The sequence below is a fragment of the Schistocerca cancellata genome, unplaced genomic scaffold, assembly GCF_023864275.1.
Source record: "Schistocerca cancellata isolate TAMUIC-IGC-003103 unplaced genomic scaffold, iqSchCanc2.1 HiC_scaffold_426, whole genome shotgun sequence".
NCBI classification, from domain to species: domain Eukaryota; kingdom Metazoa; phylum Arthropoda; class Insecta; order Orthoptera; family Acrididae; genus Schistocerca; species Schistocerca cancellata.
In genome coordinates, this window is record NW_026046443.1 from 2,865,169 (window position 1) to 2,937,257 (window position 72,089).

The window sequence follows — 72,089 nt, forward strand, 5'->3', positions numbered from 1 at the left end:
TTTTGTATTCAATATAGATGCAATTTCAGTGTTTCATCGTTGATTTGAAGGTCCAAGGGGTAGAGTAAACCTGCAATGGTGCATCGGAATCGAATACTGCTGTCCCAGGAAAAGCTCAAAACACGAACTATTAGAAGAGTTACTTCCCTTGTAAATCAGTCGAAATTTCGCCTTTCGTATTCAATATCGACGCAATTTCTGTGTTTCATCGTTGATTTGAAGGTCCAAGGGATACAGTAAACCTGCAATGGTGCATCGGAATCTAATACTGCTGTCCCAGGAAAGGCTCAAAGCACGAACTATTAGAAGAATTACTCCTCTTGTAAATAAGTCGACGTTTTGCCTTTTGTATTCAATATCGATGCAATTTCTGTGTTTCATCGTTGATTTGAAGGTCCAAGGGATACAGTAAACCTGCAATGGTGCAAATGAATCCAATACTGCTGTCCCAGGAAAGGCAGAAAGCACGAACTATTAGAAGAGTTACTCCTCTTGTAAATAAGTCGATATTTTGCCTTTTGTATTCAATATCGATGCATTTTCTGTGTTTCATCGTTGATTTGAAGGTCCAAGGGGTAGAGTAAACCTGCAATGGTGCATCGGAATCGAATACTGCTGTCCCAGGAAAGGCTCAAAGCACGATCTATTAGAAGAGTTACTCCTCTTGTAAATAAATCGATATTTTGCCTTTTGTATTCAATTTCGATGCAATTTCTGTGTTTCATCGTTGATTTGAAAGTCCAAGGGATACAGTAAACCAGCAATGGTGCATCGGAATCTAATACTGCTGTCCCAGGAAAGGCTGAAAGCACGAACTATTAGAAGTGTTACTCCTCTTGTAAATAAGTCGACATTTTGCCCTTTGTATTCAATATCGATGCAATTTCTGTGTTTCAACGTTGATTTGAAGGTCCAAGGGATACTGTAAACCTGCAATGGTGCATTGGAATCTAATACTGCTGTCCCAGGAAAGGCTCAAAGCACGAACTATTAGAAGAGTTACTCCTCTTGTAAGTAAGTCGACATTTTGCCTTTTGTATTCAATATCGATGCAATTTCTGTGTTTCATCGTTGATTTGAAGGTCCAAGGTATACAGTAAACCTGCAATGGTGCATCGGAATCTAATACTGCTGTCCCAGGAAGGCTCAAAGCACGAACTATTAGAAGAGTTACTCCTCTTGTAAATAAGTCGACATTTTGCCTTTTGTATTCAATATCGATGCAATTTCTGTGGTTCATCGTTGATTTGAAGGTCCAAGGGCTAAAGTAAACCTGGAATGGTGCATCGGAATCCAATACTGCTGTCCCAGGAAAGGCTCAGAGCACGAACTATTAGAAGAGTACTCCTCATGTAAATAAGTCGATATTTTGCGTTTTGTATTCAATATCGATGCAATATCAGTGTTTCATCGTTGATTTGAAGGTCCAAGGGGTAGAGTAAACCGGCAATGGTGCATCGGAATCGAATACTGCTGTCCCAGGAAAGGCTCAAAACACGAACTATTAGAAGAGTTACTTCCCTTGTAAATCAGTCGAAATTTCGCCTTTTGTATTCAATATCGATGCAATTTCTGTGTTTCATCGTTGATTTGAAGGTCCAAGGGATACAGTAAACCTGCAATGGTGCATCGGAATCTAATACTGCTGTCCCAGGAAAGGCTCAAAGCACGAACTATTAGAAGAATTACTCCTCTTGTAAATAAGTCGACGTTTTGCCTTTTGTATTCAATATCGATGCAATTTCTGTGTTTCATCGTTGATTTGAAGGTCCAAGGGATACTGTAAACCTGCAATGGTGCAAATGAATCAAATACTGCTGTCCCAGGAAAGGCTGAAAGCACGAACTATTAGAAGAGTTACTCCTCATGTGAATAAGTCGATATTTTGCCTTTTGTATTCAATATGGATGCATTTTCAGTGTTTCATCGTTGATTTGAAGGTCCAAGGGGTAGAGTAAACCTGCAATGGTGCATCGGAATCTAATACTGCTGTCCCAGAAAGGCTCAAAGCACGATCTATTAGAAGAGTTACTCCTCTTGTAAATAAATCGATATTTTGCCTTTTCTATTCAATATCGATGCAATTTCTGTGTTTCATCGTTGATTTGAAAGTCCAAGGGATACAGTAAACCTGCAATGGTGCATCGGAATCTAATACTGCTGTCCCAGGAAAGGCTGAAAGCACGAACTATTAGAAGTGTTACTCTTCTTGTAAATAAGTCGACATTTTGCCCTTTGTATTCTATATCGATGCAATTTCTGTGTTTCATCGTTGATTTGAAGGTCCAAGGGATACTGTAAACCTGCAATGGTGCATTGGAATCTAATACTGCTGTCCCAGGAAAGGCTCAAAGCACGAACTATTAGAAGAGTTACTCCTCTTGTAAGTAAGTCGACATTTTGCCTTTTGTATTCAATATCGATGCAATTTCTGTGTTTCATCGTTGATTTGAAGGTCCAAGGTATACAGTAAACCTGCAATGGTGCATCGGAATCTAATACCGCTGTCCCAGGAAGGCTCAAAGCACGAACTATTAGAAGAGTTACTCCTCTTGTAAATAAGTCGACATTTTGCCTTTTGTATTCAATATCGATGCAATTTCTGGGTTTCATCGTTGATTTGAAGGTCCAAGGGATACAGTAAACCTGCAATGGTGCATCGGAATCTAATACTGCTGTCCCACAAAAGGCTAAAAGCACGAACTATTAGAAGAGTACTCCTCATGTAAATAAGTCGACATTTTGTCATTTGTATTCAATATCGATGCAATTTCTGTGGTTCATCGTTGATTTGAAGGTCCAAGGGATAAAGTAAACCTGGAATGGTTCATCGGAATCCAATACTGCTGTCCCAGGAAAGGCTCAGGGCACGAACTATTAGAAGAGTACTCCTCATGTAAATAAGTCGATATTTTGCGTTTTGTATTCAATATCGATGCAATTTCAGTGTTTCATCGTTGATTTGTAGGTCCAAGGGGTAGAGTAAACCTGCAATGGTGCATCGGAATCGAATACTGCTGTCCCAGGAAAGGCTCAAAACACGAACTATTAGAAGAGTTACTTCCCTTGTAAATCAGTCGTAATTTCGCCTTTTGTATTCAATATCGATGCAATTTCTGTGTTTCATCGTTGATTTGAAGGTCCAAGGGATACAGTAAACCTGCAATGGTGCATCGGAATCGAATACTGCTGTCCCAGGAAAGGCTGAAATCACGAACTATTAGAAGTGTTACTCCTCTTGTAAATAAGTCGACATTTTGCCTTTTGTATTCAATATCGATGCAATTTCTTTGTTTCATCGTTGATTTGAATGTCCAAGGGATACAGTAAACCTGCAATGGTGCATTGGAATCTAATACTGCTGTCCCAGGAAAGGCTCAAAGCACCAACTATTAGAAGAGTTACTCCTCTTGTACGTATGTCGACATTTTGCCTTTTGTATTCAATATCGATGCGATTTCTGTGTTTCATCGTTGATTTGAAGGTCCACGGAATACAGCAAACCAGCAATGGTGCATCGGAATCTAATACTGCTGACCCAGGAAGGCTCAAAGCACGAACTATTAGAAGAGTTACTCCTCTGTAAATAAGTCGACATTTTGCTTTTTGTATTCAATATCGATGCAATTTCTGTGTTTCATCGTTGATTTGAAGGTCCAAGGGATAAAGTACACCTGCAATGGTGCATCGGAATCTAATACTGCTGTCCCACGAAAGGCTAAAAGCACGAACCATTAGAAGAGTTACTCCTCTTGTAAATAAGTCGACATTTTGATTTTGTATTCAATATCTATGCAATTTCTGTGTTTCATCGTTGATTTGAAGGTCCAAGGGGTAGAGTAAACCTGCAATGGTGCATCGGAATCGAATGCTGCAATCCCAGGAAAGGCTCAAAGCACGAACTATTACAAGAGTTACTCCTCTTGTAAATAAGACGACATTTTGCCATTTGTATTCAATATCGATGCAATTTCTGAGTTTCATCGTTGATTTGAAGGTCCACGGGATACAGTAAACCTGCAATGGTGCATCGGAATGTAATACTGCTGTCCCAGGAAAGGCTGTAAGCACGAACTATTAGAAGAGTACTCCTCTTGTAAATAAGTCGATATTTTGCCTTTTGTATTCAATATCGATGCAATTTCAGTGTTTCTTCGTTGATTTGAAAGTCCAAGGGATACAGTAAACCTGCAATGGTGCATCGGTATCTAATACTGCTGTCCCAGGAAAGGCTCAAAAGACGAACTATTAGAAGAGTTACTCCTCTTGTAAATAAGTCGACATTTTGCCTTTTGTATTCAATATCGATGCAATTTCTGTGTTTCATCGTTGATTTGAAGGTCCACGGGATACAGTAAACCTGCAATGGTGCATCGGAATTTAATACTGCTGTCCCAGGAAAGGCTAAAAGCACGAACTATTAGAAGAGTTACTCCTCCTGTAAATAAGTCGATATTTTGCCTTTTGTATTCAATATCGATGCAATGTCTTTGTTTCATCGTTGATTTGAATGTCCAAGGGATACTGTAAACCTGCAATGGCGCATTGGAATCTAATACTGCAGTCCCAAGAAAGGCTCAAACCACTAACTATTAGAAGAGTTACTCCTCTTGTAAGTAAGTCGACATTTTGCCTTTTGTATTCAATATCGATGCGATTTCTGTGTTTCATCGTTGATTTGAAGGTCCACGGGATACAGTAAACCTGCAATGGTGCATCGGAATCTAATACTGCTGTCCCAGGAAGGCTCAAAGCACGAACTATTAGAAGAGTTACTCCTCTTGTAAATAAGTCGACATTTTGCCTTTTGTATTCAATATCGATGCAATTTATGGGTTTCATCGTTGATTTGAAGGTCCAAGGGATACAGTCAACCTGCAATGGTGCATCGGAATCTAATACTGCTGTCCCACGAAAGGCTAAAACACGAAATATTAGAAGAGTTACTCCACTTGTAAATAAGTCGACATTTTGCCTTTTGTATTCAATATCGATGCAATTTCTGTGTTTCATCGTTGATTTGAAGGTCCAAGGGATACAGTAAACCTGCAATGGTGCATAGGAATCCAATACTGCTGTCCCAGGAAAGGCTCAGAGCACGAACTATTAGAAGAGTACTCCTCATGTAAATAAGTCGATATTTTGCCTTTTGTATTCAATATCGATGCAATTTCAGTGTTTCATCGTTGATTTGAAAGTCCAAGGGGTAGAGTAAACCTGCAATGGTGCATCGGAATCGAATACTGCAATCCCAGGAAAGGCTCAAAGCACGAACTATTAGAAGAGTTACTCCTCTTGTAAATAAGACGACATTTTGCCATTTGTATTCAATATCGATGCAATTTCTGTGTTTCATCGTTGATTTGAAGGTCCACGGGATACAGTAAACCTGCAATGGTGCATCGGAATCTAATACTGCTGACCCAGGAAGGCTCAAAGCACGATCTATTAGAAGAGTTACTAGTCTTGTAAATAAGTCGACATTTTGACTTTTGTATTCAATATCGAAGCAATTTCTGTGTTTCATTGTTGATGTGAAGGTCCAAGATATACAGTAAACCTGCAATGGTGCATCGGAATCTAATACTGCTGTCCCACGAAAGGCTAAATGCACGAACTATTAGAAGAGTTACTCCTCTTGTAAATAAGTCGACATTCTGCCCTTTGTATTCAATATCGATGCAATTTCTGTGTGTCATCGTTGATTTGAAGGTCCAAGGGATACAGTAAACCTGCAATGGTGCATCGGAATCAAATACTGCTGTCCCAGGAAAGGCTAAAATCACGAACTATTAGAAGAGTTACTCCTCTTGTAAATAAGTCGACATTTTGCCTTTTGTATTCAATATCGATTCAATTTCTGTGTTTCATCGTTGATTTGAAGGTCCAAGGGATACAGTAAACCTGCAATGGTGCATCGGAATCTGATACTGCTGTCCCACAAAAGGCTAAAAGCACGAACTATTAGAAGAGTTACTCCTCTTGTAAATAAGTCGACATTTTGCCCTTTGTATTCAATATCGATGCAATTTCTGTGTTTCATCGTTGATTTGAAGGTCCAAGGGATACAGTAAACCTTGAATGGTGGATCGGAATCCAATACTGCTGTCCCAGGAAAGGCTCAGAGCACGAACTATTAGAAGAGTACTCCTCATGTAAATAAGTCGATATTTTGCGTTTTGTATTCAATATCGATGCAATTTCAGTGTTTCATCGTTGATTTGAAGGTCCAAGGGGTAGAGTAAATTTGCAATGGTGCATCGGAATCGAATACTGCTGTCCCAGGAAAGGCTCAAAACACGAACTATTAGAAGAGTTACTTCCCTTGTAAATCAGTCGAAATTTCGCCTTTTGTATTCAATATCGATGCAATTTCTGTGCTTCATCGTTGATTTGAAGGTCCAAGGGATACAGTAAACCTGCAATGGTGCATCGGAATCGAATACTGCTGTCCCAGGAAAGGCTCGAAGCACGAACTATTAGAAGAGTTACTCCTCTTGTAAATAAGTCGATATTTTGCCTTTTGTATTCAATATAGATGCAATTTCTGTGTTTCATCGTTGATTTGAAGGTCCAAGGGATACAGTAAACCTGCAATGGTGCATCGGAATCTAATACTGCTGTCCCAGGAAAGGCTAAAAGCACGAACTATTAGAAGAGTTACTCCTCCTGTAAATAAGTCGACATTTTGCCTTTTGTATTCAATATCGATGCAATGTCTTTGTTTCATCGTTGATTTGAATGTCCAAGGGATACAGTAAACCTGGAATGGTGCATTGGAATCTAATACTGCAGTCCCAAGAAAGGCTCAAACCACTAACTATTAGAAGAGTTACTCCTCTTGTAAGTAAGTCGACATTTTGCCTTTTGTATTCAATATCGATTCGATTTCTGTGTTTCATCGTTGATTTGAAGGTCCACGGGAGACAGTAAACCTGCAATGGTGCATCGGAATCTAATACTGCTGTCCCAGGAAGGCTCAAAGCACGAACTATTGAAAGAGTTACTCCTCTTGTAAATAAGTCGACATTTTGCCTTTTGTATTCAATATCGATGCAATTTCTGGGATTCATCGTTGATTTGAAGGTCCAATGGATACAGTCAACCTGCAATGGTGCATCGGAATCTAATACTGCTGTCCCACGAAAGGCTAAAACACGAACTATTAGAAGAGTTACTCCACTTGTAAATAAGTCGACATTTTGCCTTTTGTATTCAATATCGATGCAATTTCTGTGTTTCATCGTTGATTTGAAGGTCCAAGGGATACAGTAAACCTGCAATGGTGCATAGGAATCCAATACTGCTGTCCCAGGAAAGGCTCAGAGCACGAACTATTAGAAGAGTACTCCTCATGTAAATAAGTCGATATTTTGCCTTTTGTATTCAATATCGATGCAATTTCAGTGTTTCATCGTTGATTTGAAAGTCCAAGGGGTAGAGTAAACCTGCAATGGTGCATCGGAATCTAATACTGCTGTCCCAGGAAAGGCTAAAAGCACGAACTATTAGAAGAGTTACTCCACTTGTAAATAAGTCGATATTTTGCCTTTTGTATTCAATATCGATGCAATTTCAGTGTTTCTTAGTTGATTTGAAGGTCCAAGGGGTAGAGTAAACCTGCAATGGTGCATCGGAATCGAATACTGCTGTCCCAGGAAAGGCTCAAAGCACGAACTATTAGAAGAGTTACTCCTCTTGTAAATAAGTCGATATTTTGCCTTTTGTATTCAATATCGATGCAATTTCTGTGTTTCATCGTTGATTTGAAGGTCCAAGGGATACAGTAAACCTTCAATGGTGCATCGGAATCGAATACTGCTGTCCGAGGAAAGGCGTACAGCACGAACTACTAAAAGAGTTACTCCTCTTGTAAATAAGTCGACATTTAGCCTTTTGTATTCAATATCGATGCAATTTCTGTGTTTCATCGTTGATTTGAAAGTCCAAGGGATACAGGAAAACCTGCAATGGTGCATCGGAATCTAATACTGTTGTCCCAGGAAAGGCTGTAAGCACGAACTATTAGAAGTGTTACTCCTCTTGAAAATAAGTCGACATTTTGCCATTTGTATTCAATATCGATGCAATTTCTTTGTTTCATCGTTGATTTGAATGTCCAAGGGGTAGAGTAAAACTGCAATGGTGCATCGGAATCGAATACTGCTGTCCCAGGAAAGGCTCAAATCACGAACTATTAGAAGAGTTACTCCTCTTGTAAATAAGTCGATATTTTGCCTTTTGTATTCAATATCGATGCAATTTCAGTGTTTCTTCGTTGATTTGAAGGTCCAAGGGGTAGAGTAAACCTGCAATGGTGCATCGGAATCGAATACTGCTGTCCCAGGAAAGGCTCAAAGCACGAACTATTAGAAGAGTTACTCCTCTTGTAAATAAGTCGATATTTTGCCTTTTGTATTCAATATCGATGCAATTTCTGTGTTTCATCGTTGATTCGAAGGTCCAAGGGATACAGTAAACCTTCAATGGTGCATCGGAATCGAATACTGCTGTCCGAGGAAAGGCGTACAGCACGAACAACTAGAAGAGTTACTCCTATTGTAAATAAGTCGACATTTAGCCTTTTGTATTCAATATCGATGCAATTTCAGTGTTTCATCGTTGATGTGAAGGTCCAAGGAATACAGTAAACCTGGAATGGTGCATCGGAATCTAATACTGCTGTCCCAGGAAAGGCAAAAACACGAACTATTAGAAGAGTTACTCCTCTTGTAAATAAGTCGATATTTTGCCTTTTGTATTCAATATCGATGCAATTTCTGTGTTTCATCGTTGATTTGAAAGGCCAAGGGATACAGGAAAACCTGCAATGGTGCATCGGAATCTAATACTGTTGTCCCAGGAAAGGCTGTAAGCACGAACTATTAGAAGAGTACTCCTCTTGTAAATAAGTCGATATTTTGCCTTTTGTATTCAATATCGATGCAATTTCAGTGTTTCTTCGTTGATTTGAAAGTCCAAGGGATACAGTAAACCTGCAATGGTGCATCGGTATCTAATACTGCTGTCCCAGGAAAGGCTCAAAAGACGAACTATTAGAAGAGTTACTCCTCTTGTAAATAAGTCGACATTTTGCCTTTTGTATTCAATATCGATGCAATTTCTGTGTTTCATCGTTGATTTGAAAGTCCAAGGGATACAGGAAAACCAGCAATGGTGCATCGGAATCTAATACTGTTGTCCCAGGAAAGGCTGAAATCACGAACTATTAGAAGAGTTACTCCTCTTGTAAATAAGTCGATATTTTGCCTTTTGTATTCAATATCGATGCAATATCTGTGTTTCTTCGTTGATTTGAAGGTCCAAGGGATACAGTAAACCTGCAATGGTGCATCGGAATCTAATACTGCTGTCCCAGGAATGGCTCAAAGCACGAACTATTAGAAGAGTTACTCCTCTTATAAATAAGTGGACATTTTGCTTTTTTGTATTCAATATCGATGCAATTTCCCTGTTTCATCGCTGATTTGAAGGTCCAAGGGATACAGTAAACCTGCAATGGTGCATCGGAATCTAATACTGCTGTCCAAGGAAAGGCTCAATGCACGAACTATTAGAAGAGTTATTCCTTTTGTAAATAAGTCGACATTTTGCCTTTTGTATTCAATATCGATGCAATTTCTGTGTTTCATCGTTGATTTGAGGATCCAAGGGATACAGTAAACCTGCAATGGTGCATCGGAATCCAATACTGCTGTCCCAGGAAAGGCTCAGAGCGCGAACTATTAGAAGAGTACTCCTCTTGTAAATAAGTCGATATTTTGCCTTTTGTATTCAATATCGATGCAATTACAGTGTTTCATCGTTGATTTGAAGGTCAAAGGGGTAGAGTAAACCTGCAATGGTGCATCGGAATCGAATACTGCTGTCCCAGGAAAGGCTCAAAGTACGAACTATTAGAAGAGTTACTCCTCTTGTAAATAAGTCGATATTTTGCCTTTTGTATTCAATATCGATGCAATTTCTGTGATTCATCGTTGATTTGAAGGTCCAAGGGATACAGTAAACCTTCAATGGTGCATCGGAATCTAATACTGCTGTCCCAGGAAAGGCCCGAAGCACGAACTATTAGAAGAGTTACTCCTCTTGTAAATAAGTCGACATTTTGAACTTTGTATTCAATATTGATGCAATTTCTGTGTTACATCGTTCATTTGAAGGTCCAAAGGATACAGTAGACCTGGAATGGTGCATCGGAATCTAATACTGCTGTCCCAGGAAAGGCGAACAGCACGAACTATTAGAAGAGTTACTCCTCTTGTAAAAAAGTTGACATTTTGCCTTTTGTATTCAATATCGATGCTTTTTTTGTGTTTCATCGTTTATTTGAAGGTCTAAGGGATACACTAATCCTGGAATGGTGCATCGGAAACTAATACTGCTGTACCAGGAAAGGCTGAAATCACGAACTATTAGAAGTGTTACTCCTCTTGTAAATAAGTCGATATTTTGCATTTTGTATTCAATATCGTCGCAATTTCTTTGCTTAATCGTTGATTTGAATGTCCAAGGGATACAGTAAACCTGCAATGGTGCATCGGAATCTAATACTGCTGTCCCAGGAAAGGCTCAAACACGAACTATTAGAAGAGTTACTCCTCTTGTAAGTAAGTCGATATATTGCCTTTTGTATTCAATATCTATGCGATTTCTGTGTTTCATCGTTGATTTGAAGGTCCAAGGGATACAGTAAACCTGCAATGGTGCATCGGAATCTAATACTGCTGTCCCAGGAAAGGCTAAAAGCACGAACTGTTAGAAGAGTTACTCCTCTTGTAAATAAGTCGACATTTCGCTTTTTGTATTCAATACCGATGCAATTTCTGTGTTTCATCGTTGATTTGAAGGTCCAAGGGATACAGTAAACCTGCAATGGTGCATCGGAATCTAATACAGCTGTCCCAGGAAAGGCTAAAAGCATGAACTGTTAGAAGAGTTACTCCTCTTGTAAATAAAACGACATTTCGCTTTTTGTATTCAATATCGATGCAACTTCTGTGTTTCATCGTTGATTTGAAGGGCCAAGGGATACAGTAAACCTGCAATGGTGCATCGGAATCTAATAGTGCTGTCCCAGGAAAGGCTCAGAGCACGAACTATTAGAAGAGTACTCCTCATGTAAATAAATCGATATTTTGCCTTTTGTATTCAATATCGATGCAATTTCAGTCTTGCATCGTTGATTTGAAGGTCCAAGGGGTAGAGTAAACCTGCAATGGTGCATCGGAATCGAATACTGCTGTCCCAGGAAATGCTCAAAACACGAACTATTAGAAGAGTTACTTCCCTTGTAAATAAGTCGACATTTCGCCTTTTGTATTCAATATCGATGCAATTTCTGTGTTTCATCGTTGATTTGAAGGTCCAAGGGATACAGTAAACCTGCAATGGTTCATCGGAATCTAATACTGCTGTCCCAGGAAAGTCTCAAAACACGAACTATTACAAGAGTTTTTCCTCTTGTAAATAAGTCGACATTTTGCATTTTGTATTCAATATCGATGCAATTTCTGGTTTCATCGTTGATTTGAAGGTCCAAGGGATACAGTACACCTGATATGGTGCATCGGAATCTAATACTGCTTTCCCAGGAAAGGCTCAAAGCACGAACTGTTAGAATAGTTACTCCTCTTATAAATAAGTGGACATATTGCATTTTTGTATTCAGTATCGATGCAATTTCTGTGTTTGATCGTTGATTTGAAGGTTCAAGGGATACAGTAAACCTGCAATGGTTCATCGGAATCTAATACTGCTGTCCCAGGAAAGTCTCAAAACACGAACAATTACAAGAGTTTTTCCTCTTGTAAATAAGTCGACATTTTGCATTTTGTATTCAATATCGATGCAATTTCTGGTTTCATCGTTGATTTGAAGGTCCAAGGGATACAGTAAACCTGAAATGGTGCATCGGAATCTAATACTGCTGTCCCAGGAAAGGCTGAAAGCACTAACTACTAGAAGAGTTACTCCTCTTGTAAATAAGTCGATATTTTGCCTTTTGTATTCAATATCGATGCAGTTTCAGTGTTTCATCGTTGATTTGAAGGTCCAAGGGGTAGAGTAAACCTGCAATGGTGCATCGGAATCGAATACTGCTGTCCCAGGAAATTCTCAAAGCACGAACTATTAGAAGAGTTACTCTTCTTGTAAATAAGTCGACATTTTGCCTTTTGTATTCAATATCGATGCAATTTCTGTGTTTCATCGTTGATTTGAAGGTCCAAGGGATACAGTAAACCTGGAATGGTGCATCGGAATCTAATACTGTTGTCCCAGGAAAGGCTCAAAGCACGAACTATTAGAAGAGTTACTCCTCTTGTAATTAAGTCGATATTTTGCCTTTTGTATTCAATATCGATGCAATTTCTGTGTTTCATCGTTGATTTGAAGGTCCAACGGATACAGTAAACCTGCAATGGTGCATCGGAATCTAATACTGCTGTCCCAGGAAAGGCTCAAAGCACGATCAGTTAAAAGAGTTACTCCTCTTGTACATAAGTCGATATTTTGCCTTTTGTATTCAATATCAATGCAATTTCTTTGTTTCATCGTTGATTTGAATGTCCAAAGGATACAATAAACCTGGAATGGTGCATCGGAATCTAATACTGCTGTCCCAGGAAAGGCTAACAGCACGAACTATTAGAAGAGTTACTCCTCTTGTAAAAAAGTTGACATTTTGCCTTTTGTATTCAATATCGATGCTTTTTCTGTGTTTCGTCGTTTATTTGAATGTCTAAGGGATACATTAATCCTGCAATGGTGCATCGGAATCTAATACTGCTGTCCCAGGAAAGGCTCAAAGCACGAACTATTAGAAGAGTTACTCCTCTTGTAAATAAGTCGACATTTTGCATTTTGTATTCAGTATCGATGCGATTTCTGTGTTTCATCGTTGATTTGAAGGTCCGAGGGATATAGTAGACCTGAAATGGTGCATCGGAATCTAATACTGCTGTCCCAGGAAAGGCTAAACACACGAACTATTAGAAGAGTTACTCGTCTTGTAAATAAGTCGACATTTTGCCTTTTGTATTGAATATCGATGCAATTTCTGTGTTTCATCGTTGATTTGAGGGTCCAAGGGTAACAGTAAACCTGCAATGGTGCATCGGAATCTAATACTGCTGTCCCAGGAAAGGCTCAAAAGACGAACTATTAGAAGAGTTACTCCTCTTATAATAAAATCGACATTTTGCCTGTTGTGTTCTATATCAATGCAATTTCTGTGTTTCATCGTTGATTTGAAGGTCCAAGGGATACAGTAAACCTGCAATGGTGCATCGGAATCTAATACTGCTGTCCCAGGAAAGGCTAAAAGCACGTACTGTTAGAAGAGTTACTCCTCTTGTAAATAAGTCGACATTTCGCTTTTTGTATTCTATATCGATGCAATTTCTGTGTTTCATCGTTGATTTGAAGGTCCAAGGGATACAGTAAACCTGCAATGGTGCATCGGAATCTAATACTGCTGTCCCAGGAAAGACTAAAAGCACGAACTGTTAGAAGAGTTACTCCTCTTGCAAATAAGTCGACATTTCGCTTATTGTATTCAATATCGATGCAATTTCTGTGTTTCATCGTTGATTTGAAGGTCCAAGGGATACAGTAAACCTGCAATGGTGCATCGGAATCTAATACTGCTGTCCCAGGAAAGGCTCAGAGCACGAACTATTAGAAGAGTACTCCCCATGTAAATAAGTCGATATTTTGCCTTTTGTATTCAATATCGATGCAATTTCTGTGTTTCATCGTTGATTTGAAGGTCCAAGGGATACAGTAAACCTGCAATGGTGCATCGGAATCTAATACTGCTGTCCCAGGAAAGGCTGAAATTACGAACTATTAGAAGTGTTACTCCTCTTGTAAATAAGTCGATATTTTGCCTTTTGTATTCAATATCGTCGCAATTTCTTTGTTTAATCGTTGATTTGAATGTCCAAGGGATACAGTAAACCTGCAATGGTGCATCGGAATCTAATACTGCTGTCCCAGGAAAGGCTCAAACACGAACTATTAGAAGAGTTACTCCTATTGTAAGTAAGTCGATATATTGCCTTATGTATTCAATATCGATGCGATTTCTGTGTTTCATCGTTGATTTGAAGGTCCAAGGGATACAGTAAACCTGCAATGGTGCATCGGAATCTAATACTGCTGTCCCAGGAAAGCCTCAAACACGAATTATTAGAAGAGTTATTCCTCTTGTAAATAATACGACATTATGCCTTTTGTATTCAATATCGATGCAATTTCTGTGTTTCATCGTTGATTTGAAGGTCCAAGGGATACAGTAAACCTGCAATGGTGCATCGGAATCTATTACTGCTGTCCCAGGAAAGGCTAAAAGCACGAACAGTTAGAAGAGTTACTCCTCTTGTAAATAAGTCGACATTTCGCTTTTTGTATTCAATATCGATGCAATTTCTGTGTTTCATCGTTGATTTGAAGGTCCAAGGGATACAGTAAACCTGCAATGGAGCATCGGAATCTAATACTGCTGTCCCAGGAAAGGCTCAGAGCACGAACTATTAGAAGAGTATTCCTCATGTAAAGAAGTCGATATTTTGACTTTTGTATTCAATATCGATGCAAGTTCAGTGTTGCATCGTTGATTTGAATGTCCAAGGGGTAGAGTAAACCTGCAATGGTGCATCGGAATCGAATACTGCTGTCCCAGGAAAGGCTCAAAACACGAACTATTAGAAGAGTTTCTTCCCTTGTAAATAAGTCGACATTTCTTCTTTTGTATTCAATATCGATGCAATTTCTGTGTTTCATCGTTGATTTGAAGGTCGAAGGGACACAGTAAACCTGCAATGGTTCATCGGAATCTAATACTGCTGTCCCAGGAAAGTCTCAAAGCACGAACTATTAGAACAGTTACTCCTCTTGTAAATAAGTCGACATTTTGCATTTTGTATTCAATATCGATGCAATATCTGTGTTTCATCGTTGATTTGAAGGTCCAAGGGATACAGTAAACCTGCAATAGTGCATCGGAATCTAATACTGCTGTCCCAGGAAAGGCTCAAAGCACGAAATATTAGAAGAGTTACTCCTCTTGTAAATAAGTCGACATTATGCCTTTTGTATTCAATATCGATGCAATTTCTGTGTTTCATCGTTGATTTGAAGGCCCAAGGGATACAGTAAACCTGAAATGGTGCATCGGAATCTAACACTGCTGACCCAGGAAAGGCTCAAAGCACGAACTATTAGAAGAGTTACTCCTCTTGTAATTAAGTCGACATTTTGCCTTTTTTATTCAATATCGATGCAATTTCTGTGTTTCATCGTTGATTTGAAGGTCTAAGGGATACAGTAAACCTGCAATGGTGCATCGGAATCTCATACTGCTGTCCCAGGAAAGGCTCAAAGCACGAACTGTTAGAAGAGTTACTCCTCTTATAAATAAGTGGACATTTTGCTTTTATGTATTCAATATCGATGCAATTTCTCTGTTTCATCGTTGATTTCAAGGTCCAAGGGATACAGTAAACCTGCAATGGTGCATCGGAATCTAATACTGCTGTCCCAGGAAAGGCTCAAAACACGAACTATTAGAAGAGTTTCTTCCCTTGTAAATAAGTCGACATTTCTTCTTTTGTATTCAATATCGATGCAATTTCTGTGTTTCATCGATGATTTGAAGGTCGAAGGGACACAGTAAACCTGCAATGGTTCATCGGAATCTAATACTGCTGTCCCAGGAAAGTCTCAAAGCACGAACAATTAGAAGAGTTACTCCTCTTGTAAATAAGTCGACATTTTGCCTTTTGTATTCAATATCGATGCAATATCTGTGTTTCATCGTTGATTTGAAGGTCCAAGGGATACAGTAAACCTGCAATAGTGCATCGGAATCTAATACTGCTGTCCCAGGAAAGGCTCAAAGCACGAAATATTAGAGAGTTACTCCTCTTGTAAATAAGTCGACATTATGCCTTTTGTATTCAATATCGATGCAATTTCTGTGTTTCATCGTTGATTTGAAGGCCCAAGGGATACAGTAAACCTTCAATGGTGCATCGGAATCTAATACTGCTGTCCCAGGAAAGGCTCAAAGCACGAACTATTAGAAGAGTTACTCCTCTTGTAATTAAGTCGACATTTTGCCTTTTTTATTCAATATCGATGCAATTTCTGTGTTTCATCGTTGATGTGAAGGTCTAAGGGATACAGTAAACCTGCAATGGTGCATCGGAATCTCATACTGCTGTCCCAGGAAAGGCTCAAAGCACGAACTGTTAGAAGAGTTACTCCTCTTATAAATAAGTGGGCATTTTGCTTTTATGTATTCAATATCGATGCAATTTCTCTGTTTCATCGTTGATTTCAAGGTCCAAGGGATACAGTAAACCTGCAATGGTGCATCGGAATCTAATACTGCTGTCCCAGGAAAGGCTGAAAGCACGAACTGTTAGAAGAGTTACTCCTCTTGTAAATAGGTCGATATGTTGCCTTTTGTATTCAATATCGATGCAATTTCATTGTTTCATCATTGATTTGAATGTCCAAGGGATACAGTAAACCTGCAATGGTGCATCGGAATCTAATACTGCTGTCCCAGGAAACGCTCAAATCACGAACTATTAGAAGAGTTACTCCTCTTGTAAGTAAGTCGATATTTTACCTTTTGTAATCAATATCGATGCGATTTCTGTGTTTCATCGTTATTTGAAGGTCCAAGGGATACAGTAAAACTGCAATGGTGTATCGGAATGTAATACTGCTGTCCCAGGAAAGGCTCAAACACGAACTATTAGAAGAGTTATTACTCTTGTAAGTAAGTCGAAATTTTGCCTTTTGTATTCAATATCGATGCAATTTCTGTGTTTCATCGTTGATTTGGTGGTCCAAGGGATATATTAAACCTGCAATGGTGCATCGGAATCTAATACTGCAATCCCAGGAAAGGCTCAAAGCACGAACTATTAGAAGAGTTTCTCCTCTTGCAAATAAGTCGACATTTTGCCTATTGTATTCAATATCGATGCAATTTCTGTGTTTCATCGTTGATTTGAAGGTCCAAGGGATACAGTAAACCCGCAATGGTGCATCGGAATCTAATACTGCTGTCCCAGGAAAGGCTCAAAGCACGAACTATTATAACAGTTACTCCTCTTATAAGTAAGTTCACAATTTGCCGTTTGTATTCAATATCGATGCAATTTCTGGGTTTCATCGTTGATTTGGTGGTCCAAGGGATATAGTAAACCTGCAATGATGCATCGGTATCTAATACTGCTGTCCCAGGAAAGGCTCAGAGCACGAACTATTAGAAGAGTTACTCCTCTTGTAAATAAGTCGACATTTAGAACTTTGTATTCAATATTGATGCAATTTCTGTGTTACATCGTTGATTTGAAGGTCCAAAGGATACAGTAAACCTGGAATGGTGCATCGGAATCTAATACTGTTGTCCCAGGAAAGGCGAACAGCACGAACTAGTAGAAGAGTTACTCCTCTTGGAAAAAAGTTGACATTTTGCCTTTTGTATTCAATATCGATGCTTTTTCTGTGTTTCATCGTTTATTTGAAGGTCTAAGGGATACACTAATCCTGCAATGGTGCATCGGAATCTAATACTGCTGTCCCAGGAAAGCGTCAAAGCACGAACTATTAGAAGAGTTACTCCTCTTGTAAATAAGTCGACATTTTGCCTTTTGTATTCAGTATCGATGCAATTTCTGTGTTTCATCGTTTATTTGAAGGTCTAAGGGATACACTAATCCTGCAATGGTGCATCGGAATCTAATACTGCTGTCCCAGGAAAGGGTCAAAGCACGAACTATTAGAAGAGTTACTCCTCTTGTAAATAAGTCGACATTTTGCCTATTGTATTCAATATCGATGCAATTTCTGTGTTTCATCGTTGATTTGAAGGTCCAAGGGATACAGTAAACCTGCAATGGTGCATCGGAATCTAATACTGTTGTCCCAGGAAAGGCTCAAACCACGAACTATTATAAGAGTTACTCCTCTTATAAATAAGTTGACATTTTGGCTTTTGTATTCAATATCGATGCAATTTCAGTGTTTTAACCGTTGATTTGAAGGTCCAGGGGGTAGAGTAAACCTGCAATGGTGCATCGGAATCGAATACTGCTGTCCCAGGAAAGGCTCAAAGCACGAATTATTAGAAGAGTTACTCCTCTTGTAAATAAGTCGAAATTTTGCTTTTTGTATTCAATATCGATGCAATTTCTGTGTTTCATCGTTGATTTGAATGTCCAAGGGATACAGTAAACCTGCAATGGTTCATCGGAATCTAATACTGCTGTCCCAGGAAAGGCTCAAAGCACGAACTATTAGAAGAGTTACTCCTCTTGTAAATAAGTCGACATTTTGCATTTTGTATTTAATATCGATGCAATTTCTGTGTTTCATCGTTGATTTGAAGGTCCAACGGGTACAGTAAACCTGCAATGGTGCATCGGAATCTAATACTGCTGTCCCAGGAAAGGCTCAAAGCACGAGTTATTAGAAGAGTTACTCCTCTTGTAAATAAGTGGACATTTTCCTTTTGTATTCAATATCGATGCAATTTCCGTGTTTCATCGTCGATTTGAAGGTCCAAGGGATACAGTAAACCTGCAATGGTGCATCGGAATCTAATACTGCTGTCCCAGGAAAGGCTCAAAGCACGAACTATTAGAAGAGTTACTCCTCTTGTAAATAAGTCGACATTTTGCATTTTGTATTTAATATCGATGCAATTTCTGTGTTTCATCGTTGATTTGAAAGTCCAACGGGTACAGTAAACCTGCAATGGTGCATCGGAATCTAATACTGCTGTCCCAGGAAAGGCTCAAAGCACGAGTTATTAGAAGAGTTACTTCTCTTGTAATTAAGTCGACATTTTGCCTTTTGTATTCAATATCGATGCAATTTCTGTGTTTCATCGTTGATTTGAAGGTCCAAGGAATATAGTAAACCTGCAATGGTGCATCGGAACCTATACTGCTGACCCAGGAAAGGCTCAAAGCACGAACTATTGGAAGAGTTACTCCTCTTGTAAATATGTCGACATTTTGCTTTTTTTAGTCAATATCGATGCAATTTCTGTGTTTCATCGTTGATTTGAAGGTCCAAGGAATACAGCAAACCTGCAATGGTGCATCGGAATCTAATACTGCTGTCCCAGGAAAGGCTCAAAGCACGAACTATTAGAAGAGTTACTCCTCTTGTAAATAAGTCGACATTTTGCCTTTTGTATTCAGTATCGATGCAATTTCTGTGTTTCATCGTTGATTTGAAGGTCCGAGGGATATAGTAGACCTGCAATGGTGCATCCGAATCTAATACTGCTGACCCAGGAAAGGCTCAAAGCACGAACTATTAGAAGTGTTACTCCTCTTGTAAATAAGTCGATATTTTGCCTTTTGTATTCAATATCGTCGCAATTTATTTGTTTAATCGTTGATTTGAATGTCCAAGGGATACAGTAAACCTGCAATGGTGCATCGGAATCTTATACTGCTGTCCCAGGAAAGGCTCAAACACGAACTATTAGAAGAGTTATTCCTCTTGTAAATAATACGACATTTTGCCTTTTGTATTCAATATCGATGCAATTTCTGTGTTTCATCGTTGATTTGAAGGTCCAAGGGATACAGTAAACCTGCAATGGTGCATCGGAATCTAATACTGCTGTCCCAGGAAAGGCTCAAACCACGAACTATTATAAGAGTTACTCCTCTTATAAATAAGTTGACATTTTGCCTTTTGTATTCAATATCGATGCAATTTCAGTGTTTTAACCGTTGATTTGAAGGTCCAGGGGGTAGAGTAAACCTGCAATGGTGCATCGGAATCGAATACTGCTGTCCCAGGAAAGGCTCAAAGCACGAATTATTAGAAGCGTTACTCCTCTTGTAAATAAGTCGAAATTTTGCCTTTTTTATTCAATATCGATGCAATTTCTGTGTTTCATCGTTGATTTGAAGGTCCAAGGGATACAGTAAACCTGCAATGGTGCATCGGAATCTAATACTGCTGTCCCAGGAAAGGCTCAAAGCACGAACTATTAGAAGAATTACTCCTCTTGTAAATAAGTCGACATTTTGCATTTTGTATTTAATATCGATGCAATTTCTGTGTTTCATCGTTGCTTTGAAGGTCCAACGGGTACAGTAAACCTGCAATGGTGCATCGGAATCTAATACTGCTGTCCCAGGAAAGGCTCAAAGCACGAGTTATTAGAAGAGTTACTGCTCTTGTAAATAAGTCGACATTTTGCCTTTTGTATTCAATAACGATGCAATTTCTGTGTTTCATCGTTGATTTGAAGGTCCAAGGGATACAGTAAACCTGCAATGGTCCATCGGAATCTAATACTGCTGTCCCAGGAAAGGCTCAAAGCACGAACTATTAGAAGAGTTACTCCTCTTGTAAATAAGTCGACATTTTGCATTTTGTATTTAATATCGATGCAATTTCTGTGTTTCATCGTTGATTTGAAGGTCCAACGGGTACAGTAAACCTGCAATGGTGCATCGGAATCTAATACTGCTGTCCCAGGAAAGGCTCAAAGCACGAGTTATTAGAAGAGTTACTCCTCTTGTAAATAAGTCGACATTTTGCCTTTTGTATTCAATATCGATGCAATTTCTGTGTTTCATCGTTGATTTGAAGGTCCAAGGAATATAGTAAACCTGCAATGGTGCATCGGAACCTATACTGCTGACCCAGGAAAGGCTCAAAGCACGAACTATTGGAAGAGTTACTCCTCTTGTAAATATGTCAACATTTTGCTTTTTTTAGTCAATATCGATGCAATTTCTGTGTTTCATCGTTGATTTGAAGGTCCAAGGGATACAGTAAACCTGCAATGGTGCATCGGAATCTAATACTGCTGTCCCAGGAAAGGCTAAAAGCACCAACTATTAGAAGAGTTACTCCTCTTGTAAATAAGTCGACATTTTGCCTATTGTATTCAATATCGATGCAATTTCTGTGTTTCATCGTTGATTTGAAGGTCCAAGGGATACAGTAAACCTGCAATGGTGCATCGGAATCTAATACTGCTGTCCCAGGAAAGGCTCAAAGCACGAACTATTAGAAGAGTTACTCCTCTTGTAAATAAGTCGACATTTTGCCTTTTGTATTCAGTATCGATGCAATTTCTGTGTTTCATCGTTGATTTGAAGGTCCGAGGGATATAGTAGACCTGCAATGGTGCATCGGAATCTAATACTGCTGACCCAGGAAAGGCTCAAAGCACGAACTATTAGAAGAGTTACTCCTCTTGTAAATATGTCGACATGTTGCTTTTTGTAGTCAATATCGATGCAATTTCTGTGTTTCATCGTTGATTTGAAGGTCCAAGGGATACAGTAAACCTGCAATGGTGCATCGGAATCTAATACTGCTGTCCCAGAAAAGGCTGGAATCACGAACTATTGGAAGTGTTACTCCTCTTGTAAATAAGTCGATATTTTGCCTTTTGTATTCAATATCGTCGCAAATCATTTGTTTAATCGTTGATTTGAATGTCCAAGGGATACAGTAAACCTGCAATGGTGCATCGGAATCTAATACTGCTGTCCTAGGAAAGGCTCAAACACGAACTATTAGAAGAGTTACTCCTCTTATAAGTAAGTCGATATATTGCTTTTTGTATTCAATATCGATGCGATTTCTGTGTTTCTTTGTTGATTGGAAGGTCCAAGGGATACAGTAATTCTGCAATGGTGCTTCGGAATCTTATACTGCTGTCCCAGGAAAGGCTCAAACACGAACAATTAGAAGAGTTATTCCTCTTGTAAATAATACGACATTTTGCCTTTTGTATTCAATATCGATGCAATTTCTGTGTTTCATCGTTGATTTGAAGGTCCAAGGGATACAGTAAACCTGCAATGGTGCATTGGAATCTAATACTGCTGTCCCAGGAATGGCTAAAAGCACGAACTGTTAGAAGAGTTACTCCTCTTGTTAATAAGTCGACATTTCGCTTTTTGTATTCAATATCGATGCAATTTCTGTGTTTCATCGTTGATTTGAAGGTCCAAGGGATACAGTAAACCTGCAATGGTGCATCGGAATCTAATACTGCTGTCCCAGGAAAGACTAAAAGCACGAACTGTTAGAAGAGTTACTCCTCTTGTAAATAAGTCGACATTTCGCTTTTTGTATTCAATATCGATGCAATTTCTGTGTTTCATCGTTGATTTGAAGGTCCAACGGATACAGTAAACCTGCAATGGTGCATCGGAATCTAATACTGCTGTCCCAGGAAAGGCTCAAACACGAACTATTAGAAGAGTTACTCCTCTTGTAAGTAAGTCGATAAATTGCCTTTTGTATTCAATATCGATGCGATTTCTGTGTTTCATCGTTGATTTGAAGGTCCAAGGGATACAGTAAACCTGCAATGGTGCATCGGAATCTAATACTGCTGTCCCAGGAAAGGCTCAAACACGAACTATTAGAAGAGTTATTCCTCTTGTAAATAATACGACATTTTGCCTTTTGTATTCAATATCGATGCAATTTCTGTGTTTCATCGTTGATTTGAAGGTCCAAGGGATACAGTAAACCTGCAATGGTGCATCGGAATCTAATATTGCTGTCCCAGGAAAGGCTCCAATCATGAACTATTAGAAAAGTTACTCCTCTTATAAATAGGTCGATATTTTGCATTTGTATTCAATATCGATGCAATTTCTTTGTTTCATCGTTGATTTGAATGTCCAACGGACACAGTGAACGTGGAATGGTGCATCGAAATCTAATACTCCTGTCCCAGGAAAGGCTAAAAGCACGAACTCTTAGAAGAGTTACTCCTCTTGTAAATAAGTCGACATTTTGCGTTTTGTATTCAATATCGATGCAATTTCTGTGTTTCATCGTTGATTTGAAGATCCAAGGGATACAGTAAACCTGCAATGGTGCATCGGAATCCAATACTGCTGTCCTAGGAAAGGTTCAAAGCACGAACTATTAGAAGAGTTACTCCTATTGTAAATAAGTCGACATTTTGCCTTTTATATTCAATATCGATGCAATTTCAGTGTTGCATCGTTGATTTGAAGTTCCAAGGGGTAGAGTAAACCTGCAATGGTGCATCGGAATCGAATACTGCTGTCCCAGGAAAGGCTCTAAATACGAACTATTAAAAGAGTTACTTCCCTTGTAAATAAGTCGACATTTCGCCTTTTGTATTCAATATCGATGCAATTTCTGTGTTTTATCGTTGATTTGAAGGTCCAATGGATACTGTAAACCTGATATGGTTCATCGGAATCTAATACTGCTGTCCCAGGAAAGTCTCAAAGCACGAACTATTAGAAGAGTTACTCCTCTTGTAAATAAGTCGACATTTTGCCTTTTATATTCAATATCGATGCAATATCTGTGTTTCATCGACGATTTGAAGGTCCAAGGGATACAGTAAACCTGCAATGGTGCATCGGAATCTAATACTGCTGTCCCAGGAAAGGCTCAAAGCACGAAGTATTAGAATAGTTACTCCTCTTGTAAATAAGTCGACATTTTGCCTTTGTATTCAATATCGATGCAATTTCTGTGTTTCATCGTTGATTTGAAGGTCCAAGGGAGACAGTAAACCTGAAATGGTGCATCGGAATGTAATACTGCTGTCCCAGGAAAGGCTCAAAGCACGAACTATTAGAAGAGTTACCCTCTTGTAAATAAGTCGACATTTTGCCTTTTTTATTCAATATCGTTGCAATTTCTGTGTTTCATCGTTGATTTGAAGGTCTAAGGGATACAGTAAACCTGCAATGGTGCATCGGAATCTAATACTGCTGTCCCAGGAAAGGCTGAAAGCACGAACTGTTAGAAGAGTTACTCCTCTTGTAAATAGGTCGATATGTTGCCTTTTGTATTCAATATCGATGCAATTTCTTTGTTTCATCGTTGATTTGAATGTCCAAGGGATACAGTAAACCTGCAATGGTGCATCGGAATCTAATACTGCTGTCCCAGGAAACGCTCAAATCACGAACTATTAGAAGAGTTACTCCTCTTGTAAGTAAGTCGATATTTTACCTTTTGTAATCAATATCGATGCGATTTCTGTGTTTCATCGTTATTTGAAGGTCCAAGGGATACAGTAAACCTGCAATGGTGTATCGGAATGTAATACTGCTGTCCCAGGAAAGGCTCAAACACGAACTATTAGAAGAGTTATTACTCTTGTAAGTAAGTCGAAATTTTGCCTTTTGTATTCAATATCGATGCAATTTCTGTGTTTCATCGTTGATTTGGTGGTCCAAGGGATATATTAAACCTGCAATGGTGCATCGGAATCTAATACTGCAATCCCAGGAAAGGCTCAAAGCACGAACTATTAGAAGAGTTTCTCCTCTTGCAAATAAGTCGACATTTTGCCTATTGTATTCAATATCGATGCAATTTCTGTGTTTCATCGTTGATTTGAAGGTCCAAGGGATACAGTAAACCTGCAATGGTGCATCGGAATCTAATACTGCTGTCCCAGGAAAGGCTCAAAGCACGAACTATTATAACAGTTACTCCTCTTATAAGTAAGTTCACAATTTGCCGTTTGTATTCAATATCGATGCAATTTCTGGGTTTCATCGTTGATTTGGTGGTCCAAGGGATATAGTAAACCTGCAATGATGCATCGGTATCTAATACTGCTGTCCCAGGAAAGGCTCAAAGCACGAACTATTAGAAGAGTTACTCCTCTTGTAAATAAGTCGACATTTAGAACTTTGTATTCAATATTGATGCAATTTCTGTGTTACATCGTTGATTTGAAGGTCCAAAGGATACAGTAAACCTGGAATGGTGCATCGGAATCTAATACTGTTGTCCCAGGAAAGGCGAACAGCACGAACTAGTAGAAGAGTTACTCCTCTTGGAAAAAAGTTGACATTTTGCCTTTTGTATTCAATATCGATGCTTTTTCTGTGTTTCATCGTTTATTTGAAGGTCTAAGGGATACACTAATCCTGCAATGGTGCATCGGAATCTAATACTGCTGTCCCAGGAAAGGCTCAAAGCACGAACTATTAGAAGAGTTACTCCTCTTGTAAATAAGTCGACATTTTGCATTTTGTATTTAATATCGATGCAATTTCTGTGTTTCATCGTTGATTTGAAGGTCCAACGGGTACAGTAAACCTGCAATGGTGCATCGGAATCTAATACTGCTGTCCCAGGAAAGGCTCAAAGCACGAGTTATTAGAAGAGTTACTCCTCTTGTAAATAAGTCGACATTTTGCCTTTTGTATTCAATATCGATTCAATTTCCGTGTTTCATAGTCGATTTGAAGGTCCAAGGGATACAGTAAACCTGCAATGGTGCATCGGAATCTAATACTGCTGTCCCAGGAAAGGCTCAAAGCACGAAGTATTAGAAGAGTTACTCCTCTTGTAAATAAGTCGACATTTTGCATTTTGTATTTAATATCGATGCAATTTCTGTGTTTCATCGTTGATTTGAAGGTCCAACGGGTACAGTAAACCTGCAATGGTGCATCGGAATCTAATACTGCTGTCCCAGGAAAGGCTCAAAGCCCGAGTTATTAGAAGAGTTACTCCTCTTGTAAATAAGTCGACATTTTGCCTTTTGTATTCAATATCGATGCAATTTCTGTGTTTCATCGTTGATTTGAAGGTCCAAGGAATATAGTAAACCTGCAATGGTGCATCGGAACCTATACTGCTGACCCAGGAAAGGCTCAAAGCACGAACTATTGGAAGAGTTACTCCTCTTGTAAATATGTCGACATTTTGCTTTTTTTAGTCAATATCGATGCAATTTCTGTGTTTCATCGTTGATTTGAAGGTCCAAGGAATACAGTAAACCTGCAATGGTGCATCGGAATCTAATACTGCTGTCCCAGGAAAGGCTAAAAGCACCAACTATTAGAAGAGTTACTCCTCTTGTAAATAAGTCGACATTTTGCCTATTGTATTCAATATCGATGCAATTTCTGTGTTTCATCGTTGATTTGAAGGTCCAAGGGATACAGTAAACCTGCAATGGTGCATCGGAATCTCATACTGCTGTCGCAGGAAAGGCTCAAACCACGAACTATTATAAGAGTTACTCCTCTTGTAAGTAAGTCGAAATATTGCCTTTTGTATTCAATATTGATGCAATTTCTGTGTTACATCGTTGATTTAAAGGTCCGAGGGATACAGTAAACCTGGAATGGTGCATCGGAATCTAATACTGCTGTCCCAGGAAAGGCTCAAAGCACGAACTATTAGAAGAGTTACTCCTCTTGTAAATAAGTCGACATTTTGAACTTTGTATTCAATATTGATGCAATTTCTGTGTTACATCGTTGATTTGAAGGTCCGAGGGATACAGTAAACCTGGAATGGTGCATCGGAATCTAATACTGCTGTCCCAGGAAAGGCGAACAGCACGAACTAGTAGAAGAGTTACTCCTCTTGGAAAAAAGTTGACATTTTGCCTTTTGTATTCAATATCGATGCTTTTTCTGTGTTTCATCGTTTATTTGAAGGTCTAAGGGATACATTAATCCTGCAATGGTGCATCGGAATCTAATACTGCTGTCCCAGGAAAGGCTCAAAGCACGAACAATTAGAAGAGTTACTCCTCTTGTAAATAAGTCGACATTTTGCCTTTTGTATTCAGTATCGATGCAATTTCTGTGTTTCATCGTTGATTTGAAGGTCCGAGGGATATAGTAGACCTGCAATGGTGCATCCGAATCTAATACTGCTGACCCAGGAAAGGCTCAAAGCACGAACTATTAGAAGTGTTACTCCTCTTGTAAATAAGTCGATATTTTGCCTTTTGTATTCAATATCGTCGCAATTTATTTGTTTAATCGTTGATTTGAATGTCCAAGGGATACAGTAAACCTGCAATGGTGCTCCGGATCTAATACTGCTGTCCCAGGAAAGGCTCAAACACGAACTATTAGAAGAGTTACTCCTCTTATAAGTAAGTCGATATATTGCCTTTTGTATTCAATATCGATGCGATTTCTGTGTTTCTTCGTTGATTTGAAGGTCCAAGGGATACAGTAATTCTGCAATGGTGCATCGGAATCTTATACTGCTGTCCCAGGAAAGGCTCAAACACGAACTATTAGAAGAGTTATTCCTCTAGTAAATAATACGACATTTTGCCTTTTGTATTCAATATCGATGCAATTTCTGTGTTTCATCGTTGATTTGAAGGTCCAAGGGATACAGTAAACCTGCAATGGTGCATCGGAATCTAATACTGCTGTCCCAGGAAAGGCTCAAACCACGAACTATTATAAGAGTTACTCCTCTTATAAATAAGTTGACATTTTGCCTTTTGTATTCAATATCGATGCAATTTCAGTGTTTTAACCGTTCATTTGAAGGTCCAGGGGGTAGAGTAAACCTGCAATGGTGCATCGGAATCGAATACTGCTGTCCCAGGAAAGGCTCAAAGCACGAATTATTAGAAGAGTTACTCCTCTTTTAAATAAGTCGAAATTTTGCCTTTTTTATTCAATATCGATGCAATTTCTGTGTTTCATCGTTGATTTGAAGGTCCAAGGGATACAGTAAACCTGCAATGGTGCATCGGAATCTAATACTGCTGTCCCAGGAAAGGCTCAAAGCACGAACTATTAGAAGAGTTACTCCTCTTGTAAATAAGTCGACATTTTGCATTTTGTATTTAATATCGATGCAATTTCTGTGTTTCATCGTTGATTTGAAGGTCCAACGGGTACAGTAAACCTGCAATGGTGCATCGGAATCTAATACTGCTGTCCCAGGAAAGGCTCAAAGCACGAGTTATTAGAAGAGTTACTCCTCTTGTAAATAAGTCGACATTTTGCCTTTTGTATTCAATATCGATGCAATTTCTGTGTTTCATCGTTGATTTGAAGGTCCAAGGGATACAGTAAACCTGCAATGGTGCATCGGAATCTAATACTGCTGTCCCAGGAAAGGCTCAAAGCACGAACTATTAGAAGAGTTACTTCTCTTGTAAATAAGTCGACATTTTGCATTTTGTATTTAATATCGATGCAATTTCTGTGTTTCATCGTTGATTTGAAGGTCCAACGTGTACAGTAAACCTGCAATGGTGCATCGGAATCTAATACTGCTGTCCCAGGAAAGGCTCAAAGCACGAGTTATTAGAAGAGTTACTCCTCTTGTAAATAAGTCGACATTTTGCCTTTTGTATTCAATATCGATGCAATTTCTGTGTTTCATAGTTGATTTGAAGGTCCAAGGAATATAGTAAACCTGCAATGGTGCATCGGAACCTATACTGCTGACCCAGGAATGGCTCAAAGCACGAACTATTGGAAGAGTTACTCCTCTTGTAAATATGTCGACATTTTGCTTTTTTTAGTCAATATCGATGCAATTTCTGTGTTTCATCGTTGATTTGAAGGTCCAAGGGATACAGTAAACCTTCAATGGTGCATCGGAATCTAATACTGCTGTCCCAGGAAAGGCTAAAAGCACCAACTATTAGAAGAGTTACTCCTCTTGTAAATAAGTCGACATTTTGCCTATTGTATTCAATATCGATGCAATTTCTGTGTTTCATCGTTGATTTGAAAGTCCAAGGGATACAGTAAACCTGCAATGGTGCATCGGAATCTAATACTTCTGTCGCAGGAAAGGCTCAAACCACGAACTATTATAAGAGTTACTCCTCTTGTAAGTAAGTCGATATATTGCCTTTTGTATTCAATATTGATGCAATTTCTGTGTTACATCGTTGATTTGAAGGTCCGAGGGATACAGTAAACCTGGAATGGTGCATCGGAATCTAATACTGCTGTCCCAGGAAAGGCTCAAAGCACGAACTATTAGAAGAGTTACTCCTCTTGTAAATAAGTCGACATTTTGAACTTTGTATTCAATATTGATGCAATTTCTGTGTTACATCGTTGATTTGAAGGTCCGAGGGATACAGTAAACCTGGAATGGTGCATCGGAATCTAATACTGCTGTCCCAGGAAAGGCGAACAGCACGAACTAGTAGAAGAGTTACTCCTCTCGGAAAAAAGTTGACATTTTGCCTTTTGTATTCAATATCGATGCTTTTTCTGTGTTTCATCGTTTATTTGAAGGTCTAAGGGATACACTAATCCTGCAATGGTGCATCGGAATCTAATACTGCTGTCCCAGGAAAGGCTCAAAGCACGAACTATTAGAAGAGTTACTCCTCTTGTAAATAAGTCGACATTTTGCCTTTTGTATTCAGTATCGATGCAATTTCTGTGTTTCATCGTTGATTTGAAGGTCCGAGGGATATAGTAGACCTGCAATGGTGCATCGGAATCTAATACTGCTGACCCAGGAAAGGCTCAAAGCACGAACTATTAGAAGAGTTACTCCTCTTGTAAATATGTCGACATGTTGCTTTTTGTAGTCAATATCGATGCAATTTCTGTGTTTCATCGTTGATTTGAAGGTCCAAGGGATACAGTAAACCTGCAATGGTGCATCGGAATCTAATACTGCTGTCCCAGGAAAGGCTGGAATCACGAACTATTGGAAGTGTTACTCCTATTGTAAATAAGTCGATATTTTGCCTTTTGTATTCAATATCGTCGCAATTCATTTGTTAAATCGTTGATTTGAATGTCCAACGGATACAGTAAACCTGCAATGGTGCATCGGAATCTAATACTGCTGTCCCAGGAAAGGCTCAAACACGAACTATTAGAAGAGTTACTCCTCTTATAAGTAAGTCGATATATTGCCTTTTGTATTCAATATCGATGCGATTTCTGTGTTTCTTCGTTGATTGGAAGGTCCAAGGGATACAGTAATTCTGCAATGGTGCATCGGAATCTTGTTCTGCTGTCCCAGGAAAGGCTCAAACACGAACTATTAGAAGAGTTATTCCTCTTGTAAATAATACGACATTTTGCCTTTTGTATTCAGTATCGATGCAATTTCTGTGTTTCATCGTTGATTTGAAGGTCCAAGGGATACAGTAAACCTGCAATGGTGCATTGGAATCTAATACTGCTGTCCCAGGAATGGCTAAAAGCACGAACTGTTAGAAGAGTTACTCCTCTTGTAAATAAGTCGACATTTCGCTTTTTGTATTCAATATCGATGCAATTTCTGTGTTTCATCGTTGATTTGAAGGTCCAAGGGATACAGTAAACCTGCAATGGTGCATCGGAATCTAATACTGCTGTCCCAGGAAAGACTAAAAGCACGAACTGTTAGAAGAGTTACTCCTCTTGTAAATAAGTCGACATTTCGCTTTTTGTATTCAATATCGATGCAATTTCTGTGTTTCATCGTTGATTTGAAGGTCCAACGGATACAGTAAACCTGCAATGGTGCATCGGAATCTAATACTGCTGTCCCAGGAAAGGCTCAAACACGAACTATTAGAAGAGTTACTCCTCTTGTAAGTCGATAAATTGCCTTTTGTATTCAATATCGATGCGATTTCTGTGTTTCATCGTTGATTTGAAGGTCCAAGGGATACAGTAAACCTGCAATGGTGCATCGGAATCTAATACTGCTGTCCCAGGAAAGGCTCAAACACGAACTATTAGAAGAGTTATTCCTCTTGTAAATAATACGACATTTTGCCTTTTGTATTCAATATCGATGCAATTTCTGTGTTTCATCGTTGATTTGAAGGTCCAAGGGATACAGTAAACCTGCAATGGTGCATCGGAATCTAATATTGCTGTCCCAGGAAAGGCTCCAATCATGAACTATTAGAAAAGTTACTCCTCTTATAAATAGGTCGATATTTTGCATTTGTATTCAATATCGATGCAATTTCTTTGTTTCATCGTTGATTTGAATGTCCAACGGACACAGTAAACGTGGAATGGTGCATCGAAATCTAATACTCCTGTCCCAGGAAAGGCTAAAAGCACGAACTCTTAGAAGAGTTACTCCTGTTGTAAATAAGTCGACATTTTGCGTTTTGTATTCAATATCGATGCAATTTCTGTGTTTCATCGTTGATTTGAAGGTCCAAGGGATACAGTAAACCTGCAATGGTGCATCGGAATCCAATACTGCTGTCCTAGGAAAGGTTCAAAGCACGAACTATTAGAAGAGTTACTCCTATTGTAAATAAGTCGACATTTTGCCTTTTATATTCAATATCGATGTAATTTCAGTGTTGCATCGTTGATTTGAAGTTCCAAGGAATAGAGTAAACCTGCAATGGTGCATCGGAATCGAATACTGCTGTCCCAGGAAAGGCTCAAAATACGAACTATTAAAAGAGTTACTTCCCTTGTAAATAAGTCGACATTTCGCCTTTTGTATTCAATATCGATGCAATTTCTGTGTTTTATCGTTGATTTGAAGGTCCAATGGATACTGTAAACCTGATATGGTTCATCGGAATCTAATACTGCTGTCCCAGGAAAGTCTCAAAGCACGAACTATTAGAAGAGTTACTCCTCTTGTAAATAAGTCGACATTTTGCCTTTTATATTCAATATCGATGCAATATCTGTGTTTCATCGATGATTTGAAGGTCCAAGGGATACAGTAAACCTGCAATGGTGCATCGGAATCTAATACTGCTGTCCCAGGAAAGGCTCAAAGCACGAAGTATTAGAATAGTTACTCCTCTTGTAAATAAGTCGACATTTTGCCTTTGTATTCAATATCGATGCAATTTCTGTGTTTCATCGTTGATTTGAAGGTCCAATTGAGACAGTAAACCTGAAATGGTGCATCGGAATGTAATACTGCTGTCCCAGGAAAGGCTCAAAGCACGAACTATTAGAAGAGTTACCCTCTTGTAAATAAGTCGACATTTTGCCTTTTTTATTCAATATCGTTGCAATTTCTGTGTTTCATCGTTGATTTGAAGGTCTAAGGGATACAGTAAACCTGCAATGGTGCATCGGAATCTAATACTGCTGTCCCAGGAAAGTCTCAAAGCACGAACTGTTAGAAGAGTTACTCCTCTTATAAATAAGGGGACATTTTGCTTTTTTGTATTCAATATCGATGCAATTTCTCTGTTTCATCGTTGATTTGAAGGTCCAACGGATATACAGTAAACCTGCAATGGTGCATCGGAATCTAATACTGCTGTCCCAGGAAAGGCTAAAAGCACCAACTATTAGAAGAGTTACTCCTCTTGTAAATAAGTCGACATTTTGCCTATTGTATTCAATATCGATGCAATTTCTGTGTTTCATCGTTGATTTGAAGGTCCAAGGGATACAGTAAACCTGCAATGGTGCATCGGAATCTAATACTTCTGTCGCAGGAAAGGCTCAAACCACGAACTATTATAAGAGTTACTCCTCTTGTAAGTAAGTCGATATATTGCCTTTTGTATTCAATATTGATGCAATTTCTGTGTTACATCGTTGATTTGAAGGTCCGAGGGATACAGTAAACCGGGAATGGTGCATCGGAATCTAATACTGCTGTCCCAGGAAAGGCTCAAAGCACGAACTATTAGAAGAGTTACTCCTCTTGTAAATAAGTCGACCTTTTGAACTTTGTATTCAATATTGATGCAATTTCTGTGTTACATCGTTGATTTGAAGGTCCGAGGGATACAGTAAACCTGGAATGGTGCATCGGAATCTAATACTGCTGTCCCAGGAAAGGCGAACAACACGAACTAGTAGAAGAGTTACTCCTCTCGGAAAAAAGTTGACATTTTGCCTTTTGTATTCAATATCGATGCTTTTTCTGTGTTTCATCGTTTATTTGAAGGTCTAAGGGATACAGTAAACCTGCAATGGTGCATCGGAATCTAATACTGCTGTCCCAGGAAAGACTAAAAGCACGAACTGTTAGAAGAGTTACTCCTCTTGTAAATAAGTCGACATTTCGATTTTTGTATTAATTATCGATGCAATTTCTGTGTTTCATCGTTGATTTGAAGGTCCAAGGGATACAGTAAACCTGCAATGGTGCATCGGAATCTAATACTGCTGTCCCAGGAAAGGCTCAGAGCACGAACTATTAGAAGAGTACTCCCCATGTAAATAAGTCGATATTTTGCATTTTGTATTCAATATCGATGCAATTTCTGTGTTTCATCGTTGATTTGAAGGTCCAAGGGATACAGTAAACCTGCAATGGTGCATCGGAATCTAATACTGCTGTCCCAGGAAAGACTAAAAGCACGAACTGTTAGAAGAGTTACTCCTCTTGTAAATAAGTCGATATTTTGCCTTTTGTATTCAATATCGTCGCAATTTCTTTGTTTAATCGTTGATTTGAATGTCCAAGGGATACAGTAAACCTGCAATGATGCATCGGAATCTAATACTGCTGTCCCAGGAAAGGCTCAAACACGAACTATTAGAAGAGTTACTCCTCTTGTAAGTAAGTCGATAAATTGCCTTTTGTATTCAATATCGATGCGATTTCTGTGTTTCATCGTTGATTTGAAGGTCCAAGGGATACAGTAAACCTGCAATGGTGCATCGGAATCTAATACTGCTGTCCCAGGAAAGGCTCAAACACGAACCATTAGAAGAGTTATTCCTCTTGTAAATAATACGACATTTTGCCTTTTGTCTTCAATATCGATGCAATTTCTGTGTTTCATCGTTGATTTGAAGGTCCAAGGGATACAGTAAACCTGCAATGGTGCATCGGAATCTAATACTGCTGTCCCAGGAAAGGCTCCAATCATGAACTATTAGAAAAGTTACTCCTCTTATAAATAGGTCGATATTTTGCACTTGTATTCAATATCGATGCAATTTCTTTGTTTCATCGTTGATTTGAATGTCCAACGGACACAGTAAACGTGGAATAGTGCATCGAAATCTAATACTCCTGTCCCAGGAAAGGCTAAAAGCACGAACTCTTAGAAGAGTTACTCCTCTTGTAATTAAGTCGACATTTTGCGTTTTGTATTCAATATCGATGCAATTTCTGTGTTTCATCGTTGATTTGAAGGTCCAAGGGATACAGTAAACCTGCAATGGTGCATCGGAATCCAATACTGCTGTCCTAGGAAAGGTTCAAAGCACGAACTATTAGAAGAGTTACTCCTATTGTAAATAAGTCGACATTTTGCCTTTTGTATTCAATATCGATGCAATTTCAGTGTTGCATCGTTGATTTGAAGTTCCAAGGGGTAGAGTAAACCTGCAATGGTGCATCGGAATCGAATACTGCTGTCCCAGGAAAGGCTCAAAACACGAACTATTAAAAGAGTTACTTCCCTTGTAAATAAGTCGACATTTCGCCTTTTGTATTCAATATCGATGCAATTTCTGTGTTTCATCGTTGATTTGAAGGTCAAAGGGATACTGTAAACCTGATATGGTTCATCGGAATCTAATACTGCTGTCCCAAGAAAGTCTCATAGCACGAACTATTAGAAGAGTTACTCCTCTTGTAAATAAGTCGACATTTTGCCTTTTATATTCAATATCGAAGCAATATCTGTGTTTCATCGTTGATTTGAAGGTCCAAGGGATACAGTAAACCTGCAATGGTGCATCGGAATCTAATACTGCTGTCCCAGGAAAGGCTCAAAGCACGAAGTATTAGAAGAGTTACTCCTCTTGTAAATAAGTCGACATTTTGCCTTTGTATTCAATATCGATGCAATTTCTGTGTTTCATCGTTGATTTGAAGTTCCAAGGGAGGCAGTAAACCTGAAATGGTGCATCGGAATGTAATACTGCTGTCCCAGGAAAGGCTCAAAGCACGAACTATTAGAAGAGTTACCCCTCTTGTAAATAAGTCGACATTTTGCCTTTTTTATTCAATATCGATGCAATTTCTGTGTTTCATCGTTGATTTGAAGGTCGAAGGGATACAGTAAACCTGCAATGGTGCATCGGAATCTAATACTGCTGTCCCAGGAAAGGCTCAAAGCACGAACTGTTAGAAGAGTTACTCCTCTTATAAATAAGGGGACATTTTGCTTTTTTGTATTCAATATCGATGCAATTTCTCTGTTTCATCGTTGATTTGAAGGTCCAACGGATATACAGTAAACCAGCAATGGTGCATCGGACTCTAATGCTGCTGTCCCAGGAAAGGCTCAAAGCACGAACTGTTAGAAGAGTTACTCCTCTTGTAAATAAGTCGATATTTTGCCTTTTGTATTCAATATCGATGCAATTTCTTAGTTTCATCGTTGATTTGATTTTCCAAGGGATACAGTAAACCTGCAATGGTGCATCGGAATCTAATACTGCTGTCCCATGAAACGCTCAAAGCACGAACTATTAGAAGAGTTACTCCTCTGGTAAGTAAGTCGATATTTTGCCTTTTGTATTCAATATCGATGCGATTTCAGTGTTTCATCGTTGATTTGAAGGTCCAAGGGATACAGTAAACCTGCAATGGTGTATCGGAATGTAATACTGCTGTCCCATGAAAGGCTCAAACACGAACTATTAGAAGAGTTATTCCTCTTGTAAATAAGTCGACATTTTGCCTTTTGTATTCAATATCGATGCAATTTCTGTGTTTCATCGTTGATTTGAAGGTCCAAGGGATACAGAAAACCTGCAATGGTGCATCGGAATCTAATACTGCTGTCCCAGGAAAGACTCAAAGCACGAACTATTATAAGAGTTACTCCTCTTATTAATAAGTTGACATTTTGCCGTTTGTATTTAATATCGATACAATTTCTGTGTTTCATCGTTGATTAGGTGGTCCAAGGGATATATTAAACCTGCAATGGTGCATCGGAATCTAATACTGCAATCCCAGGAAAGGCTCAAAGCACGAACTATTAGAAGAGTTTCTCCTCTTGTAAATAAGTCGACATTTTGCCTATTGTATTCAATATCGATGCAATTTCTGTGTTTCATCGTTGATTTGAAGGTCCAAGGGATACAGTAAACCTGCAATGGTGCATCGGAATCTAATACTGCTGTCCCAGGAAAGGCTCAAAGCACGAACTATTATAACAGTTACTCCTCTTATAAGTAAGTTGACAATTTGCCGTTTGTATTCAATATCGATGCAATTTCTGGGTTTCATCGTTGATTTGGTGGTCCAAGGGATATAGTAAACCTGCAATGATGCATCGGAATCTAATACTGCTGTCCCAGTTAAGGCTCAAAGCACGAACTATTAGAAGAGTTACTCCTCTTGTAAATAAGTCGACATTTTGAACTTTGTATTCAATATTGATGCAATTTCTGTGTTACATCGTTGATTTGAAGGTCCGAGGGATACAGTAAACCTGGAATGGTGCATCGGAATCTAATACTGCTGTCTCAGGAAAGGCTTAAACACGAACTATTAGAAGAGTTACTCCTCTTGTAAGTAAGTCGATATATTGCCTTTTGTATTCAATATCGATGCGGTTTCTGTGTTTCATCGTTGATTTGAAGGTCCAAGGGATACAGTAAACCTGCAATGGTGCATCGGAATCTAATACCGCTGTCCCAGGAAAGGCTCAAACACGAACTTTTGAAAGAGTTATTCCTCTTGTAAATAAGTCGACATTTTGCCTTTTGTAATCAATATCGATGCAATTTCTGTGTTTCATCGTTGATTTGAAGGTCCAAGGGATACAGTAAACCTGCAATGGTGCATCGGAATCTAATACTGCTATCCCAGGAAAGGCTAAAAGCACGAACTGTTAGAAGAGTTACTCCTCTTATAAATAAGTTGACATTTCGCTTTTTGTATTCAATATCGATGCAATTTCTGTGTTTCATCGTTGATTTGAAGGTCCAAGGGATACAGTAAACCTGCATTGGTTCATCGGAATCTAATACTGCTGTCCCAGGAATGACTAAAATCACGAACTGTTAGAAGAGTTACTCCTCTTGTAAATAAGTCGACATTTCGCTTTTTGTATTCAATATCGATGCAATTTCTGTGTTTCATCGTTGATTTGAAGGTCCAAGGGATACAGTAATCCTGCAATGGAGCATCGGAATCTAATACTGCTGTCCCAGGAAAGGCTCAGAGCACGAACTATTAGAAGAGCACTCCTCATGTAAATTAGTCGATATTTTGCCTTTTGTATTCAGTATCGATGCAATTTCAGTGTTGCATCGTTGATTTGAAGTTCCAAGGGGTAGAGTAAACCTGCAATGGTGCATCGGAATCGAATACTGCTGTCCCAGGAAAGGCTCAAAACAAGAACTATTAAAAGAGTTACTTCCCTTGTAAATAAGTCGACTTTTCGCCTTTCGTATTCAATATCGATGCAATTTCTGTGTTTCATCGTTGATTTGAAGGTCCAAGGGATACAGTAAACCTGATATGGTTCATCAGAATCTAATACTGCTGTCCCAGGAATGTCTCAAAGCACGAACTATTAGAAGAGTTACTCCTCTTGTAAATAAGTCGACATTCTGCCTTTTGTATTCAATATCGATGCAATATCTGTGTTTCATCGTTGATTTGAAGGTCCAAGGGAGACAGTAAACCTGAAATGGTGCATCGGAATCTAATACTGCTGTCCCAGGAAAGGCTCAAAGCACGAACTATTAGAAGAGTTACTCCTCTTGTAAATAAGTCGACATTTTGCCTTTTTTATTCAATATCGATGCGATTTCTGTGTTTCATCGGTGATTTGAAGGTCTAAGGGATACAGTAAACCTGCAATGGTGCATCGGAATCTAATACTGCTGTCCCAGGAAAGGCTCAAAGCACGAACTGTTAGAAGAGTTACTCCTCTTATAAATAAGGGGACATTTTGTTTTTTGTATACAATATCGATGCAATTTCTCTGTTTCATCGTTGATTTGAAGGTCCAACGGATATACAGTAAACCAGCAATGGTGCATCGGAATCTAATACTGCTGTCCCAGGAAAGGCTCAAAGCACGAACTGTTAGAAGAGTTACTCCTCTTGTAAATAAGTCGATATTTTGCCTTTTGTATTCAATATCGATGCAATATCTTTGTTTCATCGTTCATTTGAATGTCCAAGGGATACAGTAAACCTGCAATGGTGCATCGGAATCTAATACTGCTGTCCCAGGAAACGCTCAAAGCACGAACTATTAGAAGAGCTACTCCTCTTGTAAGTAAGTCGATATTTTGCCTTTTGTATTCAATATCGATGCGATTTCTGTGTTTCATCGTTGATTTGAAGGTCCAAGGGATACAGTAAACCTGCAATGGTGTATCGGAATGTAATACTGCTGTCCCAGGAAAGGCTCAAACACGAACTATTAGAAGAGTTATTCCTCTTGTAAATAAGTCGACATTTTGCCTTTTGTATTCAATATCGATGCAATTTCTGTGTTTCATCGTTGATTTGAAGGTCCAAGGAATACAGAAAACCTGCAATGGTGCATCGGAATCTAATACTGCTGTCCCAGGAAAGACTCAAAAGCACGAACTATTATAAGAGTTACTCCTCTTATTAATAAGTTGACATTTTGCCGTTTGTATTTAATATCGATACAATTTCTGTGTTTCATCGTTGATTAGGTGGTCCAAGGGATATATTAAACCTGCAATGGTGCATCGGAATCAAATAGTGCAATCCCAGGAAAGGCTCAAAGCACGAACTATTAGAAGAGTTTCTCCTCTTGTAAATAAGTCGACATTTTGCCTATTGTATTCAATATCGATGCAATTTCTGTGTTTCATCGTTGATTTGAAGGTCCAAGGGATACAGTAAACCTGCAATGGTGCATCGGAATCTAATACTGCTGTCCCAGGAAAGGCTCAAAGCACGAACTATTATAACAGTTACTCCTCTTATAAGTAAGTTGACGATTTGCCGTTTGTATTCAATATCGATGCAATTTCTGGGTTTCATCGTTGATTTGGTGGTCCAAGGGATATAGTAAACCTGCAATGATGCATCGGAATCTAATACTGCTGTCCCAGGAAAGGCTCAAAGCACGAACTATTAGAAGAGTTACTCCTCTTGTAAATAAGTCGACATTTTGAACTTTGTATACAATATTGATGCAATTTCTGTGATACATCGTTGATTTGAAGGTCCGAGGGATACAGTAAACCTGGAATGGTGCATCGGAATCTAATACTGCTGTCCCAGGAAAGGCGAACAGCACGAACTAGTAGAAGAGTTACTCCTCTTGGAAAAAAGTTGACATTTTGCCTTTTGTATTCAATATCGATGCTTTTTCTGTGTTTCATCGTTTATTTGAAGGTCTAAGGGATACACTAATCCTGCAATGGTGCATCGGAATCTAGTACTGCTGTCCCAGGAAAGGCTCAAAGCTCGAACTATTAGAAGAGTTACTCCTCTTGTAAATAAGTCGACATTTTGCCTTTTGTATTCAGTATCGAGGCAATTTCTGTGTTTCATCGTTGATTTGAAGGTCCGAGGGATATAGTAGACCTGCAATGGTGCATCGGAATCTAATACTGCTGTCCCAGGAAAGGCTAAACACACGAACTATTAGAAGAGGTACTCGTCTTTTAATAAGTCGACATTTTGCCTTTTGTATTGAATATCGATGCAATTTCTGTGTTTCATCGTTGATTTGAAGGTCCAAGGGATACAATAAACCTGCAATGGTGCATCGGAATCTAATACTGCTGTCCCAGGATAGGCTAAAAGCACCAACTATTAGAAGAGTTACTCCTCTTGTAAATAAGTCGACATTTTGCCTATTGTATTCAATATCGATGCAATTTCTGTGTTTCATCGTTGATTTGAAGGTCCAAGGGATACAGTAAACCTGCAATGGTGCATCGGAATCTAATACTGCTGTCGCAGGAAAGGCTCAAACCACGAACTATTATAAGAGTTACTCCTCTTGTAAGTAAGTCGATATATTGCCTTTTGTATTCAATATTGATGCAATTTCTGTGTTACATCGCTGATTTGAAGGTCCGAGGGATACAGTAAACCTGGAATGGTGCATCGGAATCTAATACTGCTCTCCCAGGAAAGGCTCAAAGCACGAACTATTAGAAGAGTTACTCCTCTTGTAAATAAGTCGACATTTTGAACTTTGTATTCAATACTGATGCAATTTCTGTGTTACATCGTTGATTTGAAGGTCCGAGGGATACAGTAAACCTGGAATGGTGCATCGGAATCTAATACTGCTGTCCCAGGAAAGGCGAACAGCACGAACTAGTAGAAGAGTTACTCCTCTTGGAAAAAAGTTGACATTTTGCCTTTTGTATTCAATATCGATGCTTTTTCTGTGTTTCATCGTTTATTTGAAGGTGTAAGGGATACACTAATCCTGCAATGGTGCATCGGAATCTAATACTGCTGTCCCAGGAAAGGCTCAAAGCACGAACTATTAGAAGAGTTACTCCTCTTGTAAATAAGTCGACATTTTGCCTTTTGTATTCAGTATCGATGCAATTTCTGTGTTTCATCGTTGATTTGAAGGTCCGAGGGATATAGTAGACCTGCAATGGTGCATCGGAATCTAATACTGCTGACCCAGGAAAGGCTCAAAGCACTAACTATTAGAAGAGTTACTCCTCTTGTAAATATGTCGACATGTTGCTTTTTGTAGTCAATATCGATGCAATTTCTGTGTTTCATCGTTGATTTGAAGGTCCAAGGGATACAGTAAACCTGCAATGGTGCATCGGAATCTAATACTGCTGTCCCAGGAAAGGCTGAAATGACGAACTATTAGAAGTGTTACTCCTCTTGTAAATAAGTCGATTTTTCGTCTTTTGTATTAAATATCGTCGCAATTTCTTTGTTTAATCGTTGATTTGAATGTCCAAGGGATACAGTAAACCTGCAATGGTGCATCGGATTCTAATACTGCTGTCCCAGGAAAGGTTCAAACACGAACTATTAGAAGAGTTACTCCTCTTGTAAGTAAGTCGATATATTGCCTTTTGTATTCAATATCGATGCGATTTCTATGTTTCATCGTTGATTTGAAGGTCCAAGGGATACAGTAAACCTGCAATGATGCATCGGAATCTAATACTGCTGTCCCAGGAAAGGCTCAAACACGAACTATTAGAAGAGTTATTCCTCTTGTAAATAAGTCGCCATTTTGCCTTTTGTATTCAATATCGATGCAATTTCTGTGTTTCATCGTTGATTTGAAGGTCCAACGGATACAGTAAACCTGGAATGGTGCATCGGAATCTAATACTGCTGTCCCAGGAAAGGCTAAAAGCACGAACTGTTAGAAGAGTTACTCCTCTTGTAAATAAGTCGACATTTCGCTTTTTCTATTCAATATCGATGCAATTTCTGTGTTTCATCGTTGATTTGAAGGTCAAAGGGATACAGTAAACCTGCAATGGTGCATCGGAATCTAATACTGCTGTCCTAGGAAAGGCTCAAAGCACGAACTATTATAAGAGTTGCTCCTCTTATAAATAAGTTGACATTTTGCCGTTTGTATTCAATATCGATGCAATTTCTGTGTTTCATCGTTGATTTGGTGGTCCAAGGGATATAGTAAACCTGCAATGGTGCATCGGAATCTAATACTGCTGTCCCAGGAACGGCTCAAAGCACGAACTATTAGAAGAGTTATTCCTCTTGTAAATAAGTCGACATTTTGAACTTTGTATTCAATATTGATGCAATTTGTGTGTTTCATCGTTGATTTGAAGGTCCAAAGGATACAGTAAACCTGGAATGGTGCATCGGAATCTAATACTGCTGTCCCAGGAAAGACTAACAGCACGAACTATTGGAACAGTTAGTCCTCTTGTAAAAAAGTTGACATTTTGCCTTTTGTATTCAATATCGATGCAATTTCTGTGTTTCATCGTTGATTTGAATGTCCAAGGGATACAGTAAACCTGCAATGGTGCATCGGAATCTAATACTGCTGTCCCAGTTAAGGCTCGAAGCACGAACTATTAGAAGAGTTACTCCTCTTGTAAATAAGTCGGCGTTTTGCCTTTTGTATTCTATATCGATGCAATTTCTGTGCTTCATCGTTGATTTGAAGGTCCAAGGGATACAGTAAACCTGCAATGGTGCATCGGAATCTAATACTGCTGTCCTAGGAAAGGCTCAAAGCACGAACTATTATAAGAGTTGCTCCTCTTATAAATAAGTTGACATTTTGCCGTTTGTATTCAATATCGATGCTTTTTCTGTGTTTCATCGTTTATTTGAAGGTCTAAGGGATACATTAATCCTGCAATGGTGCATCGGAATCTAATACTGCTGTCCCAGGTAAGGCTCAAAGCACGAACTATTAGAAGAGTTACTCCTCTTGTAAATAAGTCGACATTTTGCCTTTTGTATTCAATATCGATGCAATTTCAGTGTTTCAACGTTGATTTTAAGGTCCAAGGGGTAGAGTAAACCTGCAATGGTGCATCGGAATCGAATACTGCTGTCTCAGGAAAGGCTCAAAGCACGAACTATTAGAAGAGTTAATCCTCTTGTAAATAAGTCGACATTTTGCCTTTTGTAATAAATATCGATGCAATTTCTGTGTATCATCGTTGATTTGAATGTCCAAGGGATACAGTAAACCTGCAATGGTGCATCGGAATCTAATACTGCTGTCCCAGTTAAGGCTCGAAGCACGAACTATTAGAAGAGTTACTCCTCTTGTAAATAAGTCGGCATTTTGCCTTTTGTATTCAATATCGATGAAATTTCTGTGCTCCATCGTTGATTTGAAGGTCCAAGGGATACTGTAAACCTGCAATGGTGCATCGGAATCTAATACTGCTGACCCAGGAACGGCTCAAAGCAGTAGCTATTAGAAGAGTTACTCCTCTTGTAAATAAGTCGACATTTTGCCTTTTATATTCAATATCGATGCAATTTCTGTGTTTCATCGTTGATTTGAAGGTCCAAGGAATACAGTAAACCTACAATGGTGCATCGGAATCTAATACTGCTGTCGCAGGAAAGGCTTAAGCACGAACTATTAGAAGAGTACTCCTTTTGTAAGTAAGTCGATATTTTGCCTTTTGTATTCAATATCGATGCAATTTCTGTGTTTCATCGTTGATTTGAAGGTCCAAGGGAAACAGTAAACCTGCAATGGTGTATCGGAATGTAATACTGCTGACCCAGGAAAGGCTCAAACACGAACTATTAGAAGAGTTAATCCTCCTGTAAATAAGTCGACATTTGGCCTTTTGTATTTAATATTGATGCAATTTCTGTGTTTCATCGTTGATTTGAAGGTCGAAGGGATACAGTAAACCTGCAATGGTGCATCGGAATCTAATACTGCTATCGCAGGAAAGGCTTAAGCACGAACTATTAGAAGAGTACTCCTTTTGTAAGTAAGTCGATATTTTGCCTTTTGTATTCAATATCGATGCAATTTCTGTGTTTCATCGTTGATTTGAAGGTCCAAGGGAAACAGTAAACCTGCAATGGTGTATCGGAATGTAATACTGCTGACCCAGGAAAGGCTCAAACACGAACTATTAGAAGAGTTAATCCTCCTGTAAATAAGTCGACATTTGGCCTTTTGTATTTAATATTGATGCAATTTCTGTGTTTCATCGTTGATTTGAAGGTCGAAGGGATACAGTAAACCTGCAATGGTGCATCGGAATCTAATACTGCTGTCCCAGGAAACGCTCAAAGCACGAACTATTAGAAGAGTTACTCCTCTTGTAAGTAAGTCGATATTTTGCCTTTTGTATTCAATATCGATGCGATTTCTGTGTTTCATCGTTGATTTGATGGTCCAAGGGATACAGCAAACCTGCAATGGTGTATCCGAATGTAATACTGCTGTCCCAGGAAAGGCTCAAACACGAACTTTTGAAAGAGTTATTCCTCTTGTAAATAAGTCGACATTTTGCCTTTTGTATTCAATATCGATGCAATTTCTGTGTTTCATCGTTGATTTGAAGGTCCAAGGGATACAGTAAACCTGCAATGGTGCATCGGAATCTAATACTGCTGTCCCAGGAAAGGCTGAAAACACGAACAATTAGAAGAGTTACTCCTCTTGTAAAAAAGTTGATATTTTGCCTTTTGTATTCAATATCGATGCAATAACTCTAGTTCATTGTAGATTTGAAGGTCGAAGGGATACAGTAAACCTACAATGGTGCATCGGGATCTAATACTGCTGTCCCAGGAAACGCTCAAATCACGAACTATTACAAGAGTTACTCCTATTGTAAGTAAGACGATATTTTGCCTTTTGTAGTCAATATCGATGCAATTTCTGTGTTTCATCGTTGATTTGAAGTTCCAAGGGATACAGTAAACCTGCAATGGTGCATCGGAATTTAATACTGCTGTCCCAGGAAAGGCTGAAAGCACGAACTATTAGAAGTGTTACTCCTCTTGTAAATAAGTCGACATTTGGCCATTTGTATTCAATATCGATGCAATTTCTATGTTTCATCGTTGATTTGAATGTCCAAGGGATACAGTAAACCTGCAATGGTGCATCGGAATCTAATACTGCTGTCCCAGGAAAGGCTCAAAGCACGAACTATTAGAAGAGTTACTCTTCTTGTAAGTAAGTCTATATTTTCCTTTTGTATTCAATATCGATGCGATTTCCGTGTTTCATCGTTGATTTGAAGGTCCAGGGGATACAGTAAACCTGCAATGGTGTATTGGAATGTAATACTGCTGTCCCAGGAAAGGCTCAAACACGAAATTTTGAAAGAGTTATTCCTCTTGTAAATAAGTGGACATTTTGCCTTTTGTATTCAATATCGATGCAATTTCTGTGTTTCATCGTTGATTTGAAGGTCCAAGGGATACAGTAAACCTGCAATGGTGCATCGGAATTTAATACTGCTGTCCCAGGAAAGGCTCAAAGCACGAACTATTAGAAGAGTTACTCCTCTTGTAAATAAGTCGACATTTTGCCTTTTGTATTCAACATCGATGCAATTACTGTGTTTCATCGTTTTTTGAAGGTCCAAGGGATACAGTAAACCTGCAATGGTGCATCGGAATCTAATACTGCTGTCCCAGGAAAGGCTCAACAACACGAACTATTAGAAGAGTTACTCCTCTTGTAAATAAGTCGACATTTTACTTTTGTATTCAATAGCGATGCTGTTTCTGTGTTTCATCGTTGATTTGAAGGTCCAAGGGATACAGTAAACCTGCAATGGTGCATCGGAATCTAATACTGCTGTCCCAGGAAAGGCTCAAAGCACGAACTATTAGAAGAGTTACTCCTCTTGTAAATAAGTCGACATTTTGCCTTTTGTATTCAATATCGGTGCAATTTATGTGTTTCATCGTTGATTTGAAGGTCCAAGGAATACAGTAAACCTGCAATGGTGCATCGGAATCTAATACTGCTGTCCCAGGAAAGGCTCAAAGCACGAACTATTAGAAGAGTTACTCCTCTTGTAAATAAGTCGACATTTTGCCTTTTGTAGTCAATATCGATGCAATCTCTGTGTTTCATCGTTGATTTGAAGGTCCAAGGATACAGTAAACCTGGAATGGTGCTTCGGAATCTAATACTGCTGTCCCAGGAAAGGCTGAAAACACGAACTATTAGAAGTGTTACTCCTCTTGAAAATAAGTCGTCATTTTGCCTTTTGTATTCAATATCGATGCAATTTCTTTGTTTCATCGTTGATTTGAATGTCCAAGGGATACAGTAAACCTGCAATTGCGCATCGGATTCTAATACTGCTGTCCCAGGAAAGGCTCAAACACGAACTATTAGAAGAGTTACTCCTCTTGTAATTAAGTCGATATTTTGCCTTTTGTATTCAATATCGATGCGATTTCTGTGTTTCATCGTTGATTTGAAGGTCCAAGGGATACAGTAAACCTGCAATGGTGCATCGGAATCTAATACTGCTGTCCCAGGAAAGGCTCAAACACGAACGATTAGAAGAGTAATTCCTCTTGGAAATAAGTCGACATTCTGCCTTTTGTATTCAATATCGATGCAATTTCTGTGTTTCATCGTTGATTTGAAGGTCCGAGGGATACAGTAAACCTGCAATGGTGCATCGGAATCTAACACTGCTGTCCCAGGAAAGGCTAAATGCACCAACTATTAGAAGTGTTACTCCTCTTGTAAATAAGTCGACATTTTGCTTTTTGTATTCAATATCGATGCAATTTCTGTGTTTCATCGTTGATTTGAAGGTCCAAGGGATACAGTAAACCTGCAATGGTGCATCGGAATCTAATACTGCTGTCCCAGGAAAGGCTCAAAGCACGAACTATTAGAAGAGTTACTCCTCTTGTAAAAAAGTTGACATTTTGCCTTTTGTATTCAATATCGATGCTTTTTCTGTGTTTCATTGTTTATTTGAAGGTCTAAGGGACACATTAATCCTGAAATGGTGCATCGGAATCTAATACTGCTGTCCCAGGAAAGGCTGAAAGCACGAACTATTAGAAGTGTTACTCCTCTTGTAAATAAGTCGACATTGGCCTTTTGTATTCAATATCGATGCAATTTCTTTGTTTCATCGTTGATTTGAATGTCCAAGGGATACAGTAAACCTGCAATGGTGCATCGGAATCTAATACTGCTGTCCCAGGAAAGGCTCAAAGCTCAAGCTGTTAGAAGAGTTATTCCTCTTATAAATAAGTGGACATTTTGCTTTTTTGTATTCAATATCGATGTAATTTCTGTGTTTCATCGTTGATTTGAAGGTCCAAGGGATACAGGAAACCTGCAATGGTGCATCGGAATCTAATACTGCTGTCCCAGGAAAGGCTCAAAGCACGAACTATTAGAAGAGTTACTCCTCTTGTAAATAAGTCGAAATTTTGCCTGTGGTATTCAATATCGATGCAATTTCAGTGTTTCATCGTTGATTTGAAGGTCCAAGGGGTAGAGGAAACCTGCAATGGTGCATTGGAATCGAATCTGCTGTCCCAGGAAAGGCTCAAAGCACGAACTATTGGAAGAGTTACTCCTCTTGTAAATAAGTCGACATTTTGCCTTTTGTATTAAATATCGATGCAATTTCTGTGTTTCATCGTTGATTTGAAGGTCCAAGGGATACAGTAAACCTGCAATGGTGCATCGGAATCTAATACTGCTGTCCCAGGAAAGGCTCAAAGCACGAACTATTAGAAGAGTTGCTCGTCTTGTAAATAAGTCGATATTTTGCTTTTTGTATTCAATATCGATGAAATTTCTGTGTTTCATCGTTGATTTGAAGGTCCAACGGATACAGTCAACCTGCATTGGTGCATCGGAATCTAATACTGCTGTCCCAGGAAAGGCTCAAATCACGAACTATTAGAAGAGTTGCTCCTCTTGTAAATAAGTCGACATTTTGCATTTTGTATTCAATATCGATGCGATTTCTGTGTTTCATCGTTGATTTGAAGGTCCAAGGGATACAGTAAACCTGCAATGGTGCATCGGAAACTAATACTGCTGTCCCAGGAAAGGCTCAAACACGAACTATTAGAAGAGTTATTCCTCTTGTAAAAAAGTCGACATTTTGCTTTTGTATTCAATATCGATGCAATTTCTGTGTTACATCGTTGATTTGAAGGTCCGAGGGACACAGTAAACCTGCAATGGTGCATCGGAATCTAATACTGCTGTCCCAGGAATGGCTAAAAGCACGAACTATTAGAAGTGTTACTCCTCTTGTAAATAAGTCGACATTTGGCCTTTTGTATTCGATATCGATGCAATTTCTTTGTTTCATCGTTGATTTGAATGTCCAAGGGATACAGTAAACCTGCAATGGTGCATGGGAATCTAATACTGCTGTCCCAGGAAACGCTCAAAGCACGAACTATTAGAAGAGTTACTCCTCTTGTAATTAAGTCGATATTTTGCCTTTTGTATTCAGTATCGATGCGATTTCTGTGTTTCATCGTTGATTTGATGGTCCAAGGGATACAGTAAACCTGCAATGGTGTATCCGAATGTAATACTGCTGTCCCAGGAAAGGCTCAAACACGAACTTTTGAAAGAGTTATTCCTCTTGTAAATAAGTCGACATTTTGCCTTTTGTATTCAATATCGATGCAATTTCTGTGTTTCATCGTTGATTTGAAGGTCCAAGGGATACAGTAAACCTTCAATGGTGCATCGGAATCTAATACTGCTTTCCCAGGAAAAGATGAAAGCACGAACTATTAGAAGAATTACTCCTCTTGTAGAAAAGTTGATATTTTGCCTTTTGTATTCAATATCGATGCAATTTCTGTAGTTCATCGTAGATTTGAAGGTCGAAGGGATACAGTAAACCTACAATGGTGCATCGGAATCTAATACTGCTGTCCCAGGAAACGCTCAAATCACGAACTATTACAAGAGTTACTCCTATTGTAAGTAAGTCGATATTTTGCATTTTGTAGTCAATATCGATGCAATTTCTGTGTTTCATCGTTGATTTGAAGTTCCTAGGGATACAGTAAACCTGCAATGGTGCATCGGAATCTAATACTGCTGTCCCAGGAAAGGCTGAAAGCACGAACTATTAGAAGTGTTACTCCTCTTGTAAATAAGTCGACATTTGGCCTTTTGGATTCAATATCGATGCAATTTCTTTGTTTCATCGTTGATTTGAATGTCCAAGAGATACAGTAAACCTGCAATGCTGCATCGGAATCTAATACTGCTGTCCCAGGAAAGGCTCAAAGCTCGAGCTATTTGAAGAGTTACTCCTCTTGTAAATAAGTCGATATTTTGCTTTTTGTATTCAATATCGATGAAATTTCTGTGTTTCATCGTTGATTTGAAGGTCCAACGGATACAGTAAACCTGCATTGGTGCATCGGAATCTAATACTGCTGTCCCAGGAAAGGCTCAAATCACGAACTATTAGAAGAGTTGCTCCTCTTGTAAATAAGTCGACATTTTGCTTGTTGTATTCAATATCGATGCGATTTCTGTGTTTCATCGTTGATTTGAAGGTCCAAGGGATACAGTAAACCTGCAATGGTGCATCGGAAACTAATACTGCTGTCCCAGGAATGGCTAAAAGCACGAACTATTAGAAGTGTTACTCCTCTTGTAAATAAGTCGACATTTGGCCTTTTGTATTCAATATCGATGCAATTTCTGTGTTTCATCGTTGATTTGAAGGTCCGAGGGATACAGTAAACCTGCAATGGTGCATCGGAATCTAACACTGCTGTCCCAGGAAAGGCTAAATGCACCAACTATTAGAAGAGGTACTCCTCTTGTAAATAAGTCGACATTTTGCTTTTTGTATTCAATATCGATGCAATTTCTGTGTTTCATCGTTGATTTGAAGGTCCAAGGGATACAGTAAACCTGCAATGGTGCATCGGAATCTAATACTGCTGTCCCAGGAAAGGCTCAAAGCACGAACTATTAGAAGAGTTACTCCTCTTGTAAAAAAGTTGACATTTTGCCTTTTGTATTCAATATCGATGCTTTTTCATTGTTTCATTGTTTATTTGAAGGTCTAAGGGACACATTAATCCTGCAATGGTGCATCGGAATCTAATACTGCTGTCCCAGGAAAGGCTGAAAGCACGAACTATTAGAAGTGTTACTCCTCTTGTAAATAAGTCGACATTTGGCCTTTTGGATTCAATATCGATGCAATTTCTTTGTTTCATCGTTGATTTGAATGTCCAAGAGATACAGTAAACCTGCAATGCTGCATCGGAATCTAATACTGCTGTCCCAGGAAAGGCTCAAAGCTCGAGCTATTTGAAGAGTTACTCCTCTTGTAAATAAGTCGATATTTTGCTTTTTGTATTCAATATCGATGAAATTTCTGTGTTTCATCGTTGATTTGAAGGTCCAACGGATACAGTAAACCTGCATTGGTGCATCGGAATCTAATACTGCTGTCCCAGGAAAGGCTCAAATCACGAACTATTAGAAGAGTTGCTCCTCTTGTAAATAAGTCGACATTTTGCTTGTTGTATTCAATATCGATGCGATTTCTGTGTTTCATCGTTGATTTGAAGGTCCAAGGGATACAGTAAACCTGCAATGGTGCATCGGAAACTAATACTGCTGTCCCAGGAATGGCTAAAAGCACGAACTATTAGAAGTGTTACTCCTCTTGTAAATAAGTCGACATTTGGCCTTTTGTATTCAATATCGATGCAATTTCTGTGTTTCATCGTTGATTTGAAGGTCCGAGGGATACAGTAAACCTGCAATGGTGCATCGGAATCTAACACTGCTGTCCCAGGAAAGGCTAAATGCACCAACTATTAGAAGAGGTACTCCTCTTGTAAATAAGTCGACATTTTGCTTTTTGTATTCAATATCGATGCAATTTCTGTGTTTCATCGTTGATTTGAAGGTCCAAGGGATACAGTAAACCTGCAATGGTGCATCGGAATCTAATACTGCTGTCCCAGGAAAGGCTCAAAGCACGAACTATTAGAAGAGTTACTCCTCTTGTAAAAAAGTTGACATTTTGCCTTTTGTATTCAATATCGATGCTTTTTCATTGTTTCATTGTTTATTTGAAGGTCTAAGGGACACATTAATCCTGCAATGGTGCATCGGAATCTAATACTGCTGTCCCAGGAAAGGCTGAAAGCACGAACTATTAGAAGTGTTACTCCTCTTGTAAATAAGTCGACATTTGGCCTTTTGTATTCAATATCGATGCAATTTCTTTGTTTCATCGTTGATTTGAATGTCCAAGGGATACAGTAACCCTGCAATGGTGCATCGGAATCTAATACTGCTGTCCCAGGAAAGGCTCAAAGCTCGAGCTGTTATAAGAGTTATTTCTCTTATAAATAATTGGACATTTTGCTTTTTTGTATTCAATATCGATGTAATTTCTCTGTTTCATCGTTGATTTGAAGGTCCAAGGGATACAGTAAACCTGCAATGGTGCATCGGAATCTAATACTGCTGTCCCAGGAAAGGCTCAAAGCACGAACTATTAGAAGAGTTACTCCACTTGTAAATAAGTCGATATTTTGCCTTTTATATTCAATATCGATGCAATTTCAGTGTTTCATCGTTGATTTGAAGGTCCAAGGGGTAGAGGAAACCTGCAATGGTGCATTGGAATCGAATCTGCTGTCCCAGGAAAGGCTCAAAGCACGAACTATTGGAAGAGTTACTCCTCTTGTAAATAAGTCGACATTTTGCCTTTTGTATTAAATATCGATGCAATTTCTGTGTTTCATCGTTGATTTGAAGGTCCAAGGGATACAGTAAACCTGCAATGGTGCATCGGAATCTAATACTGCTGTCCCAGGAAAGGCTCAAAGCATGAACTATTAGAAGAGTTACTCCTCTTGTAAATAAGTCGATATTTTGCTTTTTGTATTCAATATCGGTGAAATTTCTGTGTTTCATCGTTGATTTGAAGGTCCAACGGATACAGTAAACCTGCATTGGTGCATCGGAATCTAATACTGCTGTACCAGGAAAGGCTCAAATCACGAACTATTAGAAGAGTTGCTCCTCTTGTAAATAAGTCGACATTTTGCTTTTTGTATTCAATATCGATGCGATTTCTGTGTTTCATCGTTGATTTGAAGGTCCAAGGGATACAGTAAACCTGCAATGGTGCATCGGAAACTAATACTGCTGTCCCAGGAAAGGACAAACACGAACTATTAGAAGAGTAATTCCTCTTGTAAAAAAGTCGACATTTTGCCTTTTGTATTCAATATCGATGCAATTTCTGTGTTACATCGTTGATTTGAAGGTCCGAGGGATACAGTAAACCTGCAATTGTGCATCGGAATCTAATACTGCTGTCCCAGGAAAGGCTAAAAGCACGAACTATTAGAAGTGTTACTCCTCTTGTAAATAAGTCGACATTTGGCCTTTTGTATTCAATATCGATGCAATTTCTTTGTTTCATCGTTGATTTGAAGTTCGAAGGGATACAGTAAACCTGCAATGGTGCATCGGGATCTAATACTGCTGTCCCAGGAAAGGCTGAAAGCACGAACTATTAGAAGTGTTACTCCTCTTGTAAATAAGTCGACATTTGGCCTTTTGTATTCAATATCGATGCAATTTCTTTGTTTCATCGTTGATTTGAATGTCCAAGGGATACAGTAAACCTGCAATGGTGCATCGGAATCTAATACTGCTGTCCCAGGAAAGGCTCAAAGCTCGAGCTATTTGAAGAGTTACTCCTCTTATAAATAAGTGGACATTTTTTTTTTTGTATTCAATATCGATGTAATTTCTGTGTTTCATCGTTGATTTGAAGGTCCAAGGGATACAGTAAACCTGCAATGGTGCATCGGAATCTAATACTGCTGTCCCAGGAAAGGCTCAAATCACGAACTATTAGAAGAGTTACTCCTCTTGTAAATAAGTCGATATTTTGCATTTTGAATTCAATATCGATGCAATTTCAGTGTTTCATCGTTGATTTGAAGGTCCAAGGGGTAGAGGAAACCTGCAATGGTGCATCGGAATCTAATACTGCTGTCCCAGGAAAGGCTCAAAGCACGAACTATTAGAAGAGTTACTCCTCTTGTAAATAAGTCGATATTTTGCATTTTGTATTCAATATCGATGAAATTTCTGTGTTTCATCGTTGATTTGAAGGTCCAACGGATACAGTAAACCTACAATGGTGCATCGGAATCTAATACTGCTGTCCCAGGAAAGGCTCAAAGCGCGAACTATTAGAAGAGTTACTCCTCTTGTAAATAAGTCGACATTTTGCTTTTTGTATTCAATATCGATGCGATTTCTGTGTTTCATCGTTGATTTGAAGGTCCAAGGGATACAGTAAACCTGCAATGGTGCATCGGAAACTAATACTGCTGTCCCAGGAAAGGCTCAAACACGAACTATTAGAAGAGTTATTCCTCTTGTAAATAAGTCGACATTTTGCCTTTTTAATTCAATATCGATGCGATTTCTGTGTTTCATCGTTGATTTGAAGGTCCGAGGGATACAGTAAACCTGCAATGGTGCATCGGAATCTAATACTGCTGTCCCAGGAAAGGCTTAAAGCACGAGCTATTAGAAGAGTTACTCCTCTTGTAAAGAAATCGACATTTTGCCTTTTGTATTCAATATCGATGCAATTTCTGTGTTTCATCGTTGATTTGAAGGTCCAAGGGATATAGTAAACCTGTAATGGTGCATCGGAATCTAATACTGCTGTCCCAGGAAAGGCTGAAAGCACGAACTATTAGAAGTGTTACTCCTCTTGTAAATAAGTCGACATTTGGCCTTTTGTATTCAATATCGATGCAATTTCTTTGTTTCATCGTTGATTTGAATGTCCAAGGGATACAGTAAACCTGCAATGGTGCATGGGAATCTAATACTGCTGTCCCAGGAAACGCTCACAGCACGAACTATTAGAAGAGTTACTCCTCTTGTAAGTAAGTCGATATTTTGCCTTTTGTATTCAATATCGATGCGATTTCTGTGTTTCATCGTTGATTTGATGGTCCAAGGGATACAGTAAATGTGCAATGGTGTATCCGAATGAAACACTGCTGTCCCAGGAAAGGCTCAAACACGAACTTTTGAAAGAGTTATTCCTCTTGTAAATAAGTCGACATTTTGCCTTTTGTATTCAATATCGATGCAGTTTCTGTGTTTCATCGTTGATTTGAAGGTCCAAGGGAAACAGTAAACCTGCAATGGTGCATCGGAATCTAATACTGCTGTCCCAGGAAAAGATGAAAGCACGAACTATTAGAAGAATTACTCCTCTTGTAAAAAAGTTGATATTTTGCCTTTTGTATTCAATATCGATGCAATTTCTGTAGTTCATCGTAGATTTGAAGGTCGAAGGGATACAGTAAACCTACAATGGTGCATCGGAATCTAATACTTCTGTCCCAGGAAACGCTCAAATCACGAACTATTACAAGAGTTACTCCTATTGTAAGTAAGTCGATATTTTGCCTTTTGTAGTCAATATCGATGCAAATTCTGTGTTTCATCGTTGATTTGATGTTCCAAGGGATACAGTAAACCTGCAATGGTGCATCGGAATCTAATACTGCTGTCCCAGGAAAGGCTGAAAGCACGAACTATTAGAAGTGTTACTCCTCTTGTAAATAAGTCGACATTTGGCCTTTTGTATTCAATATCGATGCAATTTCTTTGTTTCATCGTTGATTTGAATTTCCAAGGGATACAGTAAACCTGCAATGGTGCATCGGAATCTAATACTGCTGTCCCAGGAAAGGCTGAAAGCTCGAGCTATTAGAAGAGTTACTCCTCTTATAAATAAGTGGACATTTTGTTTTTTTGTATTCAATATCGATGTAATTTCTGTGTTTCATCGTTGATTTGAAGGTCCAAGGATTACAGTAAACCTGCAATGGTGCATCGGAATCTAATACTGCTGTCCCAGCAAAGGCTCAAATCACGAACTATTAGAAGAGTTACTCCTCTTGTAAAGAAGTCGATATTTTGCATTTTGAATTCAATATCGATGCAATTTCAGTGTTTCATCGTTGATTTGAAGGTCCAAGGGGTAGAGGAAACCTGCAATGGTGCATTGGAATCGAATCTGCTGTCCCAGGAAAGGCTCAAAGCACGAACTATTGGAAGAGTTACTCCTCTTGCAAATAAGTCGACATTTGGCCTTTTGTATTCAATATCGATGCGATTTCTGTGTTTCATCGTTGATTTGAAGGTCCAAGGGATACAGTAAACCTGCAATGGTGCATCGGAATCTAATACTGCTGTCCCAGGAAAGGCTCAAAACACGAACTATTAGAAGAGTTACTCCTCTTGTAAATAAGTCGACATTTTACTTTTTATATTCAATAGCGATGCTATTTCTGTGTTTCATCGTTGATTTGAAGGTCCAAGGGGTACAGTAAACCTGCAATGGTGCATCGGAATCAAATACTGCTGTCCCAGGAAAGGCTCAAAGCACGAACTATTAGAAGAGTTACTCCTCTTGTAAATAAGTCGACATTTTGCCTTTTGTATTCAATATCGATGATATTTCTGTGTTTCATCGTTGATTTGAAGGTCCAAGGAATACAGTAAACCTGCAATGTTGCATCGGAATCTAATACTGCTGTCCCAGGAAAGGCTCAAAGCACGAACTATTAGAAAAGTTACTCCTCTTGTAAATAAGTCGACATTTTGCCTTTTGTAGTCAATATCGATGCAATTTCTGTGTTTCATCGTTGATTTGAAGGTCCGAGGGATACAGTAAACCTGGAATGGTGCTTCGGAATTTAATACTGCTGTCCCAGGAAAGGCTGAAAACACGAACTATTAGAAGTGTTACTCCTCTTGTAAATAAGTCGTCATTTTGCCTTTTGTATTCAATATCGATGCAATTTCTTTGTTTCATCGTTGATTTGAATGTCCAAGGGATACAGTAAACCTGCAATTGTGCATCGGAATCTAATACTGCTGTCCCAGGAAAGGCTCAAACACGAACTATTAGAAGAGTTACTCCTCTTGTAATTAAGTCGATATTTTGCCTTTTGTATTCAATATCGATGCGATTTCTGTGTTTCATCGTTGATTTGAAGGTCCAAGGGATACAGTAAACCTGCAATGGTGCATCGGAATCTAATACTGCTGTCCCAGGAAAGGCTCAAACACGAACTATTAGAAGAGTTATTCCTCTTGGAAATAAGTCGACATTCTGCCTTTTGTATTCAATATCGATGCAATTTCTGTGTTTCATCATTGATTTGAAGGTCCGAGGGATACAGTAAACCTGCAATGGTGCATCGGAGTCTAACACTGCTGTCCCAGGAAAGGCTAAATGTACCAACTATTAGAAGAGTTACTCCTCTTGTAAATAAGTCGACATTTTGCCTTTTGTAGTCAATATCGATGCAATTTCTGTGTTTCATCGTTGATTTGAAGGTCCGAGGGATACAGTAAACCTGGAATGGTGCTTCGGAATCTAATACTGCTGTCCCAGGAAAGGCTCAAAGCACGAACTATTAGAAGAGTTACTCCTCTTGTAAAAAAGTTGACATTTTGCCTTTTGTATTCAATATCGATGCTTTTTCTGTGATTCATTGTTTATTTGAAGGTCTAAGGGACACATTAATCCTGCAATGGTGCATCGGAATCTAACACTGCTGTCCCAGGAAAGGCTGAAAGCACGAACTATTATAAGAGTTACTCCTCTTATAAATAAGTTGACATTTTGCCGTTTGTATTCAATATGGATGCAATTTCTGTGTTTCATCGTTGATTTGATGGTCCAAGGGATATAGTAAACCTGTAAAGGTGCATCGGAATCTAATACTGCTGTCCCAGGAAAGGCTGAAAGCACGAACTATTAGGAGTGTTACTCCTCTTGTAAATAAGTCGACATTTGGGCTTTTGTATTCAATATCGATGCAATTTCTTTGTTTCATCGTTGATTTGAATGTCCAAGGGATACAGTAAACCTGCAATGGTGCATTGGAATCTAATACTGCTGTCCCAGGAAACGCTCAAAGCACGAACTATTAGAAGAGTTACTCCTCTTGTAAGTAAGTCGATATTTTGCCTTTTGTATTCAATATCGATGCGATTTCCGTGTTTCATCGTTGATTTGATGGTCCAAGGGATACAGTAAATGTGCAATGGTGTATCCGAATGAAACACTGCTGTCCCAGGAAAGGCTCAAACACGAACTTTTGAAAGAGTTATTCCTCTTGTAAATAAGTCGACATTTTGCCTTTTGTATTCAATATCGATGCAGTTTCTGTGTTTCATCGTTGATTTGAAGGTCCAAGGGAAACAGTAAACCTGCAATGGTGCATCGGAATCTAATACTGCTGTCCCAGGAAAAGATGAAAGCACGAACTATTAGAAGAATTACTCCTCTTGTAAAAAAGTTGATATTTTGCCTTTTGTATTCAATATCGATGCAATTTCTGTAGTTCATCGTAGATTTGAAGGTCGAAGGGATACAGTAAACCTACAATGGTGCATCGGAATCTAATACTTCTGTCCCAGGAAACGCTCAAATCAGGAACTATTACAAGAGTTACTCCTATTGTAAGTAAGTCGATATTTTGCCTTTTGTAGTCAATATCAATGCAATTTCTGTGTTTCATCGTTGATTTGATGTTCCAAGGGATACAGTAAACCTGCAATGGTGCATCGGAATCTAATACTGCTGTCCCAGGAAAGGCTGAAAGCACGAACTATTAGAAGTGTTACTTCTCTTGTAAATAAGTCGACATTTTGCCTTTTGTATTCAATATCGATGCAATTTCTTTGTTTCATCGTTGATTTGAATGTCCAAGGGATACAGTAAACCTGCAATGGAGCATCGGAATCTAATACTGCTGTCCCAGGAAAGGCTCAAAGCTCGAGCTATTAGAAGAGTTACTCCTCTTATAAATAAGTGGACATTTTGTTTTTTTGTATTCAATATCGATGTAATTTCTGTGTTTCATCGTTGATTTGAAGGTCCAAGGGATACAGTAAACCTGCAATGGTGCATCGGAATCTAATACTGCTGTCCCAGCAAAGGCTCAAATCACGAACTATTAGAAGAGTTACTCCTCTTGTAAATAAGTCGATATTTTGCATTTTGAATTCAATATCGATGCAATTTCAGTGTTTCATCGTTGATTTGAAGGTCCAAGGGGTAGAGGAAACCTGCAATGGTGCATTGGAATCGAATCTGCTGTCCCAGGAAAGGCTCAAAGCACGAACTATTGGAAGAGTTACTCCTCTTGTAAATAAGTCGACATTTTGCATTTTGTATTCAATATCGATGCAATTTCTGTGTTTCATCGTTGATTTGAAGGTCCAAGGGATACAGTAAACCTGCAATGGTGCATCGGAATCTAATACTGCTGTCCCAGGAAAGGCTCAAAGCACGAACTATTAGAAGAATTACTCCTCTTGTAAGTAAGTCGATATTTTCCTTTTGTATTCGATATCGATGCGATTTCCGTGTTTCATCGTTGATTTGAAGGTCTAGGGGATACATTAAACCTGCAATGGTGTATCGGAATGTAATACTGCTGTCCCAGGAAAGGCTCAAACACGAAATTTTGAAAGAGTTATTCCTCTTGTAAATAAGTGGACATTTTGCCTTTTGTATTCAAATCGATGCAATTTCTGTGTTTCATCGTTGATTTCAAGGTCCAAGGGATACAGTAAACCTGCAATAGTGCATCGGAATCTAATACTGCTGTCCCAGGAAAGGCTCAAAGCACGAACTATTAGAAGAGTTACTCCTCTTGTAATTAAGTCGATATTTTGCCTTTTGTATTCAATATCGATGCAATTTTAGTGTTTCATCGTTGATTTGAAGGTCCAAGGGGAAGAGTAAACCTGCAATAGTGCATTGGAATCGAATCTGCTGTCCCAGGAAAGGCTCAAAGCACGAACTATTGGAAGAGTTACTCCTCTTGCAAATAAGTCGACATTTTGCTTTTTGTATTCAATATCGATGCAATTTCTGTGTTTCATCGTTGATTTGAAGTTCCAAGGGATACAGTAAACCTGCAATGGTGCATCGGAATCTAATACTGCTGTCCCAGGAAAGGCTCAAAACACGAACTATTAGAAGAGTTACTCCTCTTGTAAACAAGTCGACATTTCACTTTTTGTATTCAATAGCAATGCTATTTCTGTGTTTCATCGTTGATTTGAAGGTCCAAGGGATACAGCAAACCTGCAATGGTGCATCGGAATCTAATACTGCTGTCCCAGGAAAGGCTCAAAGCAAGAACTATTAGAAGAGTTACTCCACTTGTAAATAAGTCGACATTTTGCCTTTTGTATTCAATATCGATGCAATTTCTGTGTTTCATCGTTGATTTGATGGTCCAAGGGATATAGTAAACATGTAATGGTGCATCGGAATCTAATACTGCTGTCCCAGGAAAGGCTAAAAGCACGAACTATTAGAAGTGTTACTCCTCTTGTAAATAAGTCGACATTTGGACTTTTGTATACAATATCGATGCAATTTCTTTGTTTCAACGTTGATTTGAATGTCCAAGGGATACAGTAAACCTGCAATGGTGCATCGGAATCTAATACTGCTGTCCCAGGAAACGCTCAAAGCACGAACTATTAGAAGAGTTACTCCTCTTGTAACTAAGTCGATATTTTGCCTTTTGTATTCAATATCGATGCGATTTCTGTGTTTCATCGTTGATTTGATGGTCCAAGGGATACAGCAAACCTGCAATGGTGTATCCGAATGTAATACCGCTGTCCCAGGAAAGGCTCAAACACGAACTTTTGAAAGAGTTATTCCTCTTGTAAATAAGTCGACATTTTGCCTTTTGTATTCAATATCGATGCAATTTCTGTGTTTCATCGTTGATTTGAAGGTCCAAGGGATACAGTAAACCTGCAATGGTGCATCGGAATCTAATACTGCTGTCCCAGGAAAGGCTGAAAGCACGAACTATTAGAAGAGTTACTCCTCTTGTAAAAAAGTTGATATTTTGCCTTTTGTATTCAATATCGATGCAATAGCTCTAGTTCATCGTAGATTTGAAGGTCGAAGGGATACAGTAAACCTACAATGGTGCATCAGAATGTAATACTGCTGTCCCAGGAAACGCTCAAATCACGAACTATTACAAGAGTTACTCCTATTGTAAGTAAGTCGATATTTTGCATTTTGTAGTCAATATCGATGCAATTTCTGTGTTTCATCGTTGATTTGAAGTTCCAAGGGATACAGTAAACCTGCAATGGTGCATCGGAATCTAATACTGCTGTCCCAGGAAAGGCTGAAAGCACGAACTATTAGAAGTGTTACTCCTCTTGTAAATAAGTCGACATTTGGCCATTTGTATTCAATATCGATGCAATTTCTTCGTTTCATCGTTGATTTGAATGTCCAAGGGATACAGTAAACCTGCAATGGTGCATCGGAATCTAATACTGCTGTCCCAAGAAAGGCTCAAAGCACGAACTATTAGAAGAGTTACTCTTCTTGTAAGTAAGTCGATATTTTCCTTTTGTATTCAATATCGATGCGATTTCCGTGTTTCATCGTTGATTTGAAGGTCCAGGGGATACAGTAAACCTGCAATGGTGTATCGGAATGTAATACTGCTGTCCCAGGAAAGGCTCAAACACGAAATTTTGAAAGAGTTATTCCTCTTGTAAATAAGTGGACATTTTGCCTTTTGTATTCAATATCGATGCAATTTCTGTGTTTCATCGTTGATTTGAAGGTCCAAGGGATACAGTAAACCTGCAATAGTGCATCGGAATCTAATACTGCTGTCCCAGGAAAGGCTCAAAGCACGAACTATTAGAAGAGTTACTCCTCTTGTAAATAAGTCGATATTTTGCGTTTTGTATTCAATATCGATGCAATTTCAGTGTTTCATCGTTGATTTTAAGGTCCAAGGGGAAGAGTAAACCTGCAATAGTGCATTGGAATCGAATCTGCTGTCCCAGGAAAGGCTCAGAGCACGAACTATTGGAAGAGTTACTCCTCTTGCAAATAAGTCGACATTTTGCCTTTTGTATTCAATATCGATGCAATTTCTGTGTTTCATCGTTGATTTGAAAGTCCAAGGGATACAGTAAACCTGCAATGGTGCATCGGAATCCAATACTGCTGTCCCAGGAAAGGCTCAAAACACGAACTATTAGAAGAGTTACTCCTCTTTTAAATAAGTGGACATTTTACTTTTTGTATTCAATAGCGATGCTATTTCTGTGTTTCTTCGTTGATTTGAAGGTCCAAGGGATACAGTAAACCTGCAATGGTGCATCGGAATCTAATACTGCTGTCCCAGGAAAGGCTCAAAGCACGAACTATTAGAAGAGTTACTCCTCTTGTAAATAAGTCGACATTTTGCCTTTTGTATTCAATATCGATGCAATTTCTGTGTTTCAACGTTGATTTGAAGGTCCAAGGAATACAGTAAACCTGCAATGGTGCATCGGAATCTAATACTGCTGTCCCAGGAAAGGCTCAAAGCACGAACTATTAGAAGAGTTACTCCTCTTGTAAATAAGTCGACATTTTGCCTTTTGTAGTCAATATCGATGCAATTTCTGTGTTTCATCGTTGATTTGAAGGTCCAAGGATACAGTAAACCTGCAATGGTGCATCGGCATCTATTACTGCTGTCCCAGGAAAGGCTGAAAAAACGAACTATTAGAAGTGTTACTCCTCTTGTAATTAAGTCGTCATTTTGCCTTTTGTATTCAATATCGATGCAATTTCTTTGTTTCATCGTTGATTTGAATGTCCAAGGGATACAGTAAACCTGCAATTGTGCATCGGATTCTAATACTGCTGTCCCAGGAAAGGCTCAGACACGAACTATTAGAAGAGTTACTCCTCTTGTAATTAGGTCGATATTTTGCCTTTTGTATTCAATATCGATGCGATTTCTGTGTTTCATCGTTGATTTGAAGGTCCAAGGGATACAGTAAACCTGCAATGGTGCATCGGAATCTAATACTGCTGTCCCAGGAAAGGCTCAAACACGAACTATTAGAAGAGTTATTCCTCTTGGAAATAAGTCGACATTCTGCCTTTTGTATTCAATATCGATGCAATTTCTGTGTTTCATCGTTGATTTGAAGGTCCGAGGGATACAGTAAACCTGCAATGGTGCATCGGAATCTAACACTGCTGTCCCAGGAAAGGCTCAAACTCGAGCTATTAGAAGAGTTACTCCTCTTATAAATAGGTGGACATTTTGCTTTTTTGTATTCAATATCGATGTAATTTCTGTGTTTCATCGTTGATTTGAAGGTTCAAGGGATACAGTAAACCTGCAATGGTGCATCGGAATCTAATACTGCTGTCCCAGGAAAGGCTCAAAGCACGAACTATTAGAAGAGTTACTCCTCCTGTAAATAAGTCGATATTTTGCCTTTTATATTCAATATCGATGCAATTTCAGTGTTTCATCGTTGATTTGAAGGTCCAAGGGGTAGAAGAAACCTGCAATGGTGCATTGGAATCGAATCTGCTGTCCCAGGAGAGGCTCAAAGCACGAACTATTGGAAGAGTTACTCCTCTTGTAAATAAGTCGACATTTTGCCTTTTGTATTCAATATCGATGCAATTTCTGTGTTTCATCGTTGATTTGAAGGTCCAAGGCATACAGTAAACCTGCAATGGTGCATCGGAATCTAATACTGCTGTCCCAGGAAAGGCTCAAAGCACGAACTATTAGAAGAGTTACTCCTCTTGTAAATAAGTCGATATTTTGCTTTTTGTATTCAATATCGATGAAATATCTGTGTTTCATCGTTGATTTGAAGGTCCAACGGATACAGTAAACCTGCATTGGTGCATCGGAATCTAATACTGCGGTCCAAGGAAAGGCTCAAATCACGAACTATTAGAAGATTTACTCCTCTTGTAAATAAGTCGACATTTTGCTTTTTGTATTCAATATCGATGCGATTTCTGTGTTTCATCGTTGATTTGAAGGTCCAAGGGATACAGTAAACCTGCAATGGTGCATCGGAAACTAATACTGCTGTCCCAGGAAAGGCTCAAACACGAACTATTAGAAGAGTTATTCCTCTTGTAAATAAGTCGACATTTTGCCTTTTGTATTCAATATCGATGCAATTTCTGTGTTTCATCGTTGATTTGAAGGTCCGCGGGATACGGTAAACCTGCAATGGTGCATCGGAATCTAATACTGCTGTCCCAGGAAAGGCTAAAAGCACGAACTATTAGAAGAGTTACTCCTCTTGTAAATAAGTCGACATTTTGCCTTTTGTATTCAATATCGATGCAATTTCTGTGTTTCATCGTTGATTTGAAGGTCCAAGGGATACAGTAATTCTGCAATGGTGCATCGGAATCGAATACTGCTGTCCCAGGAAAGGCTCAAACCACAAACTATTATAAGAGTTACTCCTCTTATAAATAAGTTGACATTTTGCGGTTTGTATTCAATATCGATGCAATTTCTGTGTTTCATCGTTGATTTGAAGGTCCAAGGGATATAGTAAACCTGTAATGGTGCATCGGAATCTAATACTGCTGTCCCAGGAAAGGCTGAAACACGAACTATTAGAAGAGTTACTCCTCTTGTAAATAAGTCGATATTTTGCATTTTGAATTCAATATCGATGCAATTTCAGTGTTTCATCGTTGATTTGAAGGTCCAAGGGGTAGAGGAAACCTGCAATGGTGCATTGGAATCGTATCTGCTGTCCCAGGAAAGGCTCAAAGCACGAACTATTGGAAGAGTTACTCCTCTTGTAAATAAGTCGACATTTTGCCTTTTGTATTCAATATCGATGCAATTTCTGTGTTTCATCGATGATTTGAAGGTCCAAGGGATACAGTAAACCTGCAATGGTGCATCGTAATCTAATACTGCTGTCCCAGGAAAGGCTCAAAGCACGAATTATTAGAAGAGTTACTCCTCTTGTAAATAAGTCGATATTTTGCATTTTGTATTCAATATCGATGAAATTTCTGTGTTTCATCGTTGATTTGAAGGTCCAACGGATACAGTAAACCTGCAATGGTGCATCGGAATCTAATACTGCTGTCCCAGGAAAGGCTCAAAGCACGAACTATTAGAAGAGTTACTCCTCTTGTAAATAAGTCGACATTTTGCTTTTTGTATTCAATATCGATGCGATTTCTGTGTTTCATCGATGATTTGAAGGTCCAAGGGATACAGTAAACCTGCAATGGTGCATCGGAAACTAATACTGGTGTCCCAGGAAAGGCTCAAACACGAACTATTAGAAGAGTTATTCCTCTTGTAAATAAGTCGACATTTTGCCTTTTGTATTCAATATCGATGCAATTTCTGTGTTTCATCGTTGATTTGAAGGTCCAAGGGATACAGTAAACCTGCAATGGTGCATCGGAATCTAATACTGCTGTCCCAGGAAAGGCTCAAAACACGAACTATTAGAAGAGTTACTCCTCCTGTAAATAAGTCGATATTTTGCCTTTTATATTCAATATCGATGCAATTTCAGTGTTTCATCGTTGATTTGAAGGTCCAAGGGGTAGAGGAAACCTGCAATGGTGCATTGGAATCGAATCTGCTGTCCCAGGAAAGGCTCAAAGCACGAACTATTGGAAGAGTTACTCCTCTTGTAAATAAGTCGACATTTTGCCTTTTGTATTCAATATCGATGCAATTTCTGTGTTTCATCGTTGATTTGAAGGTCCAAGTCATACAGTAAACCTGCAATGGTGCATCGGAATCTAATACTGCTGTCCCAGGAAAGGCTCAAAGCACGAACTATTAGAAGAGTTACTCCTCTTGTAAATAAGTCGATATTTTGCTTTTTGTATTCAATATCGATGAAATATCTGTGTTTCATCGTTGATTTGAAGGTCCAACGGATACAGTAAACCTGCATTGGTGCATCGGAATCTAATACTGCTGTCCAAGGAAAGGCTCAAATCACGAACTATTAGAAGAGTTACTCCTCTTGTAAATAAGTCGACATTTTGCTTTTTGTATTCAATATCGATGCGATTTCTGTGTTTCATCGTTGATTTGAAGGTCCAAGGGATACAGTAAACCTGCAATGGTGCATCGGAAACTAATACTGCTGTCCCAGGAAAGGCTCAAACACGAACTATTAGAAGAGTTATTCCTCTTGTAAATAAGTCGACATTTTGCCTTTTGTATTCAATATCGATGCAATTTCTGTGTTTCATCGATGATTTGAAGGTCCAAGGGATACAGTAAACCTGCAATGGTGCATCGTAATCTAATACTGCTGTCCCAGGAAAGGCTCAAAGCACGAATTATTAGAAGAGTTACTCCTCTTGTAAATAAGTCGATATTATGCATTTTGTATTCAATATCGATGAAATTTCTGTGTTTCATCGTTGATTTGAAGGTCCAACGGATACAGTAAACCTGCAATGGTGCATCGGAATCTAATACTGCTGTCCCAGGAAAGGCTCAAAGCACGAACTATTAGAAGAGTTACTCCTCTTGTAAATAAGTCGACATTTTGCTTTTTGTATTCAATATCGATGCGATTTCTGTGTTTCATCGTTGATTTGAAGGTCCAAGGGGTAGAGGAAACCTGCAATGGTGCATTGGAATCGAATCTGCTGTCCCAGGAAAGGCTCAAAGCACGAACTATTGGAAGAGTTACTCCTCTTGTAAATAAGTCGACATTTTGCCTTTTGTATTCAATATCGATGCAATTTCTGTGTTTCATCGTTGATTTGAAGGTCCAAGGCATACAGTAAACCTGCAATGGTGCATCGGAATCTAATACTGCTGTCCCAGGAAAGGCTCAAAGCACGAACTATTAGAAGAGTTACTCCTCTTGTAAATAAGTCGATATTTTGCTTTTTGTATTCAATATCGATGAAATATCTGTGTTTCATCGTTGATTTGAAGGTCCAACGGATACAGTAAACCTGCATTGGTGCATCGGAATCTAATACTGCTGTCCAAGGAAAGGCTCAAATCACGAACTATTAGAAGAGTTACTCCTCTTGTAAATAAGTCGACATTTTGCATTTTGTAGTCAATATCGATGCAATTTCTGTGTTTCATCGTTGATTTGATGTTCCAAGGGATACAGTAAACCTGCAATGGTGCATCGGAAACTAATACTGCTGTCCCAGGAAAGGCTCAAAACACGAACTATTAGAAGAGTTACTCCTCTTGTAAATAAGTGGACATTTTACTTTTTGTATTCAATAGCGATGCTATTTCTGTGTTTCATCGTTGATTTGAAGGTCCAAGGGATACAGTAAACCTGCAATGGTGCATCGGAATCTAATACTGCTGTCCCAGGAAAGGCTCAAAGCACGAACTATTAGAAGAGTTACTCCTCTTGTAAATAAGTCGACATTTTGCCTTTTGTATTCACTATCGATGCAATTTCTGTGTTTCATCGTTGATTTGAAGGTCCAAGGAATACAGTAAACCTGCAATGGTGCATCGGAATCTAATACTGCTGTCCCAGGAAAGGCTCAAAGCACGAACTATTAGAAGAGTTACTCTTCTTGTAAATAAGTCGACATTTTGCCTTTTGTAGTCAATATCGATGCAATTTCTGTGTTTCATCGTTGATTTGAAGGTCCAAGGATACAGTAAACCTGCAATGGTGCATCGGCATGTATTACTGCTGTCCCAGGAAAGGCTGAAAACACGAACTATTAGAAGTGTTACTCCTCTTGTAAATAAGTCGTCATTTTGCCTTTTGTATTCAATATCGATGCAATTTCTTTGTTTCATCGTTGATTTGAATGTCCAAGGGATACAGTAAACCTGCAATTGTGCATCGGATTCTAATACTGCTGTCCCAGGAAAGGCTCAAACACGAACTATTAGAAGAGTTACTCCTCTTGTAATTAGGTCGATATTTTGCCTTTTGTATTCAATATCGATGCGATTTCTGTGTTTCATCGTTGATTTGAAGGTCCAAGGGATACAGTAAACCTGCAATGGTGCATCGGAATCTAATACTGCTGTCCCAGGAAAGGCTCAAATCACGAACTATTAGAAGAGTTATTCCTCTTGTAAATAAGTCGACATTTTGCCTTTTGTATTCAATATCGATGCAATTTCTGTGTTTCATCGTTGATTTGAAGGTCCGAGGGATACGGTAAACCTGCAATGGTGCATCGGAATCTAATACTGCTGTCCCAGGAAAGGCTAAAAGCACGAACTATTAGAAGAGTTACTCCTCTTGTAAATAAGTCGACATTTTGCCTTTTGTATTCAATATCGATGCAATTTCTGTGTTTCATCGTTGATTTGAAGGTCCAAGGGATACAGTAAACCTGCAATGGTGCATCGGAATGGAATACTGCTGTCCCAGGAAAGGCTCAAACCACGAACTATTATAAGAGTTACTCCTCTTATAAATAAGTTGACATTTTGCCGTTTGTATTCAATATCGATGCAATTTCTGTGTTTCATCGTTGATTTGAAGGTCCAAGGGATATAGTATACCTGTAATGGTGCATCGGAATCTAATACTGCTGTCCCAGGAAAGGCTCAAATCTCGAGCTATTAGAAGAGTTACTCCTCTTATAAATAAGTGTACATTTTGCTTTTTTGTATTCAATATCGATGTAATTTCTGTGTTTCATCGTTGATTTGAAGGTCCAAGGGGTAGAGGAAACCTGCAATGGTGCATTGGAATCGTATCTGCTGTCCCAGGAAAGGCTCAAAGCACGAACTATTGGAAGAGTTACTCCTCTTGTAAATAAGTCGACATTTTGCCTTTTGTATTCAATATCGATGCAATTTCTGTGTTTCATCGATGATTTGAAGGTCCAAGGGATACAGTAAACCTGCAATGGTGCATCGTAATCTAATACTGCTGTCCCAGGAAAGGCTCAAAGCACGAACTATTAGAAGAGTTACTTCTCTTGTAAATAAGTCGATATTTTGCATTTTGTATTCAATATCGATGAAATTTCTGTGTTTCATCGTTGATTTGAAGGTCCAACGGATACAGTAAACCTGCAATGGTGCATCGGAATCTAATACTGTTGTCCCAGGAAAGGCTCAAAGCACGAACTATTAGAAGAGTTACTCCTCTTGTAAATAAGTCGACATTTTGCTTTTTGTATTCAATATCGATGCGATTTCTGTGTTTCATCGTTGATTTGAAGGTCCAAGGGATACAGTAAACCTGCAATGGTGCATCGGAAACTAATACTGGTGTCCCAGGAAAGGCTCAAACACGAACTATTAGAAGAGTTATTCCTCTTGTAAATAAGTCGACATTTTGCCTTTTGTATTCAATATCGATGCAATTTCTGTGTTTCATCGTTGATTTGAAGGTCCAAGGGATACAGTAAACCTGCAATGTTGCATCGGAATCTAATACTGCTTTCAAAGGAAATGCTAAAAGAACGAACTATTAGAAGAGTTACTCCTCTTGTAAAGAAGTCGACATTTTGCCTTTTATATTCAATATCGATGCAATTTCTGTGTTTCATCGTTGATTTGAAGGTCCAAGGGATATAGTAAACCTGTAATGGTGCATCGGAATCTAATACTGCTGTCCCAGGAAAGGCTGAAAGCACGAACTATTAGAAGAGTTACTCCTCTTGTAAATAAGTCGATATTTTGCATTTTGAATTCAATATCGATGCAAATTCAGTGTTTCATCGTTGATTTGAAGGTCCAAGGGCTAGAGGAAACCTGCAATGGTGCATTGGAATCGAATCTGCTGTCCCAGGAAAGGCTCAAAGCACGAACTATTGGAAGAGTTACTCCTCTTGTAAATAAGTCGACATTTTGCCTTTTGTATTCATTATCGATGCAATTTCTGTGTTTCATCGTTGATTTGAAGGTCCAAGGGATACAGTAAACCTGCAATGGTGCATCGGAAACTAATACTGCTGTCCCAGGAAAGGCTCAAACACGAACTATTAGAAGAGTTATTCGTCTTGTAAATAAGTCGACATTTTGCCTCTTGTATTCAATATCGATGCTATTTCTGTGTTTCATCGTTGATTTGAAGGTCCAAGAGATACAGTAAACCTGCAATGGTTCATCGGAATCTAATACTGCTGTCCCAGGAAATGCTAAAAGGACGAACTATTAGAAGAGTTACTCCTCTTGTAAAGAAGTCGACATTTTGCCTTTTGTATTCAATATCGATGCAATTTCTGTGTTTCATCGTTGATTTGAAGGTCCAAGGGATATAGTAAACCTGTAATGGTGCATCGGAATCTAATACTGCTGTCCCAGCAAAGGCTGAAAGCACGAACTATTAGAAGTGTTACTCCTCTTGTAAATAAGTCGACATTTGGCCTTTTGTATTCAATATCGATGCAATTTCTTTGTTTCATCGTTGATTTAAATGTCCAAGGGATACAGTAAACCTGCAATGGTGTATCCGAATGTAATACTGCTGTCCCAGGAAAGGCTCAAACACGAACTTTTGAAAGAGTTATTCCTCTTGTAAATAAGTCGACATTTTGCCTTTTGTATTCAATATCGATGCAATTTCTGTGTTTCATCGTTGATTTGAAGGTCCAAGGGATACAGTAAACCTGCAATGGTGCATCGGAATCTAATACTGCTGTCCCAGGAAAGGCTGAAAGCACGAACTATTAGAAGAGTTACTCCTCTTGTAAAAAAGTTGATATTTTGTCTTTTGTATTCAATATCGATGCAATATCTCTAGTTCATCGTAGATTTGAAGGTCGAAGGGATACAGTAAACCTACAATGGTGCATCGGAATCTAATACTGCTGTCCCAGGAAACGCTCAAATAACGAACTATTACAAGAGTTACTCCTATTGTAAGTAAGTCGATATTTTGCCTTTTGTAGTCAATATCGATGCAATTTCTGTGTTTCATCGTTGATTTGAAGTTCCAAGGGATACAGTAAACCTGCAATGGTGCATCGGAATCTAATACTGCTGTCCCAGGAAAGGCTCAAAGCTCGAGCTATTAGAAGAGTTACTCCTCTTATAAATAAGTGGACATTTTGCTTTTTTGTATTCAATATCGATGTAATTTCTGTGTTTCATCGTTGATTTGAAGGTCCAAGGGATACAGTAAACCTGCAATGGTGCATCGGAATCTAATACTGCTGTCCCAGGAAAGGCTCAAAGCACGAACTATTAGAAGAGTTACTCCTCCTGTAAATAAGTCGATATTTTGCCTTTTATATTCAATATCGATGCAATTTCAGTGTTTCATCGTTGATTTGAAGGTCCAAGGGGTAGAGGAAACCTGCAATGGGGCATTGGAATCGAATCTGCTGTCCCAGGAAAGGCTCAAAGCACGAACTATTGGAAGAGTTACTCCTCTTGTAAATAAGTCGACATTTTGCCTTTTGTATTCAATATCGATGCAATTTCTGTGTTTCATCGTTGATTTGAAGGTCCAAGGCATACAGTAAACCTGCAATGGTGCATCGGAATCTAATACTGCAGTCCCAGGAAAGGCTCAAAGCACGAACTATTAGAAGAGTTACTCCTCTTGTAAATAAGTCGATATTTTGCTTTTTGTATTCAATATCGATGAAATTTCTGTGTTTCATCGTTGATTTGAAGGTCCAACGGATACAGTAAACCTGCATTGGTGCATCGGAATCTAATACTGCTGTCCCAGGAAAGGCTCAAATCACGAACTATTAGAAGATTTACTCCTCTTGTAAATAAGTCGACATTTTGCTTTTTGTATTCAATATCGATGCGATTTCTGTGTTTCATCGTTGATTTGAAGGTCCAAGGGATACAGTAAACCTGCAATGGTGCATCGGAAACTAATACTGCTGTCCCAGGAAAGGCTCAAACACGAACTATTAGAAGAGTTATTCCTCTTGTAAATAAGTCGACATTTTGCCTTTTGTATTCAATATCGATGCAATTTCTGTGTTTCATCGTTGATTTGAAGGTCCGAGGGATACAGTAAACCTGCAATGGTGCATCGGAATCAAATACTGCTGTCCCAGGAAAGGCTAAAAGCACGAACTATTAGAAGAGTTACTCCTCTTGTAAAGAAGTCGACATTTTGCCTTTTGTATTCAATATCGATGCAATTTCTGTGTTTCATCGTTGATTTGAAGGTCCAAGGGATACAGTAAACCTGCAATGGTGCATCGGAATCGAATACTGCTGTCCCAGGAAAGGCTCAAACCACGAACTATTATAAGAGTTACTCCTCTTATAAATAAGTTGACATTTTGCCGTTTGTATTCAATATCGATGCAATTTCTGAGTTTCATCGTTGATTTGATGGTCCAAGGGATATAGTAAACCTGTAATGGTGCATCGGAATCTAATACTGCTTTCCCAGGAAAGGCTGAAAGCACGAACTATTAGAAGAGTTACTCCTCTTGTAAATAAGTCGATATTTTGCATTTTGAATTCAATATCGATGCAATTTCAGTGTTTCATCGTTGATTTGAAGGTCCAAGGCGTAGAGGAAACCTGCAATGGTGCATTGGAATCGAACCTGCTGTCCCAGGAAAGGCTCAAAGCACGAACTATTGGAAGAGTTACTCCTCTTGTAAATAAGTCGATATTTTGCATTTTGTATTCAATATCGATGAAATTTCTGTGTTTCATCGTTGATTTGAAGGTCCAACGGATACAGTAAACCTGCAATGGTGCATCGGAATCTAATACTGCTGTCCCAGGAAAGGCTCAAAGCACGAACTATTAGAAGAGTTACTCCTCTTGTAAATAAGTCGACATTTTGCTTTTTGTATTCAATATCGATGCGATTTCTGTGTTTCATCGTTGATTTGAAGGTCCAAGGGATACAGTAAACCTGCAATGGTGCATCGGAAACTAATACTGCTGTCCCTAGAAAGGCTCAAACACGAACTATTAGAAGAGTTACTCCTCTTGTAAAGAAGTCGACATTTTTCCTTTTGTATTCAATATCGATGCAATTTCTGTGTTTCATCGTTGATTTGAAGGTCCAAGGGATATAGTAAACCTGTAATGGTGCATCGGAATCTAATACTGCTGTCCCAGGAAACGCTCAAAGCACGAACTATTAGAAGAGTTACTCCTCTTGTAAGTAAGTCGATATTTTGCCTTTTGTATTCAATATCGATGCGATTTCTGTGTTTCATCGTTGATTTGATGGTCCAAGGGATACAGTAAACCTGCAATGGTGTATCCGATTGTAATACTGCTGTCCCAGAAAAGGCTCAAACACGAACTTTTGAAAGAGATATTCCTCTTGTAAATAAGTCGACATTTTGCCTTTTGTATTCAATATCGATGCAATTTCTGTGTTTCATCGTTGATTTGAAGGTCCAAGGGATACAGTAAACCTGCAATGGTGCATCGGAATCTAATACTGCTGTCCCAGGAAAGGCTGAAAGCACGAACTATTAGAAGAGTTACTCCTCTTGTAAAAAAGTTGATATTTTGCCTTTTGTAATCAATATCGATGCAATATCTCTAGTTCATCGTAGATTTGAAGGTCGAAGGGATACAGTAAACCTACAATGGTGCATCGGAATCTAATACTGCTGTCCCAGGAAACGCTCAAATCACGAACTATTACAAGAGTTACTCCTATTGTAAGTAAGTCGATATTTTGTCTTTTGTAGTCAATATCGATGCAATTTCTGTGTTTCATCGTTGATTTGAAGTTCCAAGGGATACAATAAACCTGCAATGCTGCATCGGAATCTAATACTGCTGTCCCAGGAAAGGCTCAAAGCTCGAGCTATTAGAAGAGTTACTCCTCTTATAAATAAGTGGACATTTTGCTTTTTTGTATTCAATATCGATGTAATTTCTGTGTTTCATCGTTGATTTGAAGGTCCAAGGGATACAGTAAACCTGCAATGGTGCATCGGAATCTAATACTGCTGTCCCAGGAAAGGCTCAAAGCACGAACTATTAGAAGAGTTACTCCTCCTGTAAATAAGTCGATATTTTGCCTTTTATATTCAATATCGATGCAATTTCAGTGTTTCATCGTTGATTTGAAGGTCCAAGGGGTAGAGGAAACCTGCAATGGTGCATTGGAATCGAATCTGCTGTCCCAGGAAAGGCTCAAAGCACGAACT